Consider the following 72,089-nt stretch of genomic DNA (forward strand, 5'->3'; position numbering starts at 1 on the left):
AGGAGTTGATCACACTCTCCTCAACAATCCACTAATAAGCACTAATTAGTGTATGATCCCTCTGCTTAAAGAATAGGGTTTGAATCTCCCTTTTTCTAATTAAAAAAAAAATCCACTAATAAGCCTGATAAGAAACCAAACCCCATTACCTTGAGAAAGTCGACCCTTGTTTAGTTTTAACAAAAGGTTAGTTGCCTTGCCAACCGTCCTTGCCCTTCACACGACCCCAAACTCCTTTGGTATTGCTCCATCGTCCTTCCCGGGGGTAGATCTTCCTTTACAGCCTTCCAAAATTTTTAAAATTTTTTCTATACTATATAAAATTTTTAAAATTTTTTCTATATCCTTTTAATGGTCTTTTCAAAATAATTTTTTATTTAATAATTAATACAAATAAAGAATAACAAATGATCTCACATGCCTCACTCAATTTTAAAGTTTTTTTTTTGTTTTCGTCTTTCAATTTATATTTATATTTTTATTTATATTTGTTTATTTTTTTCATTTCTATTCTGTTTGCTCGTATGTTCAAAGTTTCTATAGATTTCCTTCTCCAAATTTTTAAAAACTATCAACCATATTCTTTTTTTTCTTTTTTGTTATGTCATATGTGGATTTTATCTTCTACCTGCTATGTTCTTTTTTTTTTCTGTTATTTGAATTTTATTTTTTATAATTTTAATTTTTAAAAATTAATAAATTATTATGTAGTTCTCAAATATAAGTTGTAGTGTTGCACTGTAGTTTAAAATTTCATTAATATATCACTTTTTTATTAAAAAAATTATATTGAGTATATTTTTTTATTAATCTTGATTATGTAAGAGAAAATTATATTGAGTATATTTTTTATGTACTTTATGTTTTATATTTAGTTGAAAAGAAATTATATTGAATATATAGTCTTTAAACAATCTTGATTATATAAAAAAAATTGTTAATTTTATATATTGTATTTAACTATTTATATTTAATGTATTAAAATTTTATATTTAGATCCCTTGAGCAACGCCTTTGGGACAAATGGCATATTTTTAATGAGTTGGATCCTCTATGCCTTTCTCTAGGTATTGTGTCCTTCTCCCATGTATTTAGGGAAGGTAATGGCTTTGCTAACTCCTTGGCCAGGTATGGTGTTGACAAATCCTCTTCATTTTTTGCTAGGTGGTGACTTTTTGTATCACGTAAGCACGTCTCATTACGCCTTTGTTATAGTGGCAGATCTAGAATTTTGTATGAGAAGTGACTAAACAGTGATCATAAAAAATCATGGATTGGGTTATGGATCGAGTCAATGATTCGATTTTGAATAAAAAATTAATCATTTTTTATATAAAATTAAATTATAACATAAAATTTCATTAACAATTTAAATTTATGTAAATTTTCAGATTCATCAATATAAATAAACATAACATAGAAAGAAAAATTAACATTAGATTTTCACATTAGGCATAGTAAATTGTGTTCGACTAAATTATAACATAAAATTTTATTAACAATTTAAATTTATATAAGTTTTCAGATTCACTAATATAAATAGATATAAAGTAGAAAGAAAAAATAATATTAGATATTCACATTTGGTATTCTAAATTGTGCTTGATGTGGAAAATAAGTTGTGTTTGATATGATTTCATGCTTTCAAAGGAAAAAAAAGTTGAAAAGAAAAAAAGTTGAAAAAAAAAAAGGTTTAGTATATTTATAAAGGAGAGAAAAAAAGAAAAGAAAAATAATTCCAAAATTTGGATCTAAAAGGAATTAAACCCAAACCATTAAAAAATAACTTAATTTCTAACCACTACTTCAAAACAACACATTTGATTTGTGTAGGGCGTGGCAAATCTAGATATTTTTAATATTATATATATAGAAATAAAAAAATTAAAAATTTGAGGAGTGGCGACTGCCACCCCCTGCCTTATTACTGTCTCGAGTTTTTGCGTGTTACCTAGTGCAATCTGTTGGATAGGCTGTGATTTGAGCTGTTATGTGCTTTGTTGCTGGATTCGAACTTGCTGTTGCTTTGTTTTCTTGGGGGCTTGTGTTCTGTTATGTGCCTGTGATTTGTTATATGTCTCTTTGGCTTTGGGCTTTTAATCTGCCTGTGCATTGTCTCTGCTCTGTTCTCTTTGGAGACTTTTTCTTATGATTTTTTGCGGCAACAGGATATCTTCTGTACTATTGCTTACCAGGACCATTAGGCTGACACTCTTGTAACTTCTACCATATTAATGAAAATCTTTTGATTAATTGAGTAAAAAAAAATTTATATTTAGTATTATAAGTTTAAATAGAAATAAAATAAAAATATTAGATATTGACTGCATTAAATTTTTAAAAAAAAATTTGATTAAAGTATAGGTAAGTTGAAAATAATTGATAATTTTTTTTAAAAAAAAGATACAAATCGTCCAAATGATTCTCTTACACTTAAGCCAACAAGTCTCAATGTTTCAATTCATGGATAAGAGCAATGTGAATAAAAACATTCAAGATTCAATCCTAAAGAAATAGATGGTTTCTAATACATAATTAATAATTGATGAATTTGATTAAGTAAAAAAAAAATTGATGAATTTGAATTTAAGAAACATAATCGAGCACAATTTTTTTAAAAGAGTATTGTAAGTCTTTTTATTTTCTTAATTTATATGTTATATTAAATTATTTTCTATTATCAATATTTTATTTGTTAATTAAGTTTAACATATTGATTTTTAAAGATTTTAACCCTTATTTCTCTGTTTTTGACTTTCAACAAAAGTTGAAACAACTCCGCCCTGATCGTTCCCCAAAGTCTAGAGAGCTCACTGTATACCCCGAATTGCTTAAGCATGCCCCTCCTCGAATTAAACACCCCTGCATCCTGCTACCACTTGCCCTCCTTGAAGCTGTCTGGTCCACATTCTATCTTATAGAAAAGTTCTTGCTCTGCATCCTGCCACCTAGCCTTGATAACCTTTCGTTTGCCGGCCACTCTCCTTCGGATTTTGATTTTTCCTATGAAATTAGCTCTTCTTCTTGTTGACGATTTTATATGAAAAAATTTGATGTTCTTATCTCTCTCGATGAACCGTTTGACTCTTGATTTTTAGCGTCATTCCCTTTCCTCTTCTCTGTACAAAGGCCAAAGTTCCCTTCTCTTCTTAGTTATCACCTCCCTTGTGCCTTCCTCCGCTATCCCCTCTTATATGTCAATGTGGCGTTGTTGAACCACCTTCTGGAAGTGAGGCATGAAAGCCATTAGATTAATGAGTAATCAAGTGAATTCAATGGAATTAAGAATGATATATTTTGTTTATATGCACCTTTTATTTAGATAAAAAAATTATCAAATTTGATTTTTAAAAAATAATAATGAAAATTCATACTAAAAATGGAAAAGGATAAGTTTTACCTTTATACATTATTATCGTAGATAATAAAATGAAAGAAAGTTAAAATTTTATTATATTATTTCTTATGATTTAATTAGTCTATTAATTTAAAAGGGTGAGTTTTACCTTTCTAATTATAAGTTTGATGTATGAAAAGTCAAAAGAAAATATTATTATTATTATTTTATATAACTTTTTATTTAAAAAACCTAATATAATTTATCTTTTCAAAATGTATTGATTTTCATGGAGATTAAGAAAAAATAGTCTATTTTATAACATTGAGAATTTAAATTTCATTTATAAAATTTACGTTAACTTTAGAACATAAGAAAAGTAAAATATTAAGGTTTATATTTTAAAAAGATATGGACATAGTTTTGTAACAATAAAAAATTGAATAAAGAAAATGAAATGGAGAGAATAAATTTTTAATATAACACTAATTAAAGTAAAAACTTTTATCTTAATTTTCAAGAGAAAAAATAAACATAGAGTATCAAACATGATCACCTTAGCAAGTCAATTTATAAATTAGTATAGAACTTATAAACCCTAGTACTGAGTAGCTGTGTAACTTATATTAATTTTATAAATTAATATGTACTCTCTTTGTCCCCATTTCTTTTATTTTTTGGTACAACTAACTTGGGTAAACGTACATCCATAATATCATTTATGTAATAATCGTCTAATTTCACTCAAAGGTTGTGGAAATTTATATAATTAGCTAACAAATTCACACAAATATTAGTTTTGGTGAACTTGTCTCTCCTTCTCTTGATGGGATTGCAATAGTTATGTCACCTATATGTTTCCAAGTAAATATACAAATTTGGGTCTCTCTGTGTTAGGTGGATTTGACAATACTATTGCATAACAACTTTCATATTTTTACTCAGCTCATCCCAATATTCACTACACTCAATATCTCAAACAAAGGGAAAAATATTGTCAGGTTCTAATTAAGGTTATTTGCAAATATTTTTTTGGAAGAAGAGAGATTCGAACTCATAATCTTTAAGTAGGGGAGATCATACACTAATTAATGAGCCAAATGCTCAAGTACCAATCATTTTTTCTTTTAATTCATTGCCACAACAAACCTTGAATTAATTTTCACCACAAAAAAAAAAAAAACCTTAATGTACTCGTCGATTGAGTTGCGAGTTTAATCCAAATATTCCACAAAAAAGAATATGACATTTGCGTTTGCAGTATGCAAAACTCAGGAATGATGATGACTCAGTTGCCATCCCCATCATAAAGCACCATGCTTGGAGAGAACCTGTAATCTAAGGCTTTAACCTATTCTCTGCAAAACTGAAAGTCTGAAATCTGATCAATTTTGAACTGTCAAGATATATGAAATTAACTTCTGTATATTGAAGGAAACGAATTATGGTATGACAAAAAAAAAAAAGGAAAAAGCAACGATATATACAAACATTTCACATGCACTACATCACTAGAATCCAGATACTGGAACAAGTGAAAATGAATAGCTTCAATGCTTTGCTTGATATTGAAAAAGAAAAGATATAAAAATGAATCAGTTAGCTTAGCAGCCTGCTTGGTGCACACAACAATGATCAATGATAGTGGTACTGGAAATTTGGGCTGTGGGAGTGGGGGAACCCACTTTCACATATCCCTTAAACTAAACAGGTGAAATACAGTGCAGCAAAATTATCAAAGGGTCTCTTCTATTCTTACCATAAATGAACCCAAGAATAGAAGACGAGCAGAACTTCACATGGGAGTCACCCTCACTTACGTCACAAGCTGTGGCTCACAGCCCTTAGAAGACGCAATAAAAATTCTAATAATGTAAGAGAGAGAGAGAGAGAGGGATGGTGAAAAACTTTCAACCATAGAGTTGAGGTCAGAAGCAAAACTAGAGTGAAGGGCCCAACCCCAAGATTTCACAAGGCAAATTATAACATGAAAGGCCATCTACTTTTGTTTTTGATGGTTTTCTCCTCCAGTACATTGAATTGCATTGCTTTTCTGAGAGCAACTAAGCACAAGGTCTCATTCAAGGCCATTGCTGGTCACTTTCCAAAATGCCCTTTCATCATCACCCTTCTCTTTTTCCCATACAAGAAGAAATGGAAGGTTAATGGAATCTCAAAGTGAACATCAAGCACCCCTCTTTGGCATGCCTACCCTCTCTCCTTTTTTCTACTCCTCCAATAGAAATTTAGCTAAGAAAATTATATATATAGCTTGCTTTTAGAGATCTCTACTAAGAAGGAAACAATAATAATAATAATAATAATAATAAAAAGTAGAAAATAAACCTTGCGTTGGGTGATTGTTAAAGGGTCAATTCTCTATCTATAAACGTCCATCTGCTAAAGCAGCACACTTCCCTTTTTTGCACCTCAAAACTGTTGCTCTAATTAAACTATCTTCATCAAAAGAAGGAGAAGAGTTGAATTCAGGAACTTCTCCTCCTTTGTCTTCCTAATTCAATTCCTTGGTTTCCTTACCAGGTTAGAGCCCATAAACCAAAATCTAACGTAACCAATTAGTATAGGTTGTGTTTTGCTTGTTTTTGGTGTCGTCCAAATTGATCAAAGGCTCAAAAGGTAGTTATCTTTGTTTCAAGTTTATCAAATTTTGAGGTTTGCTTGTTTTCCAGCTTTCAACCACGGAGTTTCCTAATCAAGAACCGGAAAGCTCTTCCCAGAAAAAAATGGGAAGAGGTAAAATTGAGATTAAGCGGATCGAGAACACGACTAATCGACAAGTCACCTTCTGCAAGCGCCGCAATGGATTGCTCAAAAAGGCCTATGAACTGTCTGTGCTTTGTGATGCTGAGGTTGCTCTCATAGTCTTCTCCAGCCGTGGCCGTCTCTATGAATATGCTAACAACAGGTTAATTTGCTTCAATTCCTTTCTTCTTCTAATATTATACTAGTATCTTCTATTTCTTTTTCCGTTTGTTCATCAACAAATTGTTTTCCATGATTGGAGTTGTTATGTATGCTGATGGTTATATGTGTGCAGGTTTCTATTAAAGACATCTTTTTTAAGGACTTTTTCCTTTGCAGTAAAACATAAGATTTTTTTGCAGTTGAGAAATTTCTTTTCTTGGGTGTCTTTCAGTAGATTGAGTTCCTCTAACAAAGATTTACATAGTCCTCCTGACTTCTAATTTTTTGTTTGGTTGTTGTACTTGGTTAGCCTTAATTAGGGCTTGTTTCTTTTCTTTTTCTTTTTTTTTTGGGTCCTTCCTTCTCTAGTTCTCTTCTCATCTCTTTGTTTGATAGATATGCAGATCTGAAATGGTGTAACAGTAGCAGGTTTAAGAGCAACAACTAGGGTTGTAATGATATACGCAGATGGGTGAAAGCAGAGCCTCTTTTTCTTACTTCCTCTCGCTCTCTCTCCACATGTCATCTACCACAGATCACAAGGGGGAAAAAAAAAAAGTCTGCTACAGCCTACAAACAAAAACTGTGCCACGCTCTCATTAGCCCATTCCTCATATCTCCCATCTCTTTCAATGATTCTTTGAAAACCCATGTCAGTTCAACAAAACACAAGTAAAGTGAACCCTTAAATAGATTAGTCATTGGTGTTCCTTACGCTTGTCGTCACAAATCTTGCTTCAATCAGCTATCTGTCTGTCTGTCAAAGTTAAGGTAAGGGTCTATTCTGATGTGTGACAAAATCAATCACCCAATCAGATCTTAAGTTAGGGTTTTGCCCAAACGGGTATTTCTCTCAACAAGTCTTTACTTATATTCTGCCTGAAGTTTATAGACTAAAGACTATAGGGTTCCTGGATTCTTTGTCTCTTTCTCTAACAATCTTCTTAGCTTCTTTATGGTAAAAGAAACTGCAAAATTTGAAGATTAGGGTTTTAAAACTGAGACCAGTATCTATTAAATTTTCTTAGAACAAATTAAAAGGAATCCTGGGTTTACTCTATTTTTCTTTACCGTTTTGGGTGCACAAGGCTAGGGTTTCCTTAGTTAAGCTTAGCTGTGCTTGTCTTAGTTATACAATATACGAATCTTTGGTCACGTCAGATAAGATTTTTCAGTTCTTCACTACTGACAAATATTGGTGTCAATGATTCCTTTTATTTGGTTTCTCATTTTTATCTTCTCATTGCTTGCTCTTCTTTTCTTTTCTTTTTTATTCTTTTTCAAATCTCAAACTGTGAAACATACCTTGATCACTTTCTCTAGTTTCTTCAACCCTTGATTTCCACACTTGCTTTTTTTTTTTCTTTCATTTATGCGGTAACATGCTGCTTCAGGTTTACAATGTATGCATTGTCAACATGATCATAAAATCTAATGTGAAGGCCTCAAAATCTTAACTATTTCTTTCTGGTAATCAAAACTATCAGACTACATGACCAATGAATTCTATTGATTTATAGTTATTTTTTTTTTTGGGTTTATATGATTTTATTATTATTATTATTATTGTTCTGACTTAATTAGGGAAAGAGAAAAAGAAAATGAACGGGAAACAAACCAAGGCTTTCATTTTTTGGGAAAAAAAGTTGTTGAGTTTAATGGCTTTATGTGCTTCACCATTTCTATGCCACAAACTCTGAAACAAAGATATAAAAAAGATCTCAACAAAACTCATTCATACAAATTTATGAATATCAACAGAAGTCAGGCATTTCTTGTGTATAAATATATAAGAAAAAGAGAAAAAATATATATAATATCACAAGAGAGAGAGATAAAGTTGAAGTGACGGAGAGGCGGGGGAAGGGAGAAAAAGGGTACGAACCAATGGGGTTCTCTGCACTTTCTTGGAGCGTGCAGCTAGGCTGCTGCCTGCACCTGGTTTTTTCTCTGATTTCAACTCAGTCAGTGAGTTCCCAGGCACCCAAAGTTACAAATTCTTTTCATGCAATTTCATTTTGAAAAAAAGAAACCATATTTTAGTAATACTACTAGTATAAAAACCAAAGATATTTCATAGCATGTTGGGTTTTAGCATTGGTTGATCTGCGTACCAGAGGATTTTTCTGGTCAATACATGTTGTGAAATGGCTTGGTGACACTTTTCATCGACATGAAGTGAAAAGGATTCCAGCCAATCATATTGGGGGATCTTGTGCCAGAGTGGCTGAGGCAACCAATCAATAGCTCGACGAAATTAAGGAAACAGCTAGTTACTATGGGAAACGTGCTGCGTTAGTTTCTGCTGCGGTGGTTGGCCTATCCATTTTCCCAGTATTTTCCCTACCTCTCTTTTCTTTATTTTTTTTTTCTTTAATCGAAAATTTCATAAGATGAACTATGGATAATCTAAACCAAATTATTTTTTACTTCTATTATAATCCTACTACTAAATTTCATTTTTCCTTCTTAAACACTTACAAATCTTATTTCTTTTACCTTTCATATTAATTTTTATTTTTTTATATTAAAAGCTATGAGTTTATCAATGATATGAATTTTTAAATGACTTAAAAGTCAAAATATTTTTCTTAATCTCTGTGTCAAGTCAAAAGTGGATATTTAATTTGAAAGGGAGGGAATAATTAAGATCAAACTTGAACAATATTATTTGTAAGATTGGCAAATGTAAACAATATTATTCATCCTAACTCAGCACTATGCAGACAGAACATAGTTTTGTTTTCCCAAAAGTTGATGGCTTTGATCTAAATATTTGGGTTTGGAAAGTCAAGGATTGTTGTGTGTAGATTTGGTAATTTTAGACACAACACATTAACACGATACGAAAAAACATGTGATTAAATAGATTTGGGTTTAGTCTTAATATATTTCATGTCTAATTGTATATGACACATTTAAGACACGAAAATTTTCGTATCTTAACGTGTCATATACGAGTAATACGTTTAAAACACGTTTAAACATGTTTAATTAATCGTGTTATAGTGTTTAAACGTATAAACGTATTTAGTCCTGTTATCATGTTTAAACATGTATACGTAACACGTTTATCAACTTGTTAAAAATTAATAGTCAAAAATTATTTTAGCTTTACTTAAATAATTTTAAACAATTATTTTAATAAAATTTTTAAATTTTATAAAGATACTAATGTAATTATGCCATGCCCAAGCCCTAATTTTGAATTTTATTTTTTTATATTTGATGTTATTATTATTTTATCTTGTTATAATTGTTTTTATAATTATTGATTTTAAATTTAAATAATAAAATTATATTTAATTATAAATATTTTTATTTAATCGTATTATTAATCATGTCATGTCGTATATTGACATATTTAACAAACGTGTTAATCATGTCGTGTTATATTACATGGTTATTAAACGTATACATATACGTATTTTAGATTTAAGACACGAATATTATTCGTGTTGTATTCATGTTTAACCTTAATGTGTTTCGTGTCTGATTGTATTTGATACGTTTAAGATACGAAAACACGAATTGCTAAGTCTACTTGTGTGTATCTAAAGACATATACAGTGAAAAACATAATATGAAAGTAGAAAGTATTAGTAAAATTATTTGGCATCAGCTCAATAAACACTATTGCACTTTATAACGTACAAAAGGGAGATCAATTTGAAGTTTTCTTTTGATATTTGTCATTAGATAAGGAATATTTAGGCTCTATCTATTTTCTTCTCTACTGCTGCTTCATATCTGTATAACTTTGTTTTTGAAAGTTAAGCTCTTTCATTAATTCACGAAAGGAAGAAATGCTGTGGTGAGTCCTTGACGTCGAGATGTTGTGAAGACATGAAGACATTGTTAAACACACCAATCATAGCAAGGCTAGAAACCCCACTAAGGTGAACACCAATCTTGGCAAGGTTAAAAAATCACACTAAGGTGAATAATGGTCAAAATCTCACTTTGGTTGGCCAAACCAAAGATACTGAAATCTCTTACTCTTCTAAAAAGAGCCTAGAGAATATAAGCACTCTTACTTACTAAAGAAAATATTCTTTATTAATTCTTGATTTGAATGTGTCTAACAATTAATCCAAGAGGGCTTTATATAGCTATTTTTAAGAAGAAAGCTTTCTTACTTTTCTTATGTGGGATTATTATAATTTTTAAATAAATAAATATATAAGAAAATAGTCTAACCTAACTTAATGCGTAAGTAACTTAAATAATATACTCCTTTATCATTCTCCCTAGATTGGAAAAAAATAAAATCGCCTACACTGGTTTTCTTGTCTATATCAAAGATCTTTCACATCTAACACTTCTTTAATAACTCCAATCTCAGTAATTGGAAGGTGTTAAACTTAAGCGTCTATAGTAGATGCAATCCCATCAAATCCATCAAATGGATACAAATTCGAAACATTGAAAATAGGATTGATTTGTAACTTAGGTGGCAATTCAATTAAGTAAGCATTTGAATTGATTTTCTTTAGCACCTTACAAGGTCCAAACTCTTTAGACTTGAGCTTGTGATAAGTACCCTTAAGAAATCTTTCTTGCCTCAAGTGCACAAGTACTTGATCACCTTCCTCAAATTCCAAATGTGATAAGCAAATAACATCACCAACCATTCAAATAATCCATCCAGTGTTTTGAAGGTTGTTTTCCATTCATCTTCACTCTTCATTCTAATTTGATGATATCCACTTTTCAAATCAATCTTTACAAAAACATTGAAACCGACAAGTTGATCAAACATCTCATCTAATCAAGGAATAGGAAAACGATACTTCACTGTGATCTTGTTTATGACACGACTATCCACACATATCCTCCATGAGCTACTGACTTGTGTTTGTACCACCAAGAACTCACTTTGTGCATGATGAACATCAATTTCCTCTATCTCCTCATCATATTCATCATAAACTGGTTCTAATTTTTCTCAATCCAAATAATCCTCCGCATGTAACTTCCTGTGAAAATCAACTACTTCAATCTTGACTTTTCCACCACTTAAATCAAGAGCGTGTAGTAATTGGTCCTTCAATCCAACTCTTGTTGCTTGATTTACAAGTCCATCTTTATCACTGGACCTATTATTGTTAATTTGAGCAGCATCACGTCTTGCGAGTTGCTCTTGTAATTTTTAAACTTGAGGACGTAATTCCTCTACCTCGATCTTGTAAACATCTCTTTGACGATTTTGGCGTCTTGACGACATTTTGTTGTATAGTGATGACAATGTGGTGATGCAGAATAAAAAAAAATGACAGAACTATAAAACAAAAAAAGAAACAGAATTACTCGAACAAGGGGAGTCGAAACTCGATAGGAACCTGAACTATGTAGTGAACAATGATCCTCCTGATCTGATACCAAACTAACGTCGAGATGTTGTGAAGACACCGAGACATTGTAAAACACACCAATCGTGGCGAGGTTAGATACCCTACTAAGGTGAACACCAATCTTGGCAAGGTTAGAAAACCCCACTAAGGTGAATAATGGCCAAAATCCCACTTTGGTTAGTCAAACCAAAGATACTAAAATCTCTTACTCTTCCAAAAAGAGCCTAGAGAAAATAAGCACTGCTCCTTATTAAAGAAAATATTTTTTATTAATTCTCAACTTGAATATGTCTAACAATTAACCCAAGAGGGCTTTATATGACTATTCCTAAGCAGCAAGCTTTCTTACTTTTCTTATATGGGATTATTACAATTTTTAAATAAATAAATATATAAGGAAATAACCTAACTTCCTTTGAGTACAAATAAAGTAAAAGATAACTTAATCTAATCAAAGTTAATGCACAAGTAACCTAAATAATAAAATCTTGTGCAAGTCCTACATTTAGACCATGAGACGCTTCCTAGGATTCATCCTCCAAAAGCTGTACAATTGGTGCCCTCTGTCTTGAAGATTTTCTAACATCAAATTTGCCCCTGTTATAACCATCCCTATGCAGAAGTGTCCCTGACACTGCAAAAATATATACCCAGCAGAGTCCGATTGCTATCACTAACACACAAAATGATGATCCAAAATCAGGAGGCTTCCACGTTGTAGTGCACATGAAACCGATTTCATTAGTTGAATGTTAGACAGTTAGAGGCATCCTTTCTGCAAGGGAACTTTTCATTGTCCAACGGCCTCTAGAAAAAATATATAAATGACTAGAAGTTTTCTTAAGATTGCCCACATAGATATGACAATTACTGCATATTATTTGTTGAGGAAAAGGTTGGTGGAGTAACTTGCTTCTCTGGTTCTGGCGTGTCCATTAATTGGCAAGGACAAGAATGTTTTGTTTCAATTCCTTAAACGTCATTCTCTACAGGTTACTCTTTGGTTGCAACTAGGGTCACTGAGGGGCCGGATCACTTGTCATTATTGTACTTGAACCAGACCTTTCATTTGTGTGCTACTGTATCGAATTCTTTCTGCCCTAATGTCCCTTTTTTCCACTCATTTCCTTAAGAGTCTTGAGATGCAATTCTCTTTGGAAATTTTTATAGTAGTTTTTGAATGCGCTGAGTGATTAAATCTTGGCACTTTTGTTTCACTTCATTTCAGTAAGACATGATTATGAATAACTCATTCTCATCTATTACTTGTCTCATAGCAAGATATTAAGATATCTTAGGTTAAAAGAAAAGTGTTATGTCTAATACACAGTTAATATATGATTTTATATAGTGTCAGTTAACTACGACTCATCACTTTAAGGTTTACATTCATTAATAATGATTTTAAAAATTTTTTTATGAGATTAGGAGTTGTGATTAACTCATACGGTGTAGATTTATAAACTAATGGTGCACCATCAAATACTTGCTGTTACGAAAATTTAATTCATGGCATGAACTTGAGGGAAGTCAAAGATGATGGTTGTTTACACCGAAAAGAGCTATATTTAAATTTGAAAATGAATGGACAAGCATATTCTGGTGTAGACAACTCCTGATCCCAAGGACACGCATGTTCAATTGACACTATTTCTTTCTCATGCTCTTTCTACATGTTTCTTTAGCCTCATGATTATATAATATTCCCCCTTATCTATGACCCGGACTGTTTTGTTTTTTTCAGATGTTGTTCTAAATAAAATACAAAATATCTTGCATCATTTGTATATGGTTTTGTATATATACCCAAAAAAATTGTCTGTTAGGGCCTCATCAATCACATTTGTCTGAAGAATGAATTCAACATCTCAGGCTAATGTATGAATTGCTAATAAGAGAACAAAGATATAGAGATGTGTTGAAATTACCTGGCCTATCGGTCCTGCAGTTGTCTCTTGCCAAGAGAGTGCGAAATTCTTAGGCCTTTTGGCATGACAAGAAAGCCTGATAGATAATCAGTAGCCACCACAAATTTTTCCATTGTGTTGGTACTCTTATTCCATCTTACTATTCTTGTGTAAGAAGCCAGTCTTCCAAAGTTCCACTTGTAAGTCATGAAATGCATGAACAGTGTGCATTAATTCTCAGGTGTTATGTTCATTGGATCCACTATTAGTAGTTTCCTCTTCCAATTCTCTGTATTCTGTTTCTTACATTTAGTTCTTGTCAAATCATGATCAACATTAAAAAAAACGTATTACATTATTACATTATTCATAGGAAAGTACTGTATTCAAATTTTTTAGACTCTGTTTAGTTGATATTTTTACTATTTATATTTTATTTTTTAAAAAATAAATAATAAAAATATCAATCAAATAAAGTTTTAATATTTTTATCAGCGTCATCTATATGCTTCATTTTTTACAATATTTTTCCTATTAGTTTTGGCATAGTAAACACTAAAGGCTGAAGTGTTTATCTAAAAATGTTTTGAAGGTGATTATCTAAAAATAATTCATTATCTAAAGATAGGTTACTTCAGTATTAGTGCTTATGTTAACTTTATCTTCCCAGGGCTCATTTGTTACCAATCAAAGGCTTTTCGCGGCTTTCCATTTTACCACTGAGTGATTCTAAAGCTCTTAGCTATGGCATTCTAAGTTCAGGAACTAGTGTTTTGATTTTTTTTTTTTTTTAAGATAAGATTTAAATTAATTTCCAAGTGAATCTATTGGTGGATTATTGAATTTTATTGAATTGATGAGGTTATATTTTCCCCACGAGCATTTAGTGAAATATGCTTTATTCTTCAAATAGTCCACCTGATTAGAAAAGTGAACCCTTTTAATACTTGACTAGCTTTCTTCTGTTACATATGTGTAACTTCTATGAATAATATCAAGTGCTAGTAAGGTTTTTAAGCATGATGAATGAGATAGTGCTTTTGTGATCAGACAATATAGAACCTCATTCATATAACCTGAGGTACTGTTGATAACTTTGCAGTGTCAGAACAACAATTGACAGATACAAGAAAGCATGTGCAGATGCATCAAACCCAGGATCTGTTGCTGAAGCTAACACTCAGGCAAGTTCGATATAATTTAGCTAATGAAGTAAATTAAAAATGGTCTTTCATTGAACAAACTAATGGCTGAGTTTTTTTCATCAGAAACTCTTAAGATGCTTTCATTTCATCCTTTCTTGTAGTATCTTTTTTACAGCTTATGTATAACCACTTCCTTAGGACCCTTTTCTGCAAAAATATTTCTGCATTATATAGCTTATAAACTAAGAACTGCTCTGTGAAGTTAAATCAACTTACACAACTACAATTAGGAAATAAGAGCAAAAGGATATTACAAGCATGAGTTGTACCTGAATGCTGAAATGATAATGTTCAGAGCTACTTTTTTTTTTGTAGGTGGCCTTAAACAATTCTTGTTATAAGCTTGTGAAAACCGATTGAAAGTTAATTCAATTAACACTTTAAGCAAGCATGTTGCTGTGGGCTTTCTATATGGTGATCAATACAAGTTTATACTTAACAGAAAATTCTTTGTTATGAACAGTCCCTTTATGTATGGAACTTGGAGCATATCACAAACCGAAAGCCATTCAGTTTCATGATTTATGAACCAGAATCTTTCTCATTTACTTCCAAACCCTCAACCCCTAACCACATTATAAGGGAGTTGGCCTCTGAGTAATGACTATTGAGAAGAGCCAATGGACCAACTCAAGGTTTAAAATTACAATAATATTTTAGTAAAAGATATTTTCACCCTATATTCTTTGAATTTCGTCTCACAAATAAAAACAAAAACAAAAGAACTGGAGATGTTTAATGAAAATGTCTATGAATGCTTATGGATATCCATTAAATTGTTATTTATAAAAGATAAAAAGTTTTACATGTGAATAAAATAGAAAAATAATTAAAGAGTTTTATTTAGTTATAAGCTCATGGTCTCATTTAATAGACAAATAGTGAATAATCAAAGAGAAACCATGGTAGAGCCTTTATGAATTGAGTGGAATAATAGATTTTTTAAAATTTTAAGTATATAAATATCTATATTTATATGTGTGTGCGCATGTACGTGTATATAACTATATTTATGTCCACTATTTTAAAATTTTGATCTCATTACTTGAAAATTATAAAAAAAAAAAAGATTATCTAATCTTCTTAACTCCACCTTTAACCGCATATGGTTGTACTAGTTTAAATGGGGATTTAAAAGAATTGCTGTTGTGCAATGGGAAAATCTTGAGAAAACCCCACGCTTCCCATGAAACGAAGCCAATATTATACTTGGCCAATACGCAGCTATAGTTTCCATATATATATATATCAATCTGTTTGCATTTTTTGGCTGATAAAAATTTATAATATATAACTGCCTGAGGCTATTGAGTGTCCTTTTGGCTATTGTATATATAACAGATATTATGCCACAATTGATTATGCTATCCTCACCTATAAGTATAGACATGGAAAGAAAAGAAAGGGAGAGGAAGGTAAGAATCTTAAGGGGTAATTTTTTTTTTTTTTTTTGCTCAAACAAAGTCTATTTTATTAGTAAGAAGATAGCTGCAAAAGTCCCACAGTTCAAATCCTTGAACTGGAACAAAATTTCGCCAATGAGCGCCTAAATCTTAATTGGTAAATTGCCTTCCACTTTTGAAGAGAAATGCAGAAATCATGTTGAGCAGTTATAGCTGGTTGGATGGAAAATTAAGTCACTACTTAAAGAAGCCTTCCTGACAAATCAAGTGATGAATATCAACAAATTCCATCGTGTTTCCTGAAAATACTACTAACATGGTTTTGCAACTCATTCTATGGGGTATTTCCTATCAGCGATTGTGTCTTCAAAATATGTTTCTCGTGTGGTCATCTCAGATTTGTCGTTTAAAACATAGAATGCTTTGAGATGCTGCATCTTGCACTAATATAAAGCATATTTCTGTAATTAAGTGTCTAGCTTCAAGCCCACCTGTTGCATGTTTGGTCAAGCTAAAACTTTGGCGTTGTTAGTCATTTTAATCAGACATGTATTGGGATCCCCATATTCAGGGCTTGCACTAGCAGCTATTAAGTACTTCCCAAGTAGAATTCATTTTGAACTTGTGCTTCTGCATGTGTCCTCACAAGAGTAGTTCCTCTTGAGTCTTAACACTTGACAGTTACTCAGGTATCCCAAAAACTTATGCTTATAGAAGTATAGTAAACCCTTTTTTCTAATGGGATTATCGATTTCGAGTAGTATAACTCTAATGCTTGCTTAACCCTGATACCATCTCTATTTATAAATCACCTCAGTTTTACCAACAAGAAGCCTCCAAACTCCGGCGACAAATTCGCGATGTCCAGAACATGAACAGGTAATATCTAGGTGTATATATTATTTGGTTTTCAAGCTCACTCAAAGATATAGTCCATGGTATTTTTGTTTCCTTTTTCCTGTTCAGTTTCCTTCTTGATACATTCTCTACTGGAAAAGTTTCATCAATGATGTTTCTTCCAGGCATATCCTTGGTGAGGCTCTTAGCACTTTGACTTTTAAGGAACTCAAGAACCTGGAGGGAAGACTAGAGAAAGGAATTAGTAGAATCAGATCCAAAAAGGTTTAGTGCTTCATCCAGGGTGTTGTGGAATATATATTAAAGTCTTGCATCCTTTCCTTGTTCTTTATTTATTATTATTAATTTCATTCAAGAAAATTTCCTTATTCACTGACATTATTAAACTCTACCAGAACGAATTACTATTTGCAGAAATCGAGTTCATGCAAAAGAGGGTAAATTTTCATCCCTTCTTTAATTATCATCATTTTTATTGTTATATATATTCCTGTTAACTCTTGAAGATACTATATCATAATTGATATGAATAATGAAACAAACTCCGTTATTGATTGATGCAAACAAGTAATTTGAGGCAGTTTTTGTTGTGCTCATTTGATCACTTCTTTCAAAGCAGGATGATAACGCCCTTATAGTGGCTTGCAGGTCACTCAAACCTCTACAAACTCAGAAGATTTAGGAATATCAAACACCAACCATTCTGACAGATTAGATTGTTCTCCTTCAGAATCTTTTACCAAAGCAAAAATATAAAAAGAGACGAATATTATAAAATAGTATTTTACAAAGTATGAATAGTACCGAATAGTGTTAACTAGTTGTAAATACAGGGCCAACTTCTGCTTGGGCAGTTAAGATCCATAAGGAAAAACTTTAAAGGTAGTTACTGTGAATTTCAATTTATGCCAAAATTAACCATGAAACTCTTGATAGGGTTGTCTGCAGTACATGCCTGCAACTTAAATCAATTATAACATGACAAGTGGCTTGCTTGCAGATGCTTGTACCAGTGAATCTTTAGGCTCACACACTGTTGTTTCAGTATTTTTAATGAAATTTTATTTTGGCTGAGCAAAAAAAAAAAACATAACAAGTGGCTAAGTCTTTCTGGTTGGTCTTGTAGATGATCCTGCTACTCCTAGGTAATCCGAACTACTTTAACCAGTTATAATGGCTCACTGCTTTGGAGCGAACTTGACATGTTCATGGCTTGGCTTCTCCATGTTCAACCTGTATGCAGATTAGGCTTTGAGTTACTGTGTTAGTGGTAACAAACAATTAAGAATATATTGAAAAAGTAGGTTCTCTGAGTCCTAAAATGGACTTGAACGTCCTTGCCAGACCCAGATTCGCTAGTACATTGAACTCTAATTTGCTTGTGATGCATAGATCAAACGCTCATGGTTCAATCAAAGTCCTCTTCTTATTAACAATTGTAAGTGCATATTTTGTAGGAAGTTGAGCTGCAGAATGATAACATGTACCTGCGAGCAAAGGTATACTCTCTCTCTTGCCCTCTTTCAATCATAAATGGAGGGATTTAGATGTAATCATACCAGTAAATGTCGGATGATGCAGATAGCTGAAAATGAAAGAGCGCAACAACAGCAGCAGCAACAAGCGAACCTGATACAAGGGTCTGTCTTCCAGGCTGTGACTTCACAACCCTATAATCGGAACTTTCTCCCCGTAAACCTCCTGGAACCCAGTAATGATTACTCCAGCCAAGACCAAACTGCTCTCCAACTTGTATAAGGTTCTGTCTTCCATCTACAATTAAATGTTAGACTCTACCACCATTAACCAAGATTACATGTGGCGTATCAGATATGCATTTGCTTAATTACTATGAAACAGAAGGACATACTGGCAGAAGTTATCCAGAAAGTGTTAAGTAAAAAGCAGTGAATTGAATGGAAAGACCATTCACATGTGTATGTAGTCATAGAAGAATTGACATGGTGCAAACCAAAAATGTAGCATTGGCGGAAGTCTGGAACCATACATACCATGCATAGTATGCTATTCAACCATTAACTTTGAAGCATTAAACAGTCTAATGTGTAAGGTTATTGCCTCATGTCTTGCAATTTGTTGTGTTTCATAATAGGTAATTTGATTCTGCATGACAGCACGCATTGGATAAATATTGCTATTTGATCATTCCCATATTCATTACTACAATACATATGAATAGGTACATATTCTGATTCATATTTCTTTTTGGGACTTTTTGGTTGCAGATGACATACAAGAAGGTGGCCAAGTTCTGCCAACTTTATCTCTGCTTAAGCATATAAGCTTGGACGTATGTATAGTTCGTAAACAGTTAAAAACTAGTTGTTATCATGAAACTAAGGAACTTAGATTATCATCAGTACTGGACACCCTTTTTAACTATTTTATTGCGGAAAGGATTATTCTTGTATTATGCTCCCAAACACTAGATAACATGGTTGATTTTTCATCCCTTATCTTCTCCTTCGCTTATTTGTTCTACGAAAACGCTAGATTGAATGCTGTGACATGATTAGTTATTTGATTTGGCATAGACTTGTTCAACTTGCATATATATATATATAGCAAAGCTCCTCTCTGAAACAGCAAATATAAATCAATCACAGTTCAAGGGGAACCAATATCATATGGTTCTCCCCTCTGAATGCGTATATTTGTGTAACAAAAATGCTTGAGGAAGTATTATATCCTGATGTAAGCACATCTTTAACAGATTCATTCATGACATTTATGGATACGCAGTTGACATGAATCATGATATGTTCCTCATGTTAGGTTTATGTTTCATCAAAGTCTCAGATATTCTACTACTAAAAGGAGTCAACTAGAGATTATGAGAACAACCCTTTTCTAATTTATACACATTTATATGTTTTAGAGAGCAAAATTTGATCAAAAAAGAAAAAGAACGATGTTGCGGGTATGCATTGGCAACTCTTCTTCCTGCAAGAGTGTAGGAGAAAAGGAGAATAATGAGATATGGTTAGTGTTCTAACTCTACATCCTCACCCAATTCAGCATTCACTTTCCTTGATTCGAATTAACCATTTCTACGATCAATTAATCTCGCATAAAGTAGACTTTGATTGCTTTAACGCGACTTATAATAACATGGAAGGGAGACATCAAAGGGATTTTACAGTGAAATAACACTATTTTTACCCAAAATTTTCAAATTCTGTGCTTGCTGTTTATGGTCTGTATGTTGCAAATCTGCTGCTGTAGTAGTGTCTGCCCATGGTTACCAGACTTTTAAATCCAACCCAATTAGTAAAAGAAAGGAATACTGACTTTTGCTTCCACAAATAAATTCTTTTATTATTATTATTATTATTATTATTATACTCGACCAAGCCATTAAAATATATTTTTTTTGTTTGATTAAGAACTTAATTTAGATGAAAACTGTTAAAAGTGAACTAATTTTTTCACATCATCATTTATGGGACCATTATTGTTGCCATGTCAACATTCGCATGAAAAAATATGAAAATTTATATTAACTCAAGACTTACATTACATACCACACTAGTTTACCCAGCATGTAACATTTGCATTTTATAGAGTTTTACCTTTATCGCATAATATCATGTAAATATTGACATAACAGAAATAAAGTCTACACAGATATTAATATAACAAAGATATCAAGTTTCTATATAAAAAATAACTCAATTAAACATAACTAAATACTACTACTTTGAGGTAAAATTGGGTGCAAATGAAGAATATAAAATTATTTGAGAAATTTGAAAAAGTACAAACGTTTTTAAGTATTTTAATAAAGAAAAAACATATATTACTCTTTCCTACTAAGCGTGGCTTATTGATGCAATTCTATGCAATTCTCTCCGACTATAATATATAACCTTAAATTTTTAAGGGGTACATCTAATCTAAAATCAATTTATAATAAGTGAAAAGACTTTTATTATATTTAAATTTACAAAATATCTCTCATTTAACCAATGTGATAAATGGAGAAACTCTTATTATATTTAAGTTTTCAAAATACCTCTAATTTAACTTATGTGAATTTTTTTTATCATTTTAATACTCTCCTTTATGCGTTCGGAGATACCATGTTGAATTTTAAAACGTGCATTTAACCTAATACCAATTGAAAATATATAAATGAAAATATCTTTGCTATATTTAATTCTCATACTCCTAATTTAATTGATATACATTCTTTAAAAATTTGATATAAATTTTTTTTTACCGCTACGATATATTCAATGAGAAGAAAAACATCCGTGCTCTATGGTAAAAAATACCCTTTGTTGATCAAATAAAGAAATAATATGATATGAGACAGGAATAAGAACACAATAAGTGTGTTTCACTAATGAGATAAAGTAATTTCAGTTAACTGACTAAAGTGATTTACAATGTTGTTGAAAAGCTACATTGATATAATCAATTATATATCCTTAAGGTTGACGACCTTACAACATCGTATATAAAGAAGTACCTTCCTCTATTTTGTATTATGGACATGAAAGTTACCAATGTCGTACTATGCACCGTATGGGCAGAGACTGAAGCCAAAACCTTCTTCCCTCTGCTTCCATACTGTTACCGCTGGTTTGGTTCCCGAATGAGTGTGGATGAGAGAGAACTTCGTCCTCCTACCCCAAAATTCTACATTTCCTAATAAAGCTGTTTGAGAAATTTACATGTCTATTCCAAAGGCTTCGTACCTCCGGAGACCCAATCTCAAGCCATGGCTTTGCAGGGCCAGTGAAATGCAAAACAGCAGCAGCCTCCAATATCTCTCCGTGAGCAGACGGGGATCGATAGCCTAACCCAGCCACATGCCATAAAGGATCAATAGGATGCACATGACCCTCAAAAGCAAGTAAGGCTGGTGGAAGCACACCCGGTTGCCATAGCGTCAACCCAGAATTGAGACTCTGTAAAATGATAAAATATAGGATTGCAGCAACAAAAAGGAATTAATTTTATAACTAAGATCATTATGAAGCAATGAAAGCAAAAAAAAAAAAGTAAAAATAGATTTTCAATTTTCATTAGCTAGCGCCAGGAGACTCACAGCTACATTTAAATATGGGGTTTGTCAAGGATACAAATGTTCTGCAATTAAACTAATACACATAAAACTAAGACTCCAAGAGTATCATGCGCCTTGTACCACGCACTATGAAAAATGTCCTATGCTTTCTAGGGAACATTTCATGGCACACTGCCTAGCAGCAGGTCTCAAAATGGATAAGTAAATATCATTATACATTGAAGCGTGTAAATAACAAAACTAAACAATACCTACAGTTTCCTTTCACTTAATTTTACGCTTTTAGTAGTTCCACAATCAAATGAACACCGATAGAAACTAATACTTTTCCTTATCCACATCATTAGGTGATGGTTGCAAATTAAATGGACATTAAAGCAAACATTATTTGCCAAAATAGCAGAATCAGTTGCAGACAATTTACTTACAAGTTTCAACCATTTATGATAAGATGTTGTGATGTTGGTCCTCCTCCATGCTTCAAGATCGAAGATATTCATTCCAGAAAGCCATGCACAACGATCTTGATCAAGGTTGGATGAAATTATTGGTTGTGAGAAATTCAAGTAGTCCTTGTATTTCCTTCCTGGACAACAGTTGTCTCCACACCATGAGTCAACAACTGCACCAACAACTTTCCCACTGAGATCCAATGTCCACAGAGATGATATGTCATGTTGTACAACAACATCATCATCCAAGAATACTATCTTGTTGAGATCTGGAAACAGCTGTGTAACCCATGAAAGTTAGAACATATCAATGCCCACTGAAATTTAAGGTTCAAAATAACACTTATCAGAAAATTCAATGCAAACTTTAGAGTAATTACTTCAGGGATATAAATGCGAAGATGATTCATAAGGGAGAGGCAGCTAGGGCTTAAAGCCTCCAAACAACTTTTATGCTCTCCTTCATATTCAAAGTCTTCTTCTTCCAGATTGTTGTAGTAATGACTCCAAATCAAGCGATGAATTTCCAACATCTGCTTAACTCCGACATTCACCTCCTGAGACCAATCATATTGATGTAATCCCTTGACTTCCACTGCTGCTGATTCGACAGAGTTTATTGCAAACCATGCATGCATCGGGGTGTAAGTTTTCTTGTCTGTTACTATGTGAAACACCAATTTTTCAGGATTTGCTGCATTTTCAACTGTAGAAGAGATAACAACAGAGGCAGCCAGGACATTATCGGTCAGAAGCACAACGTGGTAAAAGGATGTGTCAGCGAGACGAGAAACATGTTCAGGTGAAGGTAAACGAGAGCGGGCTATTGCATTTACAGCATACTCTTCTGCCAGTTTCAGGCAAAGGCAATGCAGGCTCTTCGGGACACCACGTGAAGCTAAATACCAGTACATTAACTCACGCTTCTTGGCTGACTGGACCTTCTGCTCCATACCTAATAGCTGGAAATGAAAAATGAAAATACTTCGATTTATTAGAGGACTAGCCCTTCATATGATACAGCTGATATAAGTATTGTAAATTACATTTAAACAAATGACTCAAAATATATAATTTATCAATGACATCAATTCCCTCATTTCAGTTCTTTCCACTCATTGTAACCATAAGCACTCATTTCATACATCTGCATAAGCACATAAAATCTGTGAACACATCCACAGATACAGTTTAGTTAGTAACATCAAACCAGAAAGCAATATTGATAAGATAAAATAAATGCTTATTGCTTGTCCAAAAAATCATGAACACTTGGGCATCTCCATCATGATTCAGAGGAATAAAAGGAGAAATTGCAGTCACTACTGTTTCTAACAAATTGATATTTCAGAAGAAAAAGTAAAATGCCAAAGCACAAGAGACAATTCTTCCTTTCAGAATATACCCTCAAGCGAGAACCTCATCCATGTTCCTTTGCCATGTTACAACAGTCTTAGATAGTTAGTTTGTGCAGCAAACCTGTGACTTCCTGTTGGAAAGAAAAATCCAGCTTTGAGCTCACTGAAGCATAAGAACACAGCTCATATATACCTTGGAGACCACTTAAAGACCAATTGATGCCAATGGCTCGACTCAGGTAGTCTGATCTGGCACTCTTAGCAAGATAGTGAATAGTGCAGAAGAGTGGAAGTTATACTCTCAGTGCAGTGGATAGTACGGAAGTGGGGTTACACAAGGGAGAGGGATGATGGTGTTGAATGCTCAGAGATCAAACATGGAAGGAGAGATAGTTAATGTTCACATACAAGCGTTATCCCACATGAATACATGATGGAAATAACAAAAGACTAAACGGCTTGACATATAAATACATGCCCATCACTTGACAACTTAAAATTTTGGGCAAGCATAGTGCTCTATCCAGTATACATCAAGGGAATACTCCCAGAAGGTTTTCTCCCCAAAAATTTGGGACTGCTAATATTTGTCAAAAACAATTGAAAATAAATGACAAGGAGAAGATGTAGGAGCTGAAGAATGTTTTCTAAGTTTTTAGAATATTAAATTTTTTGTGTTTTTTTCTCTTAAGTGAAGATTTTCTTATATATGATTTCATCATTTATTATTTTCCATCTTTTAAGATAAGAGAAAGTGGAACACACTAAGGGCAACTTTAGTATGTAATTTGAGGAAAATAAAGTCAAAATAATGTAAAACATAGTCAAATCCAGACAAACACATAAAATTTTCAATGTTAATAACTTCAGATCACACTAGATAATCTACAAAGCAACCTCAAGATATTATGTCAATGATACAATGAGGTTCTGTGACTTTACCCTTGCATACTGGTACCTACTTTATGTGCATGTCACTGAAGGCACCTGGAAGAAATCTAAGATTATATAAGACCTTCAGCCAGCGTTAAGTTTTCTCCCTACATTAATATTGTTGTCTATAGTTGTACAAAAATATATATATATATATATATTATTGTCTATAAGCTTCTCAAGGATGCATTTTGTGTCCACTCAACAACTTAACACAGAGAAGTAGGTATAACAGAAGCCACTAAATTTAACTCAAGAATATGTAAATTTAAGGGTAAAACAGTTAAGAGACAAAAAAAAGTCAAAGCATGAAACAAAAATATGTCTAGCTGCATGGCACCATATAAAAAATTTCACTCTCTTCTTACTGAATATAAATGCAGGTGTTCATAGAAGGTATGCTTCTTTTATTATTTTCTCTTCTACATGCTTGTTAGACACCAATAATCAAAATTCCCTGGTAATTCATGAGTAAAAACACAAACAATTAATGGTATAATAGAAACTTAAAAAGAAATTGGCATACTGGTAAACACATTCACTCAAATCCTTAATAATATTAGCCCATGCAGGAAAGTAAAATAAGCTGAGACAATATCTCAAACTAATAGAAAGATTCAAGGAAAATTGTATGCAATCATCTTTGATGGATTGCCAGCAACAGATAGGATCAAGCAAGTTTGCAGCTATTTCAGAACTCCAAGACACAAGTACATGGACCAAAAATATAAATGCGGCTTGCTTGAAAGGTCATCCACTTTCAGGTCAAACACCTTAGAACATGTGGTCGTACAACCTTTCTCATGTTGACAAAAGTCAACAGAGGCAACTAAACAGCCACAGCAAGTATAAGAAATTGTTAGAATAAAACAATCTGATGCCATGGAAGAAGTTAATCTAATGTAAGTTTTTATAATGGTAAATTTTGACACTGTTGACTAATACCAAAAAGAAAAGTTTCATCATCAGTACCCTTTAGAAACCTTTTAAACCCAACATGAACTCAGCCATTTGGCACAATGGGAAAATCCAACTTGCTGGTTGAAATAATACGAAAAGGCTTCCAAATAATACAAACTTTCTAGTATTGAAATATACTTGTCAATTTCTAACAAGCTAGCAAGATACACATGAACTTTACAGATACAGAGAATCTTAGAACAAATCAAACTGCTAACGAAAAGCAAGTATGTTTATGCACAAGAAATCAGAACCATCAAAAGCATTAGTAATTGACATTAAATTTTATATATATATATATATGGTTAGTATGCAATATTATGTTCCATATATAACATAACCAAAAATATAACCATATATAACCCCCCAAAGCAATTTTATATTCATTAACTATGAAATAGAATGCAATATTCATGTTGAAAAGGTTACTTAACACCCTTAGATCAGAGAAATCTATAAACATTACTTCAAGAATAAAAAATAGTCTGTAGTTATTTTTATACAAATCCATAATTGAGTGTAGTAAATTGCTGGTTTAAATTAGAGAAGAGGAAAAGCTGGTAGTAGTATCAAAAGGATCCTCAACCATGTGCATCCATTCTATGATTCGGTATATATTGCCAGCTTGCGTAGGAAATGAAACAGCAGCATCAGGTGCAACACATTGGGCTAAAGAAGCTAGAGAAGAGTTGTTAGGAGAAACTATGTATCTAGTTCATATGTAGAAGTCAGTCAATATGCAGGTTTTAAAGAGAAAAAGATGATTTGGTAGTACTACTGTACTGGGAATAAGACACAATAATTATCTATATTCAAACAATTAGGTATTGTTGACAAACTATTTACAGAAAGTTGTTTCAATCTTCATTATTTGTCTATATTGATTTTGTCGCATCAAGTTCTTGCCTTGATCTTTGCCCGAAAATAACAACATTTATATCTTGAAACTGATCCACAGGAACTCCAAATAGCTCTCCAAAAGAAAAACAAAAATAAAAACAAAACAAGGACAAAGATATGAAACATAAAACACTAAAAACCAAAAGCAATTTGCTTAAATAGCATTGGCTACTAGTGGACAAAATGCAACATCATCATTCAGTTTTTACCAATTTGGTGTTTTTTAAGGTTCAAATGAGATGGTCCTCACATGGCCCTAATCAAAATAACATTGATGATAAATTCATGGAAAAGATGCTTTAGCTACTTTCATACATCATCAACACTCAAATATGAAATGGCTAATGCATGTCTGAAATTTATTTCACCATATCAGCAAAAATTCTGCCAAATGAATGAGAAAGAATATTTGGTGAAACTCCAAAATGTTATCTGATCTTCAATGACAAAAGACATCTTAATGTTTGAACAAACACCCAAAAAAGACATAGGTCAAGATAAAATCACCTAAAACATCCGAAATCCAAACCAAGCACAACCCTCCATCTTTAAGCACACCCAATACTCTCTTTCAAGTTTCATCCATTTTAAGTCACAATGCCTACACCATATCTACTAACAAAATGATATCAGATATTAACTTAAAGAGAACCACTGATTTGGTCTCACATTATAGTAGTGGTTTCTTTCACTTTTCTAAAGGAGTAGAACTAATAATTCTGATTGCCTACATTTTCCATTTTTCATTCCCCTTTCTCTTGAAGAAAGCTAATACTTCCTCTTCCTTTATCTATTTTCATTTAAACTGTGATATTTACAACTAAAGTCACATAAGACTTAACCACGTAGTGAGTGATTATAGTCTATATTCGGTAACGTAAGAATCTTAAAAATTCCTCACACATTTTTCACAGGTAGAGAGTGAAAAGGCCTTAAATAAAAAGTAGGGGGTGAAATAAACCTAGCTTTGATTCATTAAATTAAAAATAAAAACATAAAATCAGGCCAATGAAAATTCAAATTACTGCGTAGAATGTTTGAGTTACATACATCTTTATACAAAATAAATGAATTATCATTTCAAACCATTTGGGTTGGCAGAATTGGACCACAGTTTCTTTAGAAAAAAACAATTATCCCATCATCAGTGAAGGACACAAGTTGATACTACTGACTAAAAGCGCAGAAAAGTAAATGCAAGTAATAGTAAAAGGTATCGTATAAAGACAAGGATAAAAATGGAGCGAAAGTAATGTACCATTGCCTTTGTCTTGAAAGCAAAGGCCTTGATGTCTTGTTGTTTTGAAGTCATCTCCTCCACAAGCTGGTCGAATGAGTCCAGTGAACCCTCTATTCCCCCTTCAACACCGTTGCCATCTTTCAACTCCATTAGTGCCCTTGTCAGTTCTTCTCTGAGTTTCTTTATGGTACATGCATGATCATGACAAAAAAAAACCATGCAACCCAATTAGATATGGTCAACTAGACAAGTCTTTCAAAGCGTTGATTTCACCAAACCGTGTTGACGTATACGATGACTAAAGGTGATGACAATGTGTTATGTCAGCAGTGAGATGTTGTCAGGAATTTTTTTGACTACTTCCACGCTAAGTTGGACAGTTGTTGGTAGGTTACATTGAGAACGTAGTGGAAGCATCAAAAAGAGCATTGACAGCAGAAACATTGTCGTACAAGTGGACTACATAATATGATGGTAGGACAACTGGCCACGTGTCGAAGAAAGCAACTGATGGAATGCGCTTATCCTGATCGAAATGCCATCCCCATTATAGATTTTCCAAAATATATCTAAAATCCAATGAGAGGCCCTAGATTTAAAAAGGCTGCAGAGTAGATATATTATCTTCTTTTCTAGTATCTTTTGGTTTGAGTGCCCGGGATACATAGAAATTCGGTTGAAATATGCCTTAAAATAAATTTAACAGATAAAGACTATACCCCCACCATTTGCACATTTGTTTACACCCTTTTTAATATATTTTCATTTCGGATGATAACAGATATATATTTCTCAATGTCCCCACTGTCTCATGCTTTACGATGTGCAATGTGGGCACAGAAGGCGTACAAGAAGAAGAAAAACTTTAAAATAATGAACAGATGACCTGATTTTTCTTAGACTCGAAAGTTGAAAACTTTTGGACAATAGTACCATAATTCAAACACTTTTCATTTCTTTTTCTTACACCAGACCCTGATACTCTCTTACATAAGAAAGAAAGATTATTTACCGTATCCACACTCAGTTAAGCAAGTTAAATGAATAATTGAATACCCTTTCAAGAACAGAAAATAAATAAATAAAAAGATGAATTTAATTTCTTTTTAAAATGAAAATTGGGTAATTTTTGAAATTGCAAAGTGGGTAGTGAGCAACTTGTATGCACACCGAAATAAGAAGGCGAGGTAACGTGTCAGGATCAACATGACAGATATCTGCCAGGATTTTGCAAACGAAATGAATTTCATTTGAATTTTATCCCAAAACTGAACGGAATTAAAACCTGAGTTTGGTTGGGAAAGGCAACCCGACAGAAAGGAATCTAAAAAGGAAAAAATAATAAAAAAAAAAAAAGATAAAAGTCGATCCGTATTATCCCAGACAACGACAACAAAATGTTCCCCAATACCGGAAGCCACAAAGCCCACCCAATTACAATCTTGCCCCCACCCCCCATACTACACGTGGCAATCTAGTACGACAAGTTGCTGGTACAGCCTAGCATGACTGTTTTCTTTTCTGTATTATTATTATTTGTCAAAAATAAAAATATTATCCGGAAAATAAAAATCCATTTAGTAAACAAATAAAAGTTTTATAATTTATATATTAATACTAACCTGAGATGTGTCACCCCCACTGAAAAGCCTCCAACCTATACAATCTGCAAATGCCATTAAAATCAAGCTGAGTCACAATAAAAACATAGCCCAGGCAGTGTGAATAAATGTACGCAGCTCAATTGGTCCCTTTTTCATAAACTAACAAATTCATTTTAAAAGTCATTAAATACAGTACGAATTGAAACAAATGTATAACACCATAGCACGGCTTCCGTCAAAAAATAAAGAACTTTTTTTTGTTCCAAATACAAACCAAAAATAGTAAGATTCAGTTAAAACGAATTGGAGCAAGCAAAAAATAGGCAATTACCGATAGGGGAAGAACAAGACGAAGAAGAAGCAGATTCAAGAACCAAGAAGGCAATTCTAACGAAAAGGAAAGGCAAAACGATCCCCAAAACCAACACCACCGGCAACACTGTCCGGCTCGATAGCCGTCCACGCGCCGCCGCAGCCCCCGTAAGTGCCACCGTCGCTCCCTTGCCTCCTCCTCCACCTCCAGTCGAGTTCGATATTGTAACCCTCTTTATCCCTGTTGTTGATATGTAGAACTTCATTATTTTCCTTCACTTTCCGTCACTTTTCTCCCCTTTGACCTCACTTCCATTTAACCAAACAAGATCCACTCGATCATTGCCGAAGATTGGCATTGGAATCTCGAGAAGAAGGAAGATTTTAGTTAAAACTTTTACGAAGGGAAACCCCAATAGAAAAAAAGATCAAAATTTGATCAAGGAACAAAAAAGAAGGATTGGCCGCATTATTTATACCAATCTGGTAGTACTAACTAGTGAAAAAGTCACGAGCTGATTCCTGTATTGTTAGGCTTCGAAAACCAAAAAAGATTTTGAATAATATTAAAACTTTTTTGGATTTTCGAAAGAGCAAAAAAATTAAAATTAAAAAAAAAAGGATTAAGAAGCAAAAAGCCAAAACTGAAGCCGCGTTCAAAGCCGCGGGAAATACTACTGATAGATTGCAATTATAATTAGTACAGACAACAGAGTGGTGTGAGTATGACTGTGAACCATTTTCATGGGAGTTTTTCAGTATGGGGCTCCGTTCTAGGGTTGAATTACGAATATGGCCTTCACTTTTTACCTATTCTCACCGACAGACCGAGAATCAGGGACAGGGGTAGAGTGTGGTGTCCTTCTTTTGCGATTTAAAGGGGTGATGAGGTTACCGTGAGGGCAACCTCATAATTTTGTTATGCACCTCCAGCATGATTTTTTGCTTTTTTTTTTTTTTTTTTTTTAAAAAATTTTGCTAAAGGAAGGAAGGAAGGAAGGTACGGTAAGATGTTAGTCAACACAGTGGACGGTATGAACAAACAGACTTCTGATTTTTTTAAAAAAAAGATTGAGATTTTGTTGATAATACATTTGACTATAAAGTTACTTGATTAGAATGTTAATCGAATTTCCCATTACATTATTAAATATATGCACACTGGTTTTCAAATGCTTCCACATACCAAGGGCTTGTACAAGGAAATAAACGACTTTTTTTTTTTAACACATATCATACTAGAATAGTTAAAAAGAGAGGGTCAAATTTTTTAATGATATAGTATATTAAAGACATAATATTTTAAAGGATTTTTGAATTATTTAAAAAAATTTTAAATAAATATTTATTTTTTACATTCAATTAAATTTTTATATTTTTATTTTAAATTAAATATATTTTATAATTAACAATTGATTAACTGTCACTAATGAAAATCATATTTTTCATTTTATATCATTTTACAACACTTAATAAATGTCTATTTGAATATATATACACGTTATGAGAAAAATTCTTATTTTTTATATTATCTTAATTAATGATTTTGAAAATAATTTTTTTATAATATATATATATATACACATTCAAAGAAAGTTCGTAAAATAAAATTATAATAAGACGTGTGCTTGTTTGAAAAACTCTTGATAACAAAACGGCATTAGTCATTAGTCAATGCAATGAAAAGCATGATCAAATTGACTATAGAATAGAGTATTTTCTTTTGGGATCTGATTTTATTGACTATAAAACTCATAGTTTTTTAAAAAGCTAAAATAATAACTAATAAATTATTTCGTGCACTGAAAACTTATAAATGAATCCAATCAACGGGTACTTATATACATTGACTAAGATTAATTAAAATATTATTTATTTTGCAGATCTTCTTTGCCATGAAATTTGATGTTTACATTATATTGAACAGTCCTTTGGGTTTTTTTTATATAAACTATGGGCTTACACGTTTTTGCTGTTCATTTATATGAATGACAATCGTTACAAACTATTTATCTTTTACTGTCAAAAGGAACTATATTTTTATGCAATTTCATTTGTCAATTCATTTGAATTTGGCATACTTTTGCTATAAATGTATATTTCTTAATAAGGGGTTCTCTTTATTACTTTTATCTTTAACTTAATTATAATTAACCTATGTAATGTTAATTGCAACGACCTTCAAGACAAAGTCATGGTTGGTGCCCTTGCTTATTATACTTGTTAGTATTGGTTTTATATTTATTTGGTTAATGACTTGTCTTCAGCTTATGTGTGCTCCTTGCCCTTATGACAACAAGTTTATCACGAAAGAAAAGTTTAAGTACCTAGGAGAAGCTACCATCTCGGCCTCACCATTGAACCCGTGACACTGACACTGCATTTATTAACTTTAAATTAGCAACAAAATATTTCCAACATCTTGCAGGAATAAGTCATAACATCACCCAACCTGTCTGTATAGAAAATGCAGCCTGCCTTAGTTTCACACTTCATAAATCAATCTTTTCCTTTTACATTCCAACTTATCATTTAATTCGGAGCACTTGTCTTCTTCTCTTTATTATTATTTAAAAAGGTGTTGCCATTTTTTCCCCCACACCATCTGCTGAAGTGCTTTAGTAGACAATTAGCAAGGCCAGCCATGTTTCGCCATGTGCCCATGTTGTTGATAAACTTGGGGAGTTAATTTTGCACTGAGTCATTATTTCTTCGCTAATTAATAAGGCTAAAAGTATAATGTCTTTGTGTAGATTTGTTTTCAATAAGGTTAGGCATTTTGCTTTTGACTAATTTTGTACGCTTGAGGAAGTAAAAAACAGGCAACGTTTTAAGCCTAAAGCTTTTTACTAGGGAAAGAGATTTCAAAGTCAGAAGACACAATGGGGCCTTGGAAAAATGGTGCACTCAAATGAATTCACACAAGCATAGAAAAACAAGAATTCCATGAGCCAAGGGTCCTACTACAAGTTCATAAGAGCAGCCGCAAGTGAGCCCTGCAAAGGCCAAAGGTCGTGGTCCCTTTAACCCCACTCTCGAATCATGCATTTTTTTGCAGTCAACAATCCATTAAAAACGATGAACATTGGATAAAAGAAGGAGATATTCAAAACCTACATTTTCATAGCTTATGCCAAAAATTAAACAACGTATAGTTCATGTGGTTAGGCAGTACTTAATGATGGGCTTTTTGTCTAATATTATTGGTTTTTTTTAACTTTCTTTCACTAAAATATTGATTTCAAAGATGATTTCTTTTAGGGAATGATTAGGTCATCCTGTCTTTCATTACAAAAGCACTAATTAAAGCAAAAGGATGAATCTTCGCGTTACTTTAGCGGCCAAGGTCAAAAGGCACCACTACATTTGGAAACTATAACTTCACGATTAAGAAATCATAAAATATATTTTTTCTATTTTATTTTAACATTTTTATCTTACTTATTAATACATTCAATTAATGCAGTGATAATTATTTTTTAACATATATCCAACTCCAACATCTTAAATTACAATTCAAAAATTTACGTATGAAATTATAACTCTATTTCTAAAAATAAATCTAACACTGTATATATAATTAATGGAGCAAAAATAGCATTGCCTAAAAGATTAAGAGTAAGGATCAAATGTTGAGTACTCAAACATAATAAGGTGGCTATAAAGCAATTTGAGATTTAACCTAAATTTTGCATGGATTTGTTTTATCTCATGATTTGCAAGATAAGTTTCAAGATGAGACATGTTATTAATTGAGTAATGATTTTATAAGTTTATAGAAGTTCTTTTGAATAAAATAATAAAATAATTCAAACTTTGACATCGTAATTATTTTATATATATATTTTTTAAAAAAAGTTAATATTTAAGATTCAAATTCTTTCTCTCATTTTAAACTATCTTGTAAAAAAAAAATCCCAAAAAATTAGAGCAAATATGCATTAAGATCTTGTAATTATACCGACATACCAATTAGCTCAATTAGTAAGATCATTTGTCTTGACATAAGTGATCTTAGATTCCAAATTTAATGACGACTTGTCTTGAACGCTATCTGCTACAAAAGTAAATTCTCAATATTATATTTTAGCTTCGTTATAAAGCAATCTATATATCTTGAATTTTATAAGGCAAATAAAAAATATATCATAATAATATTTATCTTATGCATTTAAGTATTTAACTCAATTATATAATTCGTATATTTCTAACTCAAAGAGTTAACTTTTAATTCCTTCACTTTCAAAAATTATATCTTATTAGAAAAAAAACATTTATCTTTATCTTTTATCTTCAATATATATTTATTTATTTATTTATTTATTTATTTGTGACCTTTCTTGCTTGAGTTAAAAATTGAAAGAAAAATGTAAAAAATTAACAAAATGTTTAATGGTCTATCATAATCTTGGAAGCAACAAATGAAAAGTACAAACGATGTATCAAAGTCAAGGCTGAATTAATTGCAGCAAATCTTAAGGGTCGGGTATTCCTGGACGGTTTATGGCTTTAATATTGGAAAAAAAATAAGATGGACATAAAATTAACTCGAAATTTTATGCCTAAGATTTGTAGAAATAAGTTGTTGAATTTAATGATTAATTTTTGAAAATGTTAATTTTTTACATAAAATTATTAAAATAAAATAAAATAAAATTAATTTTACAGTTATATAAACTTGTTTTTGCTAAGTAAATAAATAAAACAAGAAAGTAAGAAAGGAAAAGATGTGATGGCATTGGAAAGAGGAGGATGTGGGCGTGATGTGGGGGTGCCTACAAAAGTAAGCTCGTTTTTCGTCTTTGTACTAATTTGTGGGCTCAAACACTGGCCTGATAACATGCAATCCTGCAGTATGGGGCCATTTTCCCTTCCGGATTGTTGGGTGATTCACACACTTGTCACAAAATCTAAGCTTCTTAAAGTCGCATCACATGACCAAATTACTTTTATTTTTTTGGTGTATGTCTGCTCAAACTTAAATGCAGATTTTCTGCTTTGAATGAATATTGTGACTGATTGTTACTTCAATAATTTGTTGACTTGGGAGTAGAATGGGTTCAATAATTCGAATGCTATATTAGCACATATTCAGTGAAACCGATTATCGTTTTAAAGAAATTATAAATTTCAATTTTATTCATATTTGCCGACAAACAAATACTTTTGCAAATTCACTTGTCAAATTTAGAATTGATAAGAGTCCAGATGTGTTTTTCACATGGTGATATGAGGCGGCGAATTTGGATGAGTTAGTATTTTTTTTTCTTATGGTGCTTGTTAAATATTTGTTTTGGTTTTATGTGAAATTCAAACATGATTATCTCTAAGATGACTCGATTATGTATCACTTCCTAATATATGAATTGAGAAAAAAAATATTTATTAAAAATATATTCGTAAGAAAATTCAATGGTTTATTTAATATTTTAGCCTTTAGTGAATAAAGAAAGGCACTTATACATGTCACAACCCCCGGATTAAAGGCGCATGAGGAGGACCAGGGGCAAGGACGGCCCAATAAGTTTAAAGGTTTAAAACGAAATATTTAAATGAGATTTTTTTTAATTGAAATTAAAAAAATATTAAAATTTTATTCTTCTAATTTTTTTGAGATGCAAAATTTTTAATTAAACTTTTATAATCAAGTTTTTCTAATATTTTTTTTTCAATTGATAATATAACCAATTCATTTAATCTTTCTTGAAATATTATTGATCTTAAATAAGATTTTATTAATTTTAGTTTTGAAAAACTTTTTTCTCCTTAAACAACACTTATTGAAATTATTAACATTATTCTAAAAGAAATATATACATTTGGAAAAAAATCGAATCTTCTTATATAATTAAGTATGTCAATTGGACTATTTTTTTCTTGTATATTTTTTTAAAAAATTTTTAATTCTAAAAATAAAGCGAAACCATTAATGTCAGAATAGTTGTTATATTTTAAGGAACATTCAATATTAAGGTAATATTCTTTCAAATGAGGCTCACAGCTTTATGAAGATAATAAAAGAACAGGTTTGTTGTGTATTTTTTAAAGAAAAATTGAAATTAAAGAAAGAAAAAGTAAATGAGAAATGAAGATTTTTCAAAAGTAGTTATTATACATTGAAAAAAATAATTGGTTTTATATATAGAAAAAAAATAGCTGTTAGAAATCATTAAATGCGTTAATTGGAAATAAGAGAAATAAATGAGAAAAAAATAGTTGTTGGAGATGATTAAATATATATAACTGTTAGTTTATTGAAAATGAGAGAATATAGTTGAGAATTAATAACAATCTAGAAATAAGAGAATAATAAAAAATTGAGATTTATTAGGCACATAATTAAAAAAGTGAAAGAACAAATAATTTTATTAATTATTAATTATTTTTATATTTTTTTAATTTTTATATATTTTTAATATAATTAATTATATTATAATTATTATAAAATTATAAATTTTTTAAAAAATTGAGACCCCCTCAAATTGGGGCCTAAAGCCCTTGCTTGGGTGGCTTCACCCAAGGGCCGGCCCTGACCAGGGGCGCACATCAAGTTCGTGCATGAGGCAATGGAGGCCCTGGAAAACCGCTTACGCATCGAGCCATAACGAGGGGAAAACCTCCTTTCAAGTTACTTAAGAGGCAAAAGCATTTTGCCTAGGAGCCTAGGCAAGTTAGTACGTGTTGAACATGTGGTGTTATTTTATATTGTTATGGTACAAAAAGAGATTAGTGTTTTCAATAAATAAACTCATTATGAACTTGATGCAAGAAAGAAAAAAAGAGTGAACTTAGGCACATACAAATTCGGACTAAACCTTTAGAAAATGCCAGATGCTCCCCCTACGGATGCGTGAAAATATTCTTGTTGGCTTAACAAATTTTGCTTCATGGAATACGAAGAGGGGCAGTTTAAGTAAGAGTGATTGAAAGACGTCCACATGGCCTTCTCTTCACAGGGAATGCAACTGGCTCATCGACTGTTTGGAACTGGCTGCCAAAGCCTGGAGGGGCCTCATGATTGTCACTCAAATCGTTACTGCCTCCTCTGCTAGTATCATATTTTTGACTGCATAGATACAGATGGACAATGCAATATATTACCAATGGATATAAATATATATATCAAGTTTATTCATGATATCACTTTGTGTTGAAGGTAAAAAATGTCTGACAGTTTAAATTAGAATGCTGAATTAGTATATCAGATTGTTTCAATTAGTAGGCTGAGAATGAATATAAAACCCATAGTGGTGGACCTCAGAAATTTTAATAAAATGATTGGATAATTTTAAACTTATATTAAAAGGAATTGTAAGTGATATGCTCCCAATTTAGTGATTTAAATCAGGCAGAAAATGATATAAACATAAAAATTAAATATTTGGATACTTGTGTTGTTCAATTATCTTCTTGCGTTTTAAATGAATGATGAACATTATCGGTTGCAGATTAGATCTTTAACATAAATATTGTGAAATAGAGCATGAAGATATGGAGGAATATATAATGATTCACTTTGACATGTATGTGAGAAGTTCTTAGAATCTATAATGATTTGAAATATTGTCACCAAATATAAGCTACATCTAGTATTCATGTGTTTCAATTTGCTAACATTACAAACTTGCAAGGTAAGTTAGAAAAGTTTTTCCTTTTCTTGGCTGTCCATAAGGATTGATTTCAGGCAACCCCATTCCTTCCAAGCAGGTATAGCATTAAGCAGAACAAGAAAGATGCAAGCTTACAAATTATTTCTACTTGCTCCTTATTTGCACTATTTCTCGCTTGAGTTTCTACCAACATGCCTTTATATGACTGAATTAGTGTGAAAGAATGCAATGCTAGGGTTCATTTATCAAATCTATTGTTGACAAGGAATTAATTCCATAGTAAAACAAGAGCAAGATACCAGTAGATGCCCCCCAGCTCATAAGAAAATTGATTAAATTTAATCTAAAAAAGGCATAGTGAATATGCCATTTGAAATTGAAAGAGTATATAATAAGGTTAAAGAAACAAAAAAGGTTTTTGATCTGTTTGAATAAATTAAGAGTAACTTGTGAAATTGCCAATTTGCACATATGCCACCTTTTTCAAGGAACAATTGGTGTTAGCTCTCTTTTCCCCCATTATGGGAAAAGGAAAATTTGCTGATATTCATTGTTAAAGGTTACAAAGGTAAATAATGTTAAACAACTTTTAGGCATATGGATGATTAAAGCATGACTGTCAAATAATAAACTCTGAACATTCACAAGGAAACTGAATTGAATATTGACGAGCACAACATTAAAGTAGCAGTAAAGCTGTAATGAAACTTTATTGAATGAGTGACAATGACTTAAAATCCAAAGAATACATGGGCTATAAGCTGCAGGATAGCTGTAGATATACTGAATCCGTTTGCATAGCTCCTTATCATGATGGCCAAATTATAATTTAATGAACAAGACTGGTGGATAATGAATTGATGATAAGGGTGAAAAGAGGCAGAGTCAATGACAAAAAATTGTAATTAAATAATAATTCCGAACCATGTTACCCATGAGAATGCAGAGATCGCTTCTGAGGTTTATATTTATGAGATGCTTACTTTGGCAGTCCCCCAGTGAAGGTTTTCCTATTGCTGTTGGGTTCGAAGACATATTTTATCAGTGAGTCCTTGATAGACAGTATCTCAGGGAACTCCTCCTTCAGCTTAGATGCATCCAATTCATTGTTACTCCTAGGTGCAACAATAACCCTGGCCTGTTCTTCCAGTGTGAAATTAACCCAGTTGAAATTTGGGTCAATATAGTCCTTGTACATTTGCAGAATCTCATTGTGACTCACAACACCAGGATTTGTAAAGTTCCATATTCCCCTCAGGTTCCTTTTGGCCATCTCAATTGAAATGGGTAGAAGCTCATCCAATATGGTCATGCTGTTTGGAATGTCAACCACCTTGCTATATCGAGCAATCTTTGTGATAAAGTTCCGTGGATTGCTAAGATCTGATGATATAGGCATCCGGACTCTGAGAGTGCAAACATTGTCATACTCCCTCAGAAGCTCTTCAACCTGGCATCGAAAAAAGAATTCAGTTTGCAGCTAAATTAAAACGATTTCCAAAATGTCAATGGTTATAAAAGGGAATAAATTAAGTACCATGGCTTTGGTTTTGGAATAGAAAGAACCAGTAAAATTGGGCTTGTCTTCCTCCTTGAACCCAATTCCTGACCCTAGAGGATGTGTAGCATCATATTCAAAGATACAACCAGTAGCATAATTAACCATTAGGAGGTCATGTTCCCTGCAGATGTCTGCCAAGGTTAATGTGCCAACAACATTGGTTCTAATTGTTTCAGGCTTATGAGTTTCACACCAATCCACATTTGGTCTACCTGTCACTCCGGCTGCATTGAAAACATGGGTTGGCTTAACAGTTTGAATATCAGCCAAAAGCTGTGAACGTTGCTCCAAACGCCCTTTTCCATACTCAAAGGGTATACCTTGCTTCTCACATATCTTCCCAAGAAGTCCCCCTATCCAACCTGTTCTGCCATAAATCAAAAACTTAAGGGATGGCTTTTGAGCAGGTAAATTGTTTTTTGGAGCTGGAACCAACATCCTGCTCTGACTGAAATTGTTTGTAACAGGAGCGGAATCATTATTGCTCGTATCAGGGGCATTAAATTGCCTGTCGATTCCAGGCAGCATCAGCATCCTTGGATGGGGTAGCAGTGCTCCAGAAACATCGCCCCACCAATCAGGATTCCTAACATACCATTCCATAGTCTTCTTAAGACCCTCCTCCCATGTCGTCTTTTCATACCATCCCAAGCTTTTCAGCTTTTGATCATCCAAGAAATATCTCTGATCATTGAAAGGACGATTATCCACAAACTTAATCTGGGCGTCTGGGTCCAAGGAAAAAAGCCTGCAAATATCCTTGGCCACATCAATCACTCTCCTTTCTTTCTTTGTGCCTATGTTGTATACATGGCCTACTTCACCCTTGTGGAGAATGACTTCAAAGGCCTCGGCAACATCCTCACAATAGAGATAACTCCTTACATTTGACCCATCCCCGTGAATTGGAAGAGGCTTTCCATTCATGGCCAATAGGATAAATTTGGGAATAAGCTTTTCTGGGAATTGATTGGTCCCATAAACATTGTTTCCTCTAGTGGTTATCACAGGCAGTCCGTATGAGCGCCCGTATGCCATCACCAGCATCTCTGCTCCAGCTTTAGTGGCAGAATATGGGTTTGTTGGAAGGAGCTGAGAAGCCTCATGATTTCCCACTACAGCATCTTCATCCGTCTCCCCATAAACCTCATCTGTGCTTACATGGATGAACCTCTTCACTTGGCCAGTGACTTTGCATGCTTCTAGGAGAACATGGGTTCCATAAATGTTGTTTTTAGTGAACTCAAAACTGTTCCCAAAGGAGTTGTCAACATGAGTCTGGGCTGCAAAGTGCATGATTGTATCGATGGACTCAGTAAGAAGGATAAACTGAACCAGATCAGCACTTGCAATATCTCCCTTGATGAACTTAAAATTTGGAGATAACCGTGCGGGGTTGAGGTTCTTTAGGCTTGAGCAGTAATCAAGCTTGTCAAGGACTACAATTTTGTAGTCTGGATAGTTACGGATGAGCCGGTTGCAGACATGGGAAGCTATGAAGCCAGCAGCTCCAGTGATGAGGATGTTCTTTGGTGTGTACCGAGTAGCCATCTAAAATACTTTCTACATGACGTCAAACAACATAAAGTATTAGAACATGGATCAGTTACTTCATTAGCAAGCAGCACATCAAATATTCGAAATGGAAGATAATAGACTTAACACAGCTTGTTTCAATGAAACATATTTAGGACGAAAACTGAACATCACCAAAACGGTAAGAAAACACAATATGACTTCTGGTATAAATAAAAGTACTCGAAAACCCCAGTTTGGGGGCAAAATAATTCATTCCCAGCAAAGATTACCTAACAAAACTCAGTATGATAGGCTGTTGACCCCAGCAAACATAAATAATGGACAAACTCGATCATAGCAAACAAAAATTTTATTTGCCCATACTTGATTCCCATAATCATTTTCTAACAGAACAGTCCAAATGAGTTTTGGAATGTTATGGGGCGAATAAAATACCGCGACCTAGTCGTGTGCTCACTAATTAGTATTAACACAAATATCAACCAAACAAAAAGGTCAGATTGGGATTAAAAAGAAAAAATAATCAATCACGAGATCAGCAAAGCACTAAGGGCAAAAAGAAATTATGTTTAGCATAATGTGGCAACTCAACAACAGATCTGTGGAAAAGGGTGCCTATATCAAACAAGATATCAACAAAAAAATGGAGAATAACCCGTGTTAATATGCTCTAAGCCTTCTGAAAAAAAAATTAAAAGAACCAAGTAAAAGGGAGGAAAATTTAAGCTGCATAGAAAAGACTGGAGTAAAAAAACTTACAGAAAATATGGAGTTGGAAGTCAAAGGCAAAAGGGTTTTGTTTTTTTTTTGTCTTTAATTTTGTTAGGCACTCCTATGAAGAAGCTTCAGTCAGAGGTGATAGAAAGGTTGAGAAAAAGAAGAAGAAGAGAGAAATCAGTGTGGAGGGAAGGCAGTTGAAGTGAGCAGCTATTTATATATATGCAGGACTCTAATTTCGAATAAAAAGTATGTTTAATCTTTCTAATCGTATTAATTGTGTTAATTAATTAATAAAAAAGAAAGAAATTTAGAGGTTGAGAGGGACAGGAAAAGTTGAAAGAAAAGTACTGAGATGCCCCTCCGACGTTCTGGTACGTCAACAAATGGAACGTGTTACATGTTTCTTTATACTTTTATCCTACAACTCTATCACATCATTTACGACCCAAATCACATTCACTTACCATCCTAATTTTCCCCATTTTTTCTCTTTCCTTTTCAATTAGATTTTGACTACTTTTTATTTTCTAAACAATTTTGAAGAGAAAGAGATAAGAATAATTTTCTTTATTTTTTTAATTTTTGTTTATAATTAGAGAACAAATATTGAAATTTAATTTTTTAATCAAGAGATGATGCATCAATGAACGAATTAAATACTTAGAGTGTAAAATATTTGAGATAATCAATATGCGGGTCTTTTGTCTATTATTTTTCTTTAATTTTAATTAAAAAAAAAAAGCAAAATAAGAATACAATGACAAAATTAAATGTGATTGAAATACAATAATAAGATTTACTGTTAGGTTGTTGTATAATAATAAATTTGATATCTATCCCTTATTATTATCATATCATTTTAAAAAATTAGATTAAATATCATTTTGAAAAATTTTATATGTAAAAAGAAAAACTAGATAACTATTGGTACCACAGATCAAGTAGTACGTCATTACACATAGATTGTAATTTAGTTTGTCAATTTTCTAAATTAATGAAAAATTAATGGTAATTAGGTTCAGTTCTAATTGACATTGCTAGTCGACATGGTATGTAATGTGGTATATAACGTGACCACATGGAAAAAAATTGCCGGTTGATATTAAATTTGATAACGGTTAATTTAAGAGTTGATGTAAATACAATAAGTGAATAAGATTTTTTTTGATACATACTAAAAGATAAAAATTATTTTTGGTATAATAAAAATTATAAAATGTAATAGCATAAATTGATATAATTTAGAGTTTTTGTTTTATTATTTAAGCATTTTACTTAATAACCAAGCTAGTTTGGTACCGTGGAGCATTCATTTAGCATGTTTTACCCATATTGACATTTTGGTCTTAATGGCATTACTTAAAATCCAACGATCACATTAATGTTGTTGACGGAGAGACCCATCTTTAACTCTTTTATGTAATGTTTGGTTGCCTTGAAAATTTGAAGGAATGTGAACTGTTTAAAAAGGCTCAATTGAGTTTGTTTCTTTGTACTGTGAATTCAACCATGTTAGTTCAAAATTTTGATGCCCAATTAAAAGATATGGAAAAATATTCAGGATTATGATTAGCTTAAATAAAAAACAATATATATATATATATATATATATATATATATATATATATTACTTTTGCATAGCCTCACTACCTAATTAGATGAAAAAATCCTTCATAATCTTANAAATAATATATATATATATATATATATATATATATATATATATATCACTTTTGCATAGCCTCACTACCTAATTAGATGAAAAAATCCTTCATAATCTTATACTAAACATAATAAGACTCAAATTAGATAAGTATGATTATCTATAGAATTTCCTTCTATAATTCTTTAGATAATTGATAAGAAACCATCAAATATCAATGCGTTGCCCTGTCTTCAAGATGAATAGCTGGATTTATTTAAGAGATGGTATCATATAAAAATTTACATTACACAAAAAAACATATAAATATATTAAAATTGTATTTTTGTACATAAAAAATAATTTTAAAAATTAATATTTCATTTTTTATAAAATATTTATAAATCAAACGTTATAATTTTATTTTTTTAATACTTTTAATTAAAACTTTCACATATATACAAAGCACTGTAAAGGCTGTCATATTATCTCATCACTCGATTTTCCTATCATTATATTTTATGAAAGGCCACAAAAATCGCACAAAGTGAATGGGTCAAATACCCATTTGTTCAAAGACTATTAAATAGTAAATGGGTATGACGTCAGTTAGATGCAATTTAGAGGTTGAGGGATGATGCTGTGGCAAGAAAAAAACAAAATTAGTATTTTAGTCGTTTTGGTAAATAAACACGTGACCTATTATACTAATATGAAAATAACATGGTATTAAAAAATATTACTCTTTTTCTTTTAATTTTTCTTTTGGCCAATATTTTTTATTTTAATATTGTTTATTTAACCCGAAGATTAAAAAATATTTTGGCTTTAGTGTTTTTAATATTTTTTCAAAAAATTATAATATTGATATTATAAATTTTAATATCAAAAAGTAAAAAAAGTTATTTATTTTAATATGAAACATGAAAAAGGATTAAAGTCGTACATGCACTTAAAAAAGAAAATAAACAAATACAAATTTTTTGACAAAAATAAAAAAGTTAAATATTCAATTTGAAAAAAAATGATAAGTAGTTACACGTGGCATAATGAATAGAAAAGCCAGTGAACATTCGAAAGCAACAATTAATAACTTGAATATATAAAGGGCAAGTCAGTTGCTTTCTTGTTGCCACGTAGATTTTGCCGGAAACTCTTATTTTGATAAATAAATTACAAATTCATGATTTTACTTGAGGGGATAAATTAAATTTATTATCCATTTTAAGGTGTAATTTTAATATTATTCTTTTAATTTGATAAAAATATATAAAAAACAAATGATAAGTAGAATATTTTAGGAAATATTCTTTTTATAGAATTTTAAAAAAATTGTTGGCCTATGATTGAGGTTACAATTTTTATTATTTTAAAGATAATAAACTACTTGGGTTTTTTGTTTAATGGTTATTGTATTATATATTGCCTCCTTCACTTAAAAGAACTTATGAAAATCGTCATTACAACTTTTCTAAAATTTTCATTTTAGAGCGTAAACTAATTATCTTTTATTATTTAGTTTAATTAAGTAAATCTTCATCTTCATTAGATCTTTTTGCTTATTGTTTACTAATTAATTAAACAAATTTATTAATAAAAATGAATAAATTAATAAAAAAGTAAATGAATAAATAAAATAATTAAGTTTGAAATTTCAACGTAAGTGCACCAACTCTCCATTTTTAGAAAAATTTGGATTGTCCTTGCACCGAGTTGCCGACACATCTCAACCAAAATATGAGCCGATCTAGTCGAGTTTAGGCTAATCAGACCCGTGTCCTCTCCTTCCTATTTTTTTTCACTTCCTCTCACTTAAACGATGTCGTTTCAATTTTTAATAAATATCCTAAAAACCTCACGAAATCTCACTTTTTTTTTTTTTAGGGTTCGTTTATTTTGACGTAAAATATATTTTAAAAAACATTTTAAGGACTCAAGCTTGTTTGGAAGATGAAAAATTTATTATAGATGTAAAATATTTTACTAATTAATAGGAAAAACATCCATTAATCATGTAAAATGTTTTATGCATTTGAGAGAAATAAGACATTTTCTAGAGAACAGAAAAAATGCTCTTATATTAAGCCTAGTAATATAAATTTGATGAATATTAATATTTAACTTAAATTTTTAAAAAATTAATACGTAACTTTAAAAAAAATTAAATTAAAATATTAATATTTAAATTATTCAATGCTATTAAAATTAAAAAAATTTAATGAAATTATTCAATGTAATTAATATTTTTGTTTATAAATTGAATAAATCTTCCTAATAATTGTAACAAAAAATATTTTAATGATCGTCATTTAATGAATACGTATTTGAAATTATAGATTTGTCATATTTTACATAATAAATGAACATTGATATTTTCATAGTATTATGATACAAAAATATAAGATGGATTTTTTTAAAAAAATTAAAACTTACTTTTACTACAACATGTAATTAAATGTTTTGAAAAATNTAATAATTGTAAACAAAAAATTATTTTAATGATCGTCATTTAATGAATACGTATTTGAAATTATAGATTTGTCATATTTTACATAATAAATGAACATTGATATTTTCATAGTATTATGATACAAAAATATAAGATGGATTTTTTTAAAAAAATTAAAACTTACTTTTACTACAACATGTAATTAAATGTTTTGAAAAATATTATTATTGATTTTTTTCATTTTCATTTCATTTTCGTTCTTAATTTTAATATGAGAATCAACTGATATCATTGTTTTATAATAAGTTCCTATTTATCATTTTAACAATCAAATAATTATAATAAAAAATATTTTCGATAATTTATTTAAATAATAAAAAATATTAAATTTATTTATAAAATATTTTACCTAAAATAAATTTTTATTTTCCTGTTAATAAACCTACCAAATCCATCAATCAAATCATTATTTCGAAAAATATTCTTTCTTCTTTGTCGTCCCTCGTCCTATTCCTCACTAAACACTCTAACCTTTCTCAATCTTTCCTCTTTTCGCCACTATTCTATCGTACGCCACCGTCGAAAAAATCTTATTTTTAGACCTGACAATTCGTGTTAACGTGTCGTAAACGTGTCAAATACGATTAGACACGAAACACGTTAAAGTTAAATATGAATATGACACGTTTAATATTCGTATTTTAAATTTAAAATACGTACACGTACATGTTTAATAGACGTGTAACACGACACGACACGATTAATAACACGATTAACACATTTAACACGATTAAATAAAAATATTTACAATTAAATATATTTTTATTATTTAAATTTAAAATCTATAAGTATAAAAATAATTATAATAAAATAAAAATAAAAATAATATCAAATAATCACCAAAAGTTAAAAATTAGGGTTGAGCATGTATAATTACATTATACATTTTATAAAATAAAAAAATTATTAAAAAAATTATTTAAAATTATTTATATAAAGTTAAAATAGTTTTTAACTATTAATAAATGTGTCAAGTATACACTTTTAAATACGATAACACGATTAAACACGATAACACGACTAAGTAAACATGTTTAAATATATTTTAAACGTGTTTATCGTGTCAGACACGTTAAGACACAAAAATTTTCGTGCCTTAACGTGTCAGACACATTAGACACGAAGTACGTTAAGACTAAATCCAAAACCTGTTTAACTCGTATCTTCTCATATCGTGTTAACGTGTCGTGTTTAAAATTACCAGTATACTTGTTTCTACTTCATTTTTCTATCAATTTGTTTGCTGTCAAAACTTCTCTATTTCCCATAAAAAGGACTAAAACTCGAAACTCTTACCCCACATTTTGGCTACCATTGCTATCAACCACAGTCCAAAAACTTCGTCACCCGGCCCTTTCTTTTTCCCTTTCTTCCACATTTCTATTTATTAATTTCCACCCGAATTCCTTTCCTTCTTGAAAAAGCCCGAAAACCTAAAAGCCTATAAAACCTTCCTAAAACCTCAAAATTTCCCTAATCTCACTCATTTCCATATATTGTTTTTTGGATGATTTTTTATTTCTTGAGGTTTTTCAAAAAAAGGTTTGAATTAATCTTACATCTAAGGTTTTCTTTTTTTTTTTGGATTGTGTTGCTATGAAGATCGTTGTCATGGTTTATGGGGCTTTTTTAATTATGATGATTTATAGGTGTGTGTAATTTGTTTTTTCCAATCATAAAAAAAACATCAAGAACATTGCCCTTTGAAACCTGATCATGCGTGTGTAAGCCTCATAATTATCTCTTGGTGAAACACTACTTATGGAAGAGGATACATAGGCGGATGATATGCATTAGGTGCAGGGACACAAGCATTGAACCTTTTCGTGCAAATACATATGAGAAACGAAAGCATCTACATAGGTCAAAACGCTATACCGACTAGTTGATTTCTTCGTCTGAAAATGTTACAAGGCTAACCTCCTGTAAGAGGCCAAATAGAGTGGTGCAAGAGGATAGCTCATCCCTTGTAATGATTTTAATTGGAAAAGGAATGATAGGTGGAGAAATCCCATCATCTAAACATATGAGAACACATGTCGAGCCAACCACATGATCAATAATGTCATTAGTTTATTCTCATAGCCTAGATACTCTAGAATGCTACTCTCACTAACTTGATGTTGAACTTCTTAGAGAATAACCTTATCTAATTGAAGAATTGTGCAACTTTTAAAATCTTGTCTTCATTTTTGAGTAGATTACGAAAAAAAAAAAATCTTGAAGGCGTTCATCTTCTTTAAAGAGTTTAATGGAATAAAAATCATGTTTTCCCTTGTAAAGAAAATTCTAAAAGAACACATACACCCTTGAGAGTGAAAGTTCACTCTCCCTAAGTTGTAAGCATAATATGAGAGAAGATATTTCACTTTGCCAGAACATCATGTCACACATCCATTCTTTCATCTTTACGAATATTTGGTTTATAATTGACTCGGACCATATCAAATATTTTTACAATAAAGAAAGTATTTACAAGATAAAGATTCTTCAATATTTTCTTCACTCATTCATTCTAATCATAAACCAATTAACATTAGAGTCAAACTTAATAATGAAAAGTGAAGATTCAGCGTGCACAAATAATCTTCTCCCCTTTTTATAATAATTTCATTTTTCAAAAAATCGCAGGGACTTCACTAATGGATTTTCTTAAGAGTTTGGAGAGTTTTTATTGTAAAAAAAAGTACGTTAGAATAAATTTTTAAAGGAATACCAATTATTTAAATTCGTCAATTTATATTAGTAGTTAATATAAAAATAAAAATTTAGAACTCTCGCACCAGAGCAAAAGGTAGTAAGTACCAAAAAGAAGGGGGAGAGCTGGAAGAGAAAACGAGAGATAGTGAAAGAGAGAGCGGGAGAGAGATTGTCTTCTTTCAGTAAGTCCGTTTTACGTTCATGTCATGTCACGTCAGTCAAGAATTGGTAGTAATATATATATATATATATATATATATATATATATATTAATTATTAATTCNAAACGAGAGATAGTGAAAGAGAGAGCGGGAGAGAGATTGTCTTCTTTCAGTAAGTCCGTTTTACGTTCATGTCATGTCACGTCAGTCAAGAATTGGTAGAAATATATATATATATATATATATATATATATATATATTAATTCCATGTCACTTCATTGTTTGAAAGCATAGTCCCTGGTTTTATTTAACATATGAACATCATATAGAAATTTCTTTAAAAATTTGGTCCAGTTCAATGAGTGAATCACATCTGAACACATTGGAGATAGTATAAGTGAAAATTACAAATAAAATAAAATAAAAAAATAGATATGAAAATGGTTCCTCTTCATTGATCTGAATTTAAAAACCCTAAGTTGCATAAAATCAGTGCTTTCAAGCTCTTATACCGAAGAAGCATGAATCTTATGTTTTTGGAAAAGAGGCAGATGTCTCTGTCCCCAAAACGACTAATCCAAGAGTTTGAAACGCAAAGCTGATTTTCCCCCCATTCTTTTAAATTAGGTCCTCAGATTGAGAGGCTACAACTTCGAAGCCTCGCTGTCTCCATGTGAATGTCCTGATGAGAGTCAATTCCACACCACTGTCAAGCTGGGGTGGCAAATATTCAAAACACAGAGGCAGCACTACATCACATGCTTGTGACTCTCGCACCTTGATTTTGGTGTGTGCCAACTCATACAACAATGGGGTCCCATTGTCTGAGTCCCTTGTCACTGCATTCCACTTTTTTTAGATGTTGAATTTGCCCTTGACGTCGTATCGCAAGAGATGCACGTTTAAAGTCATACAATCATCAAATGAATATGTGGGAATTGATTTAGCAAATCCCTTTTGTATATATAGGGTTAGGGAGCATAGCTAGGCTACCCCATGCTCCAATTCTAGAGTGAAACAAATGACTGTTAAATTGGATCGTCCATGCGCGACACGCACTGCATTTATAAAGTTAAAGAAAGACAAAACAGAACTTGCATGTGTGTATCGCGCACGGACGATTTGAATTAACCAAGTCATGACATAAATAAATACTATTATGATTCTTCTTTAATTATTATTTTATCAATTACCAAAGTAAAAGTCTGTCTTATTATACTCTTATCTCAGTTTACACTTGCAGTTTGAAGAGCTACTAACTCATTCATTAATGATGCTTTGCTTGCCAGATGATTGAAGGTTTTCATCCATGTTCAAAGGCACCGCCCCTCCAGAAAAAAACACCTCAAGGTAACTCATTCATTAGATGTGGTGAGCGGCTGCGAGGACTTGTGCTAGATCTACTTGTCTTTGCCTGGGCTGGATCTCAACTGTTGGGCATTTTATAATTCATACAAGGAATGCTCTCTGCCAAACTCAGTTTGAATCCTGTTTTCCTTGATTCCTGGTTGTTATGAGTTTCATGCCTTTCGGCGGTAGTTTAGTTTGTGATCAGAGCATATCCGATTGGGAACTTCTCTGATGGAATGTTGAAGATACTTGCAAATGAACAAACAGGCTTCGATTGATTGCAAAATGAAAATGGTCTAGCTAGAATGATTTGCGTTTGTTTTAGTTTATTTGCTAGTAATTTTGGGTATACATATATAGATATTGTGGCTTTGGCTTCCTTCAGTGCCCTGATTGTCCCTTACGTTCCTGTAAGGTGGTCTCTCAGGGCTAGCTTCACTAGAACATTAGGGAAGGATTTGCCTTGAGTCAATAGCCCAATGCAATTCATCACTCCCAACTTTGCTACTGTTCGAAAGCAGAAATCAATCCCCTGTAAACCCATTAGATTTGCCTACTTTTTAGTTATGTATATAATTCAGCTTATATCTCCAAATTCATGAGTTCATTTACTTTCAAGAATTTAGAATCTAAGGTTTGTGGGAGGACAACGGTATGAAATGCATTCCACTTGCTCCTTTATTGAAAGGCCATCAAGTACAGAAATCAGACAACCAAAACCAAGGAAATGTACAGCTCAAAACAGGGGACAAATACTGTGGAGAACTTTTAACTTTAATGAGTTTAGGGTGGCTTTTTTAAAGTCCACCTGATAAGAAAAAACTTTTTTAAATCACCGTAAACCAGTGAGAATTTCTGGGTTGGTCTAAAATGTTGCTCTGTTTTAAGAGTTCAATTTCTTTTGGAAGCTGATGATTACCTTACCTCACCATCCAAACTCCATCTGCTTTCTGTTAGCTTAGCTCGAGTCCTCCTAGCAGGTTCATTATCACGAGAAGAAGATTATAATCACACAAATTCAACACATTGAAAGAACATAATCGTTCTTGTTATTTTATTTTTGGATAAGTAAGAAGATAGCATTCGATCAATTTGCCCGGAAAAAGGAAAGATTAACATCAGAGTGGTTGCGAAAAATGAACATCCAAAACTTTTTGATTTTATTTTTCAGCAAGCACTATGATATCTGATTAAATAAATAAATGCTGGGAGCTAATTCAGTGTAGCAACTCTGTTTTGGGTTCTTCTTCTTCTTCTGTTTTGAGATCATCAGATGAAGTTGGGATTTGACAACGTTGAGATAATTCAGTGTAGCCGTCATTAATATGCAGTCCTACTGGAGCTTGTGGTTTCGACATCCTCGAGATAATGTTGCCAATAATTTGGTGGATGATCTTTGCAGAAGTTGGGATTTCTCTGGATTAATCAATGTTTTGTATACATTAGTAAAAGTTTACAGTTGAACATGGTTCATCGATCTGGATAAGAAATCAAAAAACCATGCAAAATAGATGCATCATTAAATGATGTTGTGTTCTGATGGCGTTTTAAGGACTTAAGATGTAGGCGGTTGAAGAAGTAAGTAAACTTTCTCTTAATTGTACCGGAACTGATTCATTCCTTTTAGTTCAAAGCAAAAACAGAGGAAATTAGAAAGATTAAAACTATAAGTCTATAACGGAGAAGAACAGATAGGGATATTGTGGGCATGAAGAAACAGATATCAATGTTGTTTGCAATTGCCAACTCGATCCGCTGCTCTATACGCCAAACATGTGCATGCAAGCTCTATATATCACGAAAATTAGATTTGGATGCTTCTAATTCAAGTTTCTTTATCAGTACCTTACAAATACAATACAATGGAGGGCAATGTGCTTCAAATGTATAAATAAAAATAAATAAATAGCATTGAGATAAGGACTTGTGAAGTTTAATTTCATTTTTGTAAATGAAAAATTATATAAAAATAGCAAGTTAAAACACAATTAGCATTAAACCAAATACTATGAAAAGAAAAGAAAAGAAATAGCATTAAACATAACAAGAAAAAATCTATAAAAATAAATCAAATAAATTCACAAATTACTATAAAATTAGATCAAATTCACTAATGGTGAATGTGAAGTTTACAAAATCTCCCTTTTACACTGAGATAAAGCATTGTCGAGAATCTATCCTTTTCCCAGTACTACAAATTCAAAAGGAATTACTTGGTGGAAATGACAATTTCTTTAAACTCATTTACTTCAACAAATTAAGTTCACTCAAACTTTAATTCATAGTATTTTGTAATACCAAATTTGAGGAAGAATTCCCTTTGTTTTTATCTTAATATAAAGTACATTAAAAAAGGTGAAATTACCCCATAAATTGTTATGTTTATACTTTTTTAGTATACTAATATATTTTTACATTACACCCCCTAAACCCCTTTCCAAAGCTGCAAAGACTGGAAACAGATGCACGGCTTTCTCGAGGCTTGAAAACCAGAGGAGTAGATCTCCAACCCCAAAAATTTTTGCAGGTATTTACTTATTGTTTCCTTCTTTAATTCCGAAGTTTTCATTCTTTCATTTGGCATCTCAAATATTCGTGTTTACCTTCTCCAAGTTAGATGTGATATTGTCTAGCATTTCAGATTTATTCAAACAACCTTTGAGACTCTTAGACTAATTCAACACTCAATTACTGGACTCCGAACTTGTGAATCATTTTAATTACATTTAGGGGTTTTTTTTTTTATAATTTTTATACGTTTTGGAATTCTTCAAGATTCTTATTGTTTCTCTGTTGATAGTCATGTTGAATCGTGGAACAAAGCCAAAGGCATGGAATGGACCTAAAAGATGCCCGGTTATGGTGCCGGTTATGTTTCTTGTTTCAGTCTTAGTAGCATTGCTAACGTTTTTCCACAAAAATGATGAAAACCCAATTCCGGTGTATGGCCTACCGAACCAAAAATGGAATGGGTTTGAGTCTTTGGTGCAATTTAATCCTGAAAGGGAATTCAGGAATGGCACGGATTTGATATGGCAAATACCTGATTTGCCTAAGGCTGTTCTTTTTCTAGCTCATGGATGTAGTGGGAGAGCTGTCAACTTTTGGGATAGGTCTTCTAAATGCCCTAAATGTGTTGGTTTGCCGGAGGAAAGGCTCCTTGTTCTTCATGCTCTTGCTCGGAAATTTGCTGTCTTGACCATATCAAGTGCAGGGAGATGTTGGACGTTTGGGAAGGAAAGATTGATTGTTGAAGATATTATAAGATGGTGGGTTAAGAGACAGAACCTTGAAAAGCTTCCTCTTGTGGCTTTGGGGGCCTCTTCTGGTGGATACTTTGTATCTGCACTGGCTAATGATTTGAAGTTTAGTAGTATTGCACTTATGATTGCTGAAGGAATATTTGATCAAATGGACATCATAGAGGACTATCCGCCAACCCTTTTCGTGCACATGCCAAAAGATGTACATAGGCAACAAAAGATAACTGAATTTATGGAAGTTTTGAAAAACAAAGGGATTGATGTTGCAGAGATTGAATGCATGGAGTTGCCTCTGTCAACAACCTTTCTATCTGACAGAATCCCAGGTCTTGATCAGACTATTTCTGCTAGATTGTTCAATTTATTCAAGGAGAAAGGCTTTATAGATGAGAATGGGTATATGAAAAGGGATGGGCGTGCAACACCTTGGAAGCAAGCTCTCCAGGAAAGTAAGACTACTTTTCTGGAGAAGGACTTAGTGCATCCTGTTCAGGAGGAGCTAAATCTTGCTTTTGCATACCATGAAATGACTAGCTTGCAATCTGAACAGATCTTTAAATGGTTTGAATCTCATATGACTTGAGCATTATTCCTTTGTGCCACATTCTCCTTTCTCAGCCATGGAAGAGATTTGCAAACTGTTTCCAACTGAAGTACTGTCTATTCAGAAGTGATTTGTACATACAGCTCATAGTTACAATCCCTCAACTTTTACTGGATTAAATTGTTTACTGCTTGAAGTTTGTCTGTAAACAACTAAGGACCAGAGAATGTAAAGCTCCTAACTTGCACTAAAACCAAACTGCGGCATGCACTATGTATTAGGTAAATTTAACTATATGTCGCAAAAAAAATCTTCATTACACTCTGAATAGTTTTTCATATATTTTTTGTGGAATTGCAAAGTATCCTTAGTGGCCTTTGAGAGGTCTTCTTATGCTTGCTTTGAATGATGTATCTTTCCTCTATATACTTTTTGAGTTGGCATTTTCTTCCTATCTGTGCTCCTCTATAAGCCTAAATCCCTCCATCTGATGTAATCCCAGCCAGCAACTAGATCTATATATTTTAAAAGACTATGATGGAAACTTACAAACAAAACAAATTCATTTATACGCGTATAATTTTGCTATGGGGCTTGATATCTTGGAGTTGTAATTGTGGGTTTGTTTATAAATGACTCGATATTAGTAGTTATTTATTCTATTAAATAAATTCTTTTATTAAGTATTCCAAAATTTCATATTCATGAAAATCATGTGCAAGATACATTAATAGTCTACACTGAGTTAGTTAGATAGTAAATGATTTTTTTTGTTCTCACATGTTTGAAGGAATTAATATTGCTACATATTCAAATCTCTGCTAATTGTATCTATTAATACTGGATATGACAAAGGTTGATTGTAATATCATGGTACCGGATGATTCTGTTTATGAATAGAACTAATTCTTACTTGAGTGCCAGGTCTTGTTACTCAGAATATGTGAAATGCATTATTATTTACTATTCTATGATTTCAGTTTTCTACTCTTTGTCCATGTTGCTTGAGCTCCAGCAGGGTTTCCAATTCTTTTTTCTGAATTCTATTCTACTTATCTCAATACTTTGGTGTGCGGCACTTCATCTCTCCATCCCTAAAATTTGTACTCTACAAGTGTATTTGCATATTGCATCTGGGTCTCCTAAAATTAATTTCTGAAATCTTATGCTTGTGTTATTGGAGAATATAGAGATGTATGTGCTCACTGGATTTTGTATCAAAATAAAAAACACGAAGCTCAGAGCTGTATAATATCAAAAGTCAATGCCACTGCTAATGTTGAAATAAGTATAGCCAAAATCATAAATTTTCCTTTAATGAGCTAGGAATTAGCCTCCTTAAAGGTAAAAGAAATGCTTATATGAAGTTTTGTCCTATCTAAGAGAGCAAACAAATGGCCCTCCTGATTCTTCCCCCTTCAACCGTCTTCTTCCATTTCATGTTGTGGAAAAGTCGCTCTAGTTTGTGGCTTGGGTCACTACTCAAAGCTGATGGAGAAACTAACAATAAAAGCCTTTTTCTTGGCTACCTTAGTGACACAAAGCCTTTTCCCTGTTTCCTTTTAAGATATGACATAGAGACTTGAATAAGTGATTTTGGATACTGACTTGATGCAGTTAATCATATACAGTGTTTGTGTAGCTTAAATGCTTACAAAATTTTGGTCTCTTTGTGTGTGTATAAATCTGTTACTACCTCAGTGCTATTTTTCAATGTTGGTTGTTAATATTTGTCTTGGTGAGATTGTGGCATCCATTCTTCATGTGGTAGGATTTTTAACATTTTTTTAGATTTTCCCTTAACATCCCTCCTCATGGTTTTTTACTTTCCTTTCTTCTCAAATATGGACTTTGAGTTTCAATGAATAAAGTAAATGCAGCTTGCTACTTGCTGTATCCATGATTGAGACTTTACATTGTGAATTGCATTCTTGATGGCACAACCTTACCAGAAATACAATCACTCTATGAAGAACATGTCTTTTGAGTGAATCTAATGGTCTCATGGACTTCAGTATATTATACTAGCTTGGATTACCCTTGCATCTGATCCTAGTCTTAGTGGCTTCTATCTCAGACTTGTGCTATCTGTGTTATCTTCTGAAGAAGTTGCATCTTAATTTATCCTAAGATCTTTATAACTATATGAATACATGCTGTACATTTTCTCCATTTATGCCTTTTCTTTTTCTGTTTTTTTCTTCAGACTTCTTGGCCATAGTTTCCTGGAGTTAAAAATGTAACTAGAATTCAGTCACTAGAATTATGTTGTCCGGGGAAGTCATAAATTTTGGTTGCCTTCTTCATTTATTCAAGCATTTTGCATATGCAGCTCAGTCCGATCTGGTGCCTGCATCAACAACCACAAACAAGGTTCAGAGACTCAAGGCTGTAGATGCTGAAGGAAATATCAGCAACATCACACTCTATACTTGTGGTGCTCTTCCTTTTACATGAGATACAAGCCCAATCATTAGACCATATTGTTTTATCAAATTTATAAAAATAAAAATCAAATACTATAAAGTCATGTGTTAGTTAAGTATATCCCCCTCAATTAACTTTCAGCTAGCACTCTCTTATTTCTTGATGTACATGATTTAAGTTACTAAAATGTCATGATGCCTTGGCCTTGCACAAGTTCATTTCTGTTGTCTTGGAGAGCTTGAACCCCAACTAGTTATATTTAAAGCGTGGGTTGGTATGCGTTTTATTGTTGCATTGATTTCATATCTTCTCTACTCTTGCAAGCAGCCCTCTGATTTTATTAGTAACTAAAGTAAATCAAAATTTTCAAAATGTTAAAAGGAAACATGAATGTATTCTAATTGAATTTCTCTCTATTACTAGACTTCCCTCTATCCATGTCTCTTAACACAATGACACATGAAATTAATGTACCTTGATTTATTATTATTTTCTTTTGTGTTGATCTACTTTCTGTGATTGGCTTTGCTTGGTGAAAGTTTTATGGGGCAGCCGCATCTGTCATGATCATATGGGAGCCACACTTGTTTATTAACTTCTTGTTGACACTATTTACTTTAATTTGTTCATTACTGCAAGTAAAATTTACTGATTTCAAACTATATCTATTGGAATTTGTATGTGTTAACCGTTGCAACTTAGCTTATTTGTTACTTCTTGACATTGCTGTTAGCAATAGTTAATTTTGATAATGGCTTTGAAACTTTTTTTTTTGTGGCAGATTTAAACTTAGAGAATTATTTACATTGTCACCTGAGGTGTCCTGAAAATCATCAGTGGACTCGAAATCATTCTCAGTGTAATGGTGAATCAGATTCCCGAAGGGTTTATGCTTCATGCTATTGCCACCATTTGAAGTAGCTGTTTCTAGACTTATTTAATTTTCCATAACCATCACAAATTAGGTCCAACTTTAGAAAATGAATGGAGTTAGATTGAGTTTAATAATTCACCTCATCTGTATTTGCCTTGAATGAGTGAGTCTGAAACAACATGTTGAATGCTACAATGACATTTGAGTGCAAGGACCAAGTACTGAGACACTGGGTAGGAATCTAAGAAGACAATTTTCCTTTCTCACAAACATCAAGATGGCAAGTTCGGTATCTCATCTTGAAGTGCTGAGCCTCTAGGAAAGAAAGTAAGAATGATAAATACTTTGGAGCAATAACACGTTATAATGAAAAGTGGTTTCCCATAATCAGCTGATTATTAGGGTTTTCAATTGCCCATATTTTTTGTCAGAGAATTGTTAACTTTCCTTGTTATCAATTGTCATGTTTTCTTTGACATTGTTGATGATTTCTGGTTGGTACTTTAGCTCTGGGTCATTGTACGTACAGTAGTGTTTTCCCTTTCACTTATCTGCAGGTTAAAGCGAGCAAAGATATAATGCTTTCTCTCATAGTGAAGAGTTTGAATAAAAGCTGGAATGACAAGTTGGTGCTAAGGTATTTTGTGCCTGGGCCTTCCTGCCCAGTTATTTTCTTGTTGAGCTTCCTTTTTACTTTCGTTTGAGACAGATCCCATGATTGTAAAATTGTTGCTTCAAATGTGATTTGGAAGGAATTGCTTCTAGTTAACCAGGATTGTCATTAGAATTTTTGTCAGATGAAGACGTTGTTTTCTTCATGTTGATGAAAGGTAAACATCTGTTTTCCTTTTATGATAATGAGACCAATATTTAGTATATGATAATGACATTGAGCCATTACGGCCTTGGTACTACGTTTGTTGTGTTAATAACTACTCATCTTAATTGTTCTTGTGAGATCCGGTTTATGCAGCTCAAAACTCTTAAATATGGTTCATGGATTTCCTACAGCTGTGCATTTAGTGATGAAATACATAGGGCTGTCTGCAAGTCCCACTGCTTTGTATCATGGCAATTTAATGCGCATTCAGTTCTCATTTATTCTTACCACACTCCCTTTGTTGTAGTCAGCATGCTGCATGCTCTCACTCTTAGGAGCAGCCCCAGTCATGCAATATGCTTGGTCTGGGACATGATCTAATTGAAATTTAAAATGCTTGGAGATATGGTTTGATTTTACCAATAGAGATTGGTTTAGATGGTTTAAACTATGGTTTCGGATTTAGTAACCAGTACCTTCCAATGCAGCTCCTATCTGTGTAGAATATGTGGAACTGAAACCAAAATCTTCTTCCCTTTTTGTTTGCTAAGCAAATAGAAGAAACCCAATACAAATAGATACTGATGTGTGGTACGAGGAAATTGAAACCAAAATCTTAAATCTTATTCTAACAATAAGAAAACATAAACGTAACATTTAATTCTTGACACAGTATCTATCCAACTGAAAGCTCTAGCATCACAGATTTTAGAAAATACTACAAACACAATCTAAGTAGCACACACTAGTGGATAAAATGCTTCAAGAAACTGACAAACCGAAGGTTTTGTTTAGGCCCTGGGCTTGAGGTGGCCTTCATTGGCAAGCTTGAAGAGATGAGCCTGAGCTGCTGCTGCGCTGTTTGAGCCTAGTGCTGCGACAAAACTCTCCCTGACTTGCTTAGTTGAGAATGAGAACCTGTTATTTACCATGGAGTTCAGCAAGGAAGCTGTCCCTTCCCGGTAAAGGGCCCCAAATCCGTCGGTATGTGTGTTTGAAAGTGCTTGTGGCAAGCTCATAGTTGTTCCAAACCCAGGAATGCTGGTCACTCCGAATGCACTACCTAAAGTGCCCCACCAGCCAAGCACACCCCATATCAGTGCTGGGTGACTCCTCCAGAAACTGAAAGTAACAAATATGAGTTGTTAGGGTCATAACTTCATGATGAAAGCAACATTTGGAAGTTACAGTGACTTACTTGCATGTACCTCCAATAGGTGGAGTTGGAGCGGGAAAGAATGGAGGTGTAGGAATGCTTGGAGTTCCAGGGTCAATAGTGGGAGTAGTTGGTGGGCTTACAGTGACTGGTGTTGGAGGACTGCCACCTCCATATGTCGGAGGACTACCACCCCCATAAGTTGGCGGACTACCACCTCCATAAGTTGGAGGGGAGTGATAATATCCACCATGTGAAGGAGGGTGTGATGGTCTTGATGGAGTTGACGGGTCATGTGGTGGAGTCCCACAATTTCCACCTGAAGGCGTTGATGGTGTTGGTGTTGGGTGGTAGCCACCTCCATGTGATGGGGTTCCATGAGAGGGAGTTGTGCCGCCATAGCTACCTCCTGAACCGTGTGAACCTGCACTTAGCACCATTGGAATGAGCATGCATGTTGTGGGATGGCAGAAGAAGATAAAATAACAATTAATATGGGAACATCAGCCAAATTGTATGAACCATATACTAAACAAGGCACAATATTTTGGCATAACTGACAGTGATTACATTTAACATAACATATAAGCAGCAATGACGAGTAGTTTCTTTGGGGCAATGTGAGTGCTAAGAGAGAGTGAAACCTGAGGGGGGAGTTTCTGTAGGAGGGTCTGGAGCTGCATAGTAGTTCTTCTGCTCTCCAAAGCTAGTGGACGTTACTGGAATTACTAAATTCTGGGACAGCAACCCAGCTACGACAACCCACATGAACAAAGAAACCAGCTTGCTTCTTTCCCTCTCCATCTCTGTCTGATGTAGTAAAAAAAGAATGAAGATTGGAAGTTGTGATCGTTCAGAGGAGCGGGGGGAAAATATAAAGGGTGGACAAGGTGAAGTAAATAGAAGCAGGTGAAGCAGCATGAGGTTAGTTGATGACAGCAGGTGCATTTAAATGTACTTTTAATAACTTTGAATTGTTGAAACCATGCATAGTTGAAATGGTTTTCTAAGGAGGACATCAACTCATACGGACGTATCTAATTACCCCCTTCCTTTCCCTGTCTTCTGCCATTTACATGTCTGTTCTTAAGATGACTTGATATTAAAAGTGAACTACACACCGAAATGTTCACTGTGTGATTATGGCATGGATTGATTTAAGCATGAATAGATTGTTTTTTCGTTAATTGAGATTTAGGATTATGGATGGACTAATCATTTTCCTTGTCCTGGTTCATGGTGGCTTGATTGGATATGATCCGAATACTCTGTTCAAAGGACTCAAATACTGGCAGAATAGTTTCTTGTTACACCCTCTGATATTTTAGGAAGGGGCGTGGTCTTCACGTTTCAGCCCTAAGTAATTGCCAAGTCCAAGTGGCAGAAAATCCAATGAAGAGAGATAAATGAATTGGGACCATTCTTACTTAGTTCAGGAACATAGAGGACCAATACAGGGACATAACAAACCAATAGGCTGGTAGTCCATGAGGTTAGTGTTGCTTAAATCGTAGGATCTTTGTAAGTTTATGTGAAGAATATATACTTCCTTACGTCCCTCTTATCTTATTACTTTGTCTGCCTTTTACGATATTTTTTTATTGGACAATCAATATTAGTGCGATGGAGGGAGTGCATATAAACAAACCGAGCAATGAAATCAAATCATCAATGACTATTTATATATATGAAACACCTGTTTGCCAACATAATCTAGTGTTTGTGACAATTGATCATCTTGTTATCATGATCTTTATTCTGGCCGGCAAGGTGAATTATACCTAGAATTTCATGGCTTAATTTGGGTTTATTCTGTGAAAAGTTGGCCAATTTGAAATAATCCATGTGTGAACATGAATGTCTTCTTGTTGTAACTTTGGTACGTGAGGCTGTAAACTTTAATGGTGACAAGTTTAGTAAGACAGTCTACTGATATACATAAATATAAACAGTTGAGAATGCTCCATTGTGATAGCAGTGTTACTATACGTCTGAGAAATGCTTTGCAATTTAGTGGGATATGCTTGTAAGGAGCAAAACTTGAAAGTGTCGGATGCACATAACATTTCATTTCACCCCCGGGTTGCTGCCAAGAGCCCTTCATTGAAATTCTGTTAGTGTGGAACCGACACAACCTAAAAGATTCATGTCTCTTCCTCCCAAAATTTGCTCATATCAAGTTTGGAGTAGGTTGGCAGCAAAATATTAGTAAGGAAAGGAAAACACTGTTGGAGAGGTTTTGGTTTAGGTGGCCCCAGCTCTATCAGCATAGATCCAAAGCAAAATAAGATGGGTAAGGAAACCGCAATTAATTTGTCGTAGAAAGGAGGGTAAAGTGTAGTTATTGAAACATGATTAGTCCCCACAGCTCTAGCCTCTAGCTCAAGTAGATAAATGACTAAGACATTTAGGCTTAAGTGGAGCCTGCTCTTAGTATGGCATGGTTATAGACATGGACCTGATTTCTGGCTTCCTGGCCTGAAAATTCTAGGCTACCATTTCCCCAGTTTTATATCCATGATGATCAAGACCTTGTTGGGTTTCTTAGGTTTTATAGTAAATTGGCTTGTGAATGCTATGGTGATTTCTTATTTAGATTGCTAAGGCTAAAAATACAACATGAAGCTTGTCTTTTTGTTAATTCTTCTAATTGTAGCAGGACACTGATCCTAACACTTTGCACAAGCTGTCACCACCAACTAGAATAGATCAGAGAGATAGATGGACATGAACATGATGAAATATAAATTCCCAAAACAAGCAGATGTGCCCTGACTAACCCTAACGTGGAGAAATGGGCCCAGAATGCTGCAAAGTGAAAGTGGGTTGTTCTCTCGACTTGATGGCTATGGCAGAGAGGTAGGTGCGGCAGCACGAGAGCAGTAAAGAAAGGAGCAAAGGTCGTGCCATTTGGAGGCCTATAGTTTAAGCCTGCAAAAAACCTGTCTTTTGAGACTTTTGACCAAAATTTTAAGCAAAGATGTAAGAGAGAGAGAGAGAGAGAGAGAGAGAGAGAGAAAAGGAAATTCAAGGGTGGTTTGTGTAAGGAAAGGCTTTTCCATGGCACAGTTCAAAGTGAGCTGTCATAGATGGAGCAGGCTGGCTGCCTGCAGCTAGCTAATAACGACAGTAAATGCGTAAGGTTAACTAATCAAAAAACACTCATTTACTTTTGCTTTAATTATTATTATTATTACAGTTGTAGCAGAAACAGATCCTAGCTCAATAGGTTCAAAGCCACCATGTCTCGGAAGGAAGCTTTAGAGTTTCTTCAAAAAAATTTCATTACTTTTTTCTAAAAAATTTTTGTTCAATCTTCTGAAAGCTGATATGACTACGATTTCCGTTCCCTAAGAAGAGCAAATTATTTGGGGAGGAAGGAATTCCAAAATTTGACATAAATGTTGGGCCATATTATATTGTGTGTCAAGTCTCCACCTGACATAATTTGGGAAAAGGGTTGGGGTTGTATAATGTATAGACAGTAGAGAGTAGAGAGCAGGAGCCCCACATGCTTAATTGAATGCTGTTTACAAAGTCAATTCCCCTTATGAGACCATTTAGACTCAGCTGCCAAGGACAAAAATAATGGCTCAACAGTCTTACTAATATATCTTTCCACAAAAATTTAAAAACGAAAACAAAACAAAACAGTATTTATACAAAAATTAAAAATCATTCTTTTATTTCTTCAAACATTTTAAAAATTGCCGGATAGTTCTTAATCTGGAGTTGCTGGAATTTTAATAAGATTAGACATTATGTACGTGCTTGCTGACTGCTATGATGGTGGCTGTCGATAAGATCCACTTTCTGCCTGTATGGCCTCAACTTCGGGGTTGGTCTGTGCCTTATATCTGTTTGTTGACTTTGAGGTTCACAGTCTCTCTGTTTTTCAGATGGAGTATGGAGAAGTAGGGGTGATTGGTGGTTTCCATTCTTTCTAATTGTTGTCACTGTCAACTCTGTATAAAAGGACTGTTGTAAAGGCTCTGGATAATGTCTTGAGGCCTGAGTTTTGAATGAAGAAGCAGGGGAAATCTTTTACATTACCTGATGAGAGGGACGACTAGTTTTTTTTTTTTTTTTAAAGAGAATATGTTTAAATTAAAAATAATTGATATAAGAGGTATTTGTGTTTTAAAAAAAGTTTAGGTGGTATCAGGTTTTAAATTTTTTCAATTGTTAACTAACAGTATTAATGATTAAAAATATCATTTTGAATTAAAAGTAGATATAATGTCTTTTTATAATTAAATATAAATGGTAAGAACTACTATAAAAGAAAAAAAATAATTATGAAGAAAGTATTCAGAGCAAGTAAGAAAATCTTATTAAATATGTATTTACAAATGACGTGAGGAGCTATTTATAAACTGATTAGCTTTTATCTAAATAGAATTTATAAAACAAAGATAATATTAAGAGATTAGATGGATGAATTAAATCTTAATCTTAATTCAATCTAATCTACATCCAAATTTAGATATACATAACAAAATAGATATTGACACATATATTTATAATACTTTCCTTAAATATCCATTGTATTAAAAACATACTTTGTTAAAAAGAAAAACCCTCATAGGAAAAAAATTCGAAAAAAAGAAAAAGAGTACATAATTCTTTTCAAGAATAAGTTTTTGAAATACTGTCTGAGAAAAAACCTTAATGAAGGAAAAGAATATAGTGTGTATTTTACTCGTTTGATGACTACATTATTTAAGATATTTAAAATGACGTATTCTAATTTTTTGTACAAACTTTTCAAATGTTACAGTAAAAAGGGCTTTGGTGAATAAATCTATTAAATTATCACTTGACTGAATTTATTGAACACTAATATTACATATTTTTTAAAAATCACGAGTGAAGAAGAATTTTGGTAAAATATATTTTGTCTGATCGCCTTTAATGTATCATTTCTTTAATTGTGCTATTCAAGCATTATTATTCTTATATAATGTTATTGGAATTTCTTTCAGTTGACAAGCCACATGTTTATCAAATGTGTTAAGTTACAAATTTTAACTAGACACATTCACGACTTACCCATGAATTGCTAAAATTTCTATAATGTTTGAAGAAAAAGTAAATATAATTTGTTTTACAAAATATTATAAAATAGTTATACCTCCACGTATGAATAAGTAACCTATTTAAGATCGAGCCTTACGTGTGTCAAATAAATATTTTGTATGTAAATAACCAAATAAATTTGATTTTGATACATTTGAGTAACATAAACCCATGTCCCTTGTCCCTCAGAAGATATTGAAGTATATGTTTAATGCCATTCTAATGTCTTTGAGTTGGAGAATAACTATATCTTACTAATAAATAATGATATATCAAGTTATGTATTACTAGTAAGATAGCTTAGTGCTCTAATTGCATTAAGATATGATACTTCAGAACCAAGAAGTTTTTCATCATCCTCACGAGATTAGAAGGTTTTTTTTTTTTTTCACATCTAGTGGCCTTACAAGCTATTGATGAATTCAATGGATGTACTTTGTTCATATAAACTCATTTTTGCACTTTTATTATATAATTTGTTTAATGGACAAAAATTCTATTTTTCAAGTGCTCAATCTGAAGACTTAAACAAAAATTTATTTTTCCAAGATCTATCATCTCAAATTCTTTTTTTAAGTAATCCACGACTTTTGAGAATTCTTCAATATTTTCAATAATGTTTAAGTCATCAACATAACATAAACAACAATTGTCATAAATTCATATTCAAATCTTTTTATAAAAACACACAAGCATATAAGATCATTTTTATAGTTTTTTTTAACAAATATTCACTAAAACGATTATACCACGTGTATTTGAATTGTTTTAATTCATATAAAAATTTATTTAATTTAATCGAATAAATTTTTTAAAAATTCAAATTTTGTGCTTCAGGCAACTTAAATCTTTTAAAAATTTTCATATAGATATTGTTACTAAGTGAGCCGTATAAATAGGTTGTAACTGCATCCTTTAGACACATTTTAATCTTTTCATGTATTGTCAGATTAATTAATATAGAATTATAATTGCAACTATCACAAGAGAATATGTCTCTTTATAATCAATACCAAGTCTTTGGGTAAAACTTTGTACGACAAGCCGTGCTTTATATCTTACAATTTTAGTTTTCTCATTTTGTTTTCACACAAATACCCATTTCTATCCCATTGGTTTTATACCATTTGGTATACAGACTATAGGTGTAAAAACTTCACGTTTGCAAGTGAATTCAATTATACTTTGATTGTGACTTTCCACATTGACCAATAATTCTATATCTGCATCCAAAATAGCATGCCCCCATATGAAAATTGAGACTTTAGATTTCATAAACAATAGCCTTACAAGCAATTGGAAGTGTTTAATAAATGATTATGCTAGACCATATTGTGTATGAACATGAGCAATAGGTTGTTCAATAGTTATTTACACTAGTAGATAATATTTATTAAAGGTTTGAGATGTAAATTCACAACATTGTAAAGATGAATAGTCTTGATTGCATAATCAAGAAAATGTGCTTGCAAACGAATGATTGCAAATGTTAAATTGCAAGTTTATAATAAGCACACATATGACCATCTAATCAATGCATCAATTAAAATTATAAAATATCTAAATAGTCCACATAGTGAATATATGAATCCACATATATCATCCTAAATATGTTTAAAAAATGTAGAAAATTCAATCTCAACTTTAGTTAGTGATGACCTTATAATTAATTTACCTTTAGAGCAAACAACATATAAGAATTCATTAGATTGAAAAATCTTTTGATTTTCAATAGATGACTACATGTATTTTTAATAATTTTTCACATTATTATTGATCCAAGATGGCCTAACTTGTCATGCCAAATATTAAAATCATTAATAAATTTCTAGTTTATTATAGCATTAGTTTTAATCATTCTAATTTTTGTGTTGTGTATTCCAAAGGACAAAGTGATTAATTTTTCAATACACACTTTTTACCCAAGATAATAGATGTAATATAAAGGTATTCAATGTCTCTTTCATTCTTTGTCTCAATATGATATTCATTTAGACGAATATTTTTAAAACTTAATGAATTTCTTTAAGACTTAGTAAAAAATAAGGCATATTCTATTATGAACTTTGTTCCTCTAGGTAGTAAAATATTGGCTCTTCTAAAACCTTTAATTAATCTTGTATTACCGAATATTATATTGACATTGGCTTCTTTTATTATTAAATGAGAAAAATATTTATTATCTTTAAATATAGTATACATTGTAGAAATGTCTGCTAAACATATATTCATATCATTGATCTCGGATCCAACTAGATAAATATTCATAGTTTAAAATAAGATATATTGTAAGAAACTTACAAGTTAATATAAGAGAACATTAAATATAAAATTTATTATTAAAACACATAATAAAAACATATCATTTAAATATAATGAGAATATATAAAAATATTTTTATAATAAAATTATACTAAAACATACCAATAAACTGTTAAGAAATTTTAATTTTGAATATTTTCATTACCAATCAAATGATCAATTTCTTTTTCAGGATGGACAAGAAAATCCGTAACATCCTAATGTGTATCAACTTGACCATGGCTAAAATAATTTTGAATAAAAATTACTATGATTTTTTTTCTTTTATCATATAGTGATGCTTGATAAAGTTCAACATTTTTTTTTTTAACATTTCGTGATACTTGATAAAGCTCAACATAGCCTTTCATGCCACATTAATGACAAGACATTTTTTATATTCCTTTTATTCCATCAACTTTTGTCTTTTTTATTGTATTTCTTCATCATTCATTAACTTTTGGTAGATTAAAATGCACTCGTCTACTTTTGGTGGGTCAAAATTATCTATCAACTTCTAGTGAGTAAATATATTCTAAAAATTAGAATAGTGATTAGTGTAACCATGATGTCATATTCGCTTTATAAAATAGACAGAGTTGTTTTTTTTATTGTATCTCTTTCACCATTCGTTAACTTTTAGTGGGTTAAAAGGTATTCGTTCATTTTTTATGGGTCAAAAAGTATTCGTCTACTTCTTTAGGTCAAAAAGTATCCATCAATTTTTAGTGGGTCAAAATTATCAAAATTATCTATTCATTTCTTATGGGTAAATGTATTCTTACAATTAAAATAATGATTAGTGTATCTACAATGATTGCAATTATTGTGGTGACATTTTTCTTATTCATGACTGTAATTATTAAATAATGTTGTATTCACTTCAAAAAATAGACAAAGTTCATGATTTTTCATTAGTAACTATATAATAGCAAATTCACTTTTCAATTAAAAGATAAAATATAATATATATTATATGATAGCAAATTCACATTTAAAATAATTTTTAGGGATGAAAACACTGAGGAGATATTAAATCACTTACCTAATTCGCTAAAACCAAATATAAAAAAAATCAACCGTTAAAATCCTTTTAAAGCTTGAAAGAATTAGAGCTTTGACTTTGAAATGATGATGAAAATTAAATAACACCACAATTTAAGAGATTAAAGAATTGTGCTAATAATGTGTTATAAAATATCAAGTGAAAGAACAATTATAAAAGAAAAAGAATAACTATAAAGAAAGTATTTAGAGGGTGTAAGAAGATCGTATTTAAATGCGTATTTACAAATGAAGTGAGAGATCTATTTATATATTAATAACCCCTTATCTAGATAGAATTTACAAAGTAAAGATAATACTAAGAAATTAAATGGTTGGATTAAATCTTAATTTTAATCTAATCTAATCTACATTCAAATCTAAATATCCATAACAAAATGGATATTCACACATATATTCATAACACTTTTAAAGTGATTTGAGAGGTTTTTTAGATTTTACCCTTAACTAATATATTCCTCTTGTTTCATTTTCTTTATTTTTTAAAATTTTCTTAAACTTATGTTTTTAAAACATTTAATATTTTTATTTTGGTATAATATCTAAAAAGCTCTTGAACTATTTTTAAAAAAATTCAAATAATCTTTTATTCTTTTATTACATTCAATTAAACCCATTTACTTTTATTTTAGATTAAATAGAACTTTAAAGCTAATAGTTGACTAATTGTTGTTAGTTAAAATACAAATTATTATTTTATTTTGGTATAATTGTTGAGAGATAGATCAGAACGCGATGACGATGGAGATGGTTTTCAAATTAAAGAGAGCTAAATGGCAAGAGAGAGCTGAAGGAGCTAAAAGAGCATTTAATTTGTCTGTATGATAAGGGAGAGAAATCGGGAGATTAATTTATCTGAAATGTGTTTACTAGTTTTTTTATTAAATCATAACAAAAATTAGATAAAAATAGTTAATTTGGCTCTTTCTCACAATTTCCTCCGATCATAATTCGTTGCATTGATCCATAAATGTTGCTCTCTGACATGGCTGGGATACTTTCAAAAAAAAAAAAAAACATGGCTGGGATATTGAGTTAATATTCCCCCATAAAATTCCCTGCTAGATTTGAGATGTAACTTGACTTTAATCTTCAACCAATTGATTCAGCCAGTGCAGCAAATAGTTTTCTTTCTTCACACTAGTTTATCAGAGTTGCCAAAGATGATCACCTTTATTGCCATCGGGCGTCATGGGCAGTGAAAAGATATTCCATTTTTATGCATTTGGACTTTGTTCTCAAGAGATAAATTTGCTTTCTATGTTGGACTTTGCAGATTTTTAGGGATATTCTGATGATTATAGAAACTCAACAACGCTGAAACCAGGGATTCTCTACACATATTAGATAATGAATTCCTCAGATATATTATGATGATGACATGTTTGTTATTTGAGAGGGGCGGTGAGGGTATCAGCAAGATGAATCAGGCACATGCAACGTCCATGTTCACTGTTTTGATATTCTACTTGATGATAATCTTTTGATCTAAGTCAACATGTTGGGCCGCAAAAATTATTTAATACTACTATTGGGAAGGTTAATGAATGTATATATGATTTAGTTGACTTTTGCAGAAAATCAACTGGGGTTTGACTATTTATAACCAGCATAAATCAACACAACTTCACCTGCTAAGGAGATATATATAGATTCCTGCTTCTCAGCCTATCTTCTTCACACACACCAAAAAGAAACAAAAAACCAAAAATGGCTTTCGAGATCAGCAATGTTCTTTCATGGACAAGGGCAGCTCAATAAATTCAAAGACCTAAAGTGAAATATTCAAATAAGATTTTTTTTTAATTGAAATTAAAAAAAATTATTAAAATTTTATTCTTCTAACGTAACACGTGGGAATCTGCCGAACAGTTCGGGCCAAATCTTGAAGAAAGCTAAAAAGCGTTGTTTGATGAGTTTTTGAGATGTAAAATTTTTAATTAAACTTTTATAATCAAGTTTTTCTAATATTTCTTTTTCAAATGATAATATAACCAATCCATTTAATAAGATTTTATTAATTTTAGTTTTGAAAAACTTCTTTCTCCTAAAGCAACACTTAGGGAATTGTTAATATTATTCTAAAAGCAATATATACATTTGGAAAAGAATCGAGTCTTCTTATATGATTAAGCATGTCAATTGGACTGTTTTCTTACTGTATAATTTCTTTTAAAATTTTTAACTCTGAAAATAAATTGAAACCATCAATGTTAGAGTAGTTATTATATTTTAAGGAACATTCAAGATTAAGGTAATATTCTTGCAAATAAGGCTCACAGTTTTATGAAGATAATAAAAGAACAGACTTGTGTATTTTTTGGAGAAAAATTGAAATTAAAGGAAGAAAGAGCAAATGAGAAAGGAAGATTTCAAAAGTAGATATTACACATTGAAAAAAAATAATTAGTTTTATATATAGGAAAAAAATAGCTGTTGGCAATCATTAAATGCGTTGATTGGAAATAAGAGAAATAAGTGAGAAAAAAAAGCTATTGGAAATAATTAAATACATATGACTGTTAGTTTATTGGAAATGAGAGAATATAGTTGAGAATTAATAGCATTCTAGAAATAAGAAAGTAATAGAAAATTGAGATTTATTAGGCATATAATTAAAAAAGTGAAAGAACAAATAATTTTATTAATTTTTTTTACTTTATATTCTTTTAATTTTTATATATTTTAATATAATTAATTATATTATAATTATTATAAAATTATAAATTTTTTGTAAAGTTGGGGTCTTCCCCAAATTGGGGGCCTAAAGCCCTTGCTTGGGTGGCTTCACCCAAGGGCCAGCCTTGCTCATGGATTGTATTTTGCCTAGCTGCAATGTTCTCCACCATTTTCTTGAAACGCAAGAAAAGTTGTTACAAAATAAGAGAAAACTCCCTCCAAGGTAGATGAGACTTCCTTTGATAGGTGAAACAATAGAGTTCTACAAAACTCAAAGTAACAATCGATTTTTTGAGGAGTTTGTTGAACCCCGGATTGCAAAGTATGGAAAAATCTTCAAAACAAGCCTCATGGGATCACCTATTGTCGTTGTAAATAGAGTTGAAGCCAATCGGTTCATCCTGTCAAATGAATTCAAGTTGGTGATAAGCTCATGGCCTTCATCCTCAGTTCAACTCACTGGCATTCTATCATGGAAAAACAAGGGGATTAGCACCGTTGCCTTTGCAGACTGGTAGCCTCTTGTCTCAACTATGCAGGGCTAGAGGCTTTAGTGCCAAAAATATGCAACACAGTTCAACTGCACCTTGACAAAAATTGGCACGATAAAGATAATGTCAGCCTTTATTGTTCAACAAAACTTTTGACCTTTACCATAGTCTTTGAGTGCTTGTTAGTGATCAACGTTTAGCCACAAATGTTAGATACTTTTGAGAGAGTTTTAGAAGGTGGTTTTGCTCCACGAGTTCACTGTTGAGATAAAAACTAGCTTGAATGTGATTTTGTCTAACTATGTACAGGACAAGTGTCCACTTTGTTTTGTTGTGATGGTTTGGTAATTCACAGTGCATGCTATTGCACATTTGTCCTAGGACGTGTAAGCACTACATGTTTGCTCTAATGTTGTGTCAAACACTTGGATATTTTTTGTACAATTGTTAGTTAAATAGCTCTTGTATATATTTATGCATTTCTCCTCAGTTAATGCAAGGGATCGATATTAACCAAGTTCTGTTCTTTGTTTTGTCTATTGCTGTTACTTTCTCCTTTGCATGCCTGCTGCCTCTTTTCTATATTAACAAGAACAGGTATCAGAGCTATGAATTGATCCTTTGAGTCATTTAAACACTTACAAATTACCTTGAAAGTATCATCTACAATAGCCAAACTTATTTATCAAACATGTCAACTTCAACTTCAACCATTACACAGCAGTCACCTCTTTTTTTTTTTTATGGTTCCAATTATGCAGTTTGGGCCATAAAAATGAAGGCATTTCTAAGAGGTGTTAACCTCTGGAATGCTGTTGAGTTTGAAACTGAATTGTCAGTGCTGAAGGAGAATGCTACGTAGGCTCAAGTGAAGCAATATGAAGAAGATATTGCAAAGAGATATAGAGCCTTGTCATTCATACATTTAACAGTGTCTGAATCAGTTTTCAACAGGATTATGGGATGTGAGACTGCAAACAAGGCTTGGAGTAAACTTGAGAAGGAGTTTTTGGGGTCTGCAAGGATCAAACATGTGTGTTTGCAAAATCTCAGAAGGAAATATGAGCTTCTGAGAATGAAAGAGAATCAGACAGTAGGTGAGTTTGTTGAAGATCTGATGAAACTTGTAAATCAGATCAGACTCATGGGGGACTCCCTTATTGATTTGAAAGTGGTAGAAAATATTATGTTGAGCCTACCAGAAAGGTTCAATTCCATAATCACCACTCTAGAGCAAGTTAAGGATATTACAAAGCTCTTAATATCAGACTTAGTGCTTTGGAAGCTGATGAACAGAGGAAGGCAGCAAGAAGAGATGAAAGGGTTGATCATGCACTGACAGCTCGTGTAAAAGGTAAAGCTCCTGCTGATTCTTCATTTAAAAAGAATTCAAATGAGAATAAAGAAAAAGACAAAGCTGGTACATCTACTGGAAGATTTCAAAACAAAAAAAGGCAAGTTTCCAATTTGCCCTCATTATAAAAAGAGAAGCCATTCTGAAGCTTATTGCTGGTTTAGACTTGGAGTTAAATGCAATGCATGTAAGCAACTGGGGCATGTAGAAAAAGTCTGCAAGAACAAAGCTGAGGTTGCAGACAAAAAGCAACAGATTGCAAAGCAAGTCGAGAAAGTTGAAGTTGCAGAGGAAGTGTTGTTCATGACTATTGAAGACTCTAACTCAGCAGACTATAATCATTGGCTTCTCGACAGTGCATGCTCTAATCATCTGACTTCAAAGGCTGAGCTATTCTCAGAACTGGATACTGATCATTGCTCTTCAGTTAAAATTGGAAA

At 32.2% G+C, this 72,089-nt stretch overlaps 6 protein-coding genes and 1 long non-coding RNA gene across 8 annotated transcripts in view; 4 read left to right on the plus strand and 3 right to left on the minus strand.

Annotated features, from left to right (window-relative positions):
* LOC18612141 (agamous-like MADS-box protein AGL1) lies at positions 5,636-19,515 on the plus strand. Of its 2 annotated transcripts, none has more exons than XM_018114021.1 (9): positions 5,636-5,878; positions 6,028-6,263; positions 14,626-14,707; positions 16,949-17,010; positions 17,154-17,253; positions 17,385-17,426; positions 18,447-18,488; positions 18,571-18,774; positions 19,236-19,515. In XM_018114021.1, the coding sequence occupies exons 2-8, from the start codon at positions 6,082-6,084 to the stop codon at positions 18,745-18,747; spliced, it is 687 nt and encodes a 228-aa protein (XP_017969510.1). In that variant the 5' UTR covers positions 5,636-5,878; positions 6,028-6,081; the 3' UTR covers positions 18,748-18,774; positions 19,236-19,515. The 2 variants fall into 2 exon arrangements, with proteins under 2 accessions (XP_017969510.1, XP_007048826.1); XM_007048764.2 differs by having other exon boundaries at positions 5,637-5,878; positions 18,571-18,748.
* LOC18612142 (probable galacturonosyltransferase 15) lies at positions 21,332-30,374 on the minus strand. The gene is made up of 6 exons (XM_018128971.1): positions 29,824-30,374; positions 29,511-29,554; positions 27,907-28,068; positions 22,878-23,459; positions 22,474-22,776; positions 21,332-21,926 (listed from the first exon to the last, which is right to left on the minus strand). Exons 1-6 carry the CDS (start codon positions 30,068-30,070, stop codon positions 21,642-21,644), a joined length of 1,623 nt encoding a protein of 540 aa, XP_017984460.1. The 5' UTR covers positions 30,071-30,374; the 3' UTR covers positions 21,332-21,641.
* LOC18612146 (trifunctional UDP-glucose 4,6-dehydratase/UDP-4-keto-6-deoxy-D-glucose 3,5-epimerase/UDP-4-keto-L-rhamnose-reductase RHM1) lies at positions 38,092-41,405 on the minus strand. Its single transcript, XM_018114108.1, has 3 exons — positions 41,274-41,405; positions 38,952-40,538; positions 38,092-38,864 (listed from the first exon to the last, which is right to left on the minus strand). The coding sequence occupies exons 2-3, from the start codon at positions 40,524-40,526 to the stop codon at positions 38,394-38,396; spliced, it is 2,046 nt and encodes a 681-aa protein (XP_017969597.1). The 5' UTR covers positions 40,527-40,538; positions 41,274-41,405; the 3' UTR covers positions 38,092-38,393.
* LOC18612147 lies at positions 49,249-50,191 on the plus strand. Its single transcript, XR_001927696.1, has 2 exons — positions 49,249-49,443; positions 49,536-50,191. It is a non-coding gene; the product is annotated as an uncharacterized LOC18612147 (long non-coding RNA).
* On the plus strand, positions 51,971-53,854 carry LOC18612148. Its single transcript, XM_018129004.1, has 2 exons — positions 51,971-52,123; positions 52,397-53,854. Exon 2 carries the CDS (start codon positions 52,399-52,401, stop codon positions 53,440-53,442), a length of 1,044 nt encoding a protein of 347 aa, XP_017984493.1. The 5' UTR covers positions 51,971-52,123; positions 52,397-52,398; the 3' UTR covers positions 53,443-53,854.
* Positions 58,036-59,675, minus strand: LOC18612149 (protodermal factor 1). Its single transcript, XM_007048773.2, has 3 exons — positions 59,325-59,675; positions 58,723-59,104; positions 58,036-58,646 (listed from the first exon to the last, which is right to left on the minus strand). Exons 1-3 carry the CDS (start codon positions 59,626-59,628, stop codon positions 58,316-58,318), a joined length of 1,017 nt encoding a protein of 338 aa, XP_007048835.2. The 5' UTR covers positions 59,629-59,675; the 3' UTR covers positions 58,036-58,315.
* Positions 68,836-72,089, plus strand: part of LOC18612151 (taxadiene 5-alpha hydroxylase) — an 8,555-nt gene continuing 5,301 nt past the window's right edge. The window contains 4 exon segments of the mRNA XM_007048775.2: positions 68,836-68,856; positions 69,928-70,000; positions 70,003-70,266; positions 70,269-70,549. Of these exon segments, the coding sequence (XP_007048837.2) occupies positions 68,836-68,856; positions 69,928-70,000; positions 70,003-70,266; positions 70,269-70,549 (639 nt within the window).

Source organism: Theobroma cacao, chromosome 1 (genome assembly GCF_000208745.1).
Source record: "Theobroma cacao cultivar B97-61/B2 chromosome 1, Criollo_cocoa_genome_V2, whole genome shotgun sequence".
Lineage (NCBI taxonomy): Eukaryota > Viridiplantae > Streptophyta > Magnoliopsida > Malvales > Malvaceae > Theobroma > Theobroma cacao.

Coding starts and splice junctions, on each gene's coding strand:
- LOC18612141 (XM_018114021.1), top strand. CDS start 6,082: ATGGGAAGAGGTAAAATTGAGATTAAGCGGATCGAGAACACGACTAAT. Junction 17,254..17,384: donor GTAGAATCAGATCCAAAAAG/GTTTAGTGCTTC, acceptor AAACTCTACCAG/AACGAATTACTATTTGCAGA. Junction 17,427..18,446: donor TCGAGTTCATGCAAAAGAGG/GTAAATTTTCAT, acceptor CATATTTTGTAG/GAAGTTGAGCTGCAGAATGA.
- LOC18612142 (XM_018128971.1), bottom strand. CDS start 30,070: ATGAAGTTCTACATATCAACAACAGGGATAAAGAGGGTTACAATATCG. Junction 29,555..29,823: donor GTCTTGTTCTTCCCCTATCG/GTAATTGCCTAT, acceptor TGGCATTTGCAG/ATTGTATAGGTTGGAGGCTT. Junction 23,460..27,906: donor CTTTCAAGACAAAGGCAATG/GTACATTACTTT, acceptor TTTCATTTCCAG/CTATTAGGTATGGAGCAGAA.
- LOC18612146 (XM_018114108.1), bottom strand. CDS start 40,526: ATGGCTACTCGGTACACACCAAAGAACATCCTCATCACTGGAGCTGCT. Junction 38,865..38,951: donor ATTCCAAAACCAAAGCCATG/GTACTTAATTTA, acceptor TTTCGATGCCAG/GTTGAAGAGCTTCTGAGGGA.
- LOC18612148 (XM_018129004.1), top strand. CDS start 52,399: ATGTTGAATCGTGGAACAAAGCCAAAGGCATGGAATGGACCTAAAAGA.
- LOC18612149 (XM_007048773.2), bottom strand. CDS start 59,628: ATGCACCTGCTGTCATCAACTAACCTCATGCTGCTTCACCTGCTTCTA. Junction 59,105..59,324: donor TACAGAAACTCCCCCCTCAG/GTTTCACTCTCT, acceptor TGCTAAGTGCAG/GTTCACACGGTTCAGGAGGT. Junction 58,647..58,722: donor CCTATTGGAGGTACATGCAA/GTAAGTCACTGT, acceptor TGTTACTTTCAG/TTTCTGGAGGAGTCACCCAG.